Raw genomic sequence first — 55,626 nt, forward strand, 5'->3', positions numbered from 1 at the left:
CTATTTTTATTTCTCTGTGACAATCATTGAATTAGTTACAGATTTTTACAATTATTTATGGCTTTTTTGCAAATGTCAGTTGAATGTCAGAATGTGTGAATAAAAAAACAACTTTACCCCGAAAGTAGGCAGAAGTAGGCAGTTGTTATTCAAACAACAGTAAAACTGATTGACTTTCTTCCTTCTTTCCATCTACTACAGGGTTTAGTGCTCCAACTACTCATGAAATCTTCTGCTCAAGACGATGAACCTCAATATATAACAAAACTCCAGATAACATATTTAATAGGTGCCCTGCTCTGAAGTTATATACACAATATAATATACACAATATAATAAAATATATTGATTTAAAAAAAAATTGAATATCTTGTTAGATGTTCTGATATAGACAGAATGACTGAAGATTACCTGCAATTTCAAATCATTAGTTTACAATTTCACAACGGAATTGATTACAATTTATAACCGTCATGTCTCAAAACTGGGAGTAGCAGAAAGAGCATGTCATTCAGCCGACATTTGGATAATTGTAAACATCAACATTTTTGAAAACGTTAGTAATTTTACATGGTTGTTATATTAATGATCAGTTTCCGTTAATGTCGCAAACTATATTTTCTCTAGGCTAACATAAGAAACACTCCTGGATACTTGCATGCTAGCTAACATTAACTCTAACTTAGCTGCTCTAGCCTACTATGGTCCTGTCCATCTATCCAGGGTAAACAAAGCGGCAATGTTGTGTATTGTATATACAGTATTTCACTAAAAACAGTTTAATTCATTTAATTATACACATGAGAAAAAAAGGTTGCCCAGCACGAATTCATGTACAAACATTATTTTTCATTACATTCTTGTCATTTAGCAGATGTTTGTATCCAAAGCGACTTCCAGGACAAATAAGAGTTAATTGGCTTGCTCAAGGGCACAATGACAGATTTTTCACCTAGTCGGCTCAGGATTCAAACCAGCGACCTTTCAGTTACTGGCCCAACACTCTTAACCGCTAGGCTACCTGCCACCAGATCAATTAACTTCAATACAGTTATTCAAATACATTCATCATCAATGACTAAAATAATGAATCTAGTATTAAAATACAAATTAATAAACACAAGTAGTCGATTCATAGCCTGTTTATCATTAAACACAATTGTTTAGTAATATAAAATAATTCACCCAAACTAATGCTAAAAACAGATCACCCCATCATATTTATCTGATATACACCGAGTGCACAAAACATTAGGAACACCTTCCAAATATTGAGTTGCACCCCCCTTTGTCCTCAGAACAGCCTCAAGTCGTCGGAGCATAGACTGTCCAAGGTGTTGAGAGCGTTTCACAGGGATGCTGGCCCATGTTGACTCCAATGCTTCCCACAATTGTGTCAATGTGGCTGGGAGTGGATCTCTACTCCGAATAGCTCCTTCCATCTCCTCCCACAGATGAACAATTGGATTGAGATCTGGTGACTCGGCAGGCCACTGCCGTAAACTGAATTCATTGTCTAGTTCTTGGAACCATTCCTGGACAAGCCTTGTGGCATGGGGGATAATCCTGCAAATCTATTTGCAGATGGATACACTGCTGCCGTGAAGGGATGCACCAGATTGGCAAAGATGCTTTAGACATCCTGTGGCATTCAAACATTGCTCAACTTTTATCAAGGGGCCCAATGTGTACCCTGAAAACACACCCCACGCCCCATAGTCCTCCCATCATCATGAAACAGCAGGAACCGGGATTCATCAGACCAGGCAATGTTTTTAATATTCTCCAGTGTCCAGTGTTTTCATTCCTTAGCCCATTGCAACTGCAGTCTCTTGTTTTCTACTGAAAGCTAATGGGGATCCAAAATAAATACACAAAAACAACACTATTTTGGATCCTAGTTTTTCACCTGGATTCACCTGGTCACCTATGTCATGAAAAGAGCAGGTGTTGTTAATGTTTTGTGAACAGAGTATGTAAAAGTAGTATGTTGTTTCTACCAGCTCATTCCCACAGAAAACTGCAGAGGGAAGTAGTACAGCCCAGTCAACCAAACTCCATTTTGAGACATATCACAGAGGATATTCAACCCTAAGGTAATCTCAATATCTTTACAGTAGAAACTAACAAAACACATCAAAACTGACAAGGTACAAACTGGTCCGTAAAGTAAAGAAAGGCTAACAGTCTACAACGCTCCCTTTCCTCTGTAAAGTTCTCTCATAGTAAGAAACTACAGTTGAAGTCAGAAGTTTACACACACCTTAGGCAAATACATTTAAACTCAGTTTGACAATTCCTGACAATTAATCCTAGTAAACATTTCCTGTTTTAGGTCAGTTCGGATCACCACTTTATTTTAAGAATGTGAAATGTCAGAATAATAGAGAGAATTATTTATTTCAGTTTTTATTTCTTTCATCACATTCCCAGTGGGTCAGAAGTTTGCATATACTCAATTAGTATTTGGCAGCATCTCTTTAAATGGTTTCACTTGGGTCAAACATTTCAGGTAGCCTTCCACAAGCTTTCCACAATAAGTTGGGTGAATTTTGGCCCGTTCCCCCTGACAGAGCTGGTGTAACTGAGTCAGGTTTGTAGGCCTCCTTGCTCGCGCAATCTTTTTCAGTTCTGCCCACAAATGTTCTATAGGATTGAGGTCAGGGCTTTGTGATGGCCACTCCAATACCTTGACTTTGTTGTCCTTAAGCCATGTTGCCACAACTTTGGAAGTAATGCTTGGGGTCATTGTTCATTTGGAAGACCCATTTGCGACCAAGCTTTAACTTCCTGACTGATGTCTTGAGATGTTGCTTCAATATATCCACATAATTTTCTATTTTGTGAAGTGCACCATTTCCTCCTGTAGCCACGCACCCCCACAACATGATGCTGCCACCCCCACAACATGATGCTGCCACCCCGTGCTTCACGGTTGGGATGGTGTTCTTCGGCTTGCAATCCTCACCCTTTTTCCTCCAAACATAATGATAGTCATTATTGCCAAACAGTTATATTTTTGTTTTATCAGAACAAAGGAAATTTCTCAAAAAAGTACAATATTTGTCCCCATGTGCAGTTGCAAACCATAGTTAGGTTTTTTTATGGCTGTTTTGGAGCAGTGGCTTCTTCCTTGCTGAGCGGCCTATCAGGTTATGCCGATATAGGACTCATTTGACTGTGGACAAAGATACTTTTGTACCCGTTTCCTCCAACATCTTCACAAGGTCCTTTGCTGTATGTTCATCTCTAGGTGACAGATGGCTGCGTGGTCCCATGGTGTTTATACTTGCATACTATTTTTTATACAAATTAACCTGGTACCTTCAGGCGTTTGGAAATTGCTCCCAAGGATGAACCAGACTTGTGGAGGTCTACAATAGTTTTTCTGGGGTTTTGGCTGATTTCTTTTGATTTTCCCATGATGTCAAGCAAAGAGGCACTGAGTTTGAAGGTATGCCTTGAAATACATCAAAAGGTACACCTCCAATTGATTAAAATGATGTAAATTAGCCTATCAGAAGCTTCTAAAACCATGACATAAGTTTCCGGAATTTTCCAAGCTATTTAAAGGCACAGTCAACTTAGTGTATGTAAACTTCTGACCCACTGGAATTGTAATACAGTGAATTATAAGTGACATAATCTGTCTGTAAACAATTGCTGGAAAAATTACTTGTGTCGTGTACAAAGTAGATGTGCTAACCGACTTGCCAAAACTATAGTTTGTTAACAAGAAATTTGTAGAGTGGTTGAAAAATGAGTTTTAATGACTCCAACCGAAGTATGTTAACTTCTGACTTCAACTGTATAGGATTACAATAGAGCATTCTACGCTTTCTTCATTTGATCCAATTCAACGTCGCCAATTATTTAATGACATGACAATTAAGTGGAGTGTCTGATCTTAGCTGGTCTGAGAGAACTGATGAGGCTTCTCTCTTTCATGTATACCTTGGTGTCTTTTGAAATGACCCAGTTGAGAGAAACTCTTTCCACAGTCAGAGCAGGAGTAAGGCTTCTATCCTGTGTGTATACGTTCATGTTGTTTTAAGGTGCCCAGTCGAGGGAAACTCGCCCCACAGTCAGAGCAGGAGTAAGGCTTCTCTCCTGTGTGTGTACGTTCATGTTGTTTTAAGGTGCCCGGATGAGAGAAACTCGCCCCACAGTCAGAGCAGTAGAAAGGCTTCTCTCCTGTGTGTATACGTTCATGTCTTTTTAAGTCACCCAGTTGAGAGAAACTCTTTCCACAGTCAGAGCAGGAGTAAGGCTTCTCTCCTGTGTGTGTTCTTTGATGAACTATTAGCTCATTTGATGTTGTGAAGCATTTTACACAGTCAGAGCAGGAGTAAGGCTTCTCTCCTGTGTGTATACGTTCATGTTGTTTTAAGGTGCCCGGATGAGAGAAACTCGCCCCACAGTCAGAGCAGGAGTAAGGCTTCTCTCCTGTGTGCATACGTTCATGTTGTTTTAAGTTACCCAGTCGAGAGAAACTCTTTCCACAGTCAGAGCAGGAGTAAGGCTTGACTCCTGTGTGTGTACGTTCATGTTGTTTTAAGGTGCCCAGTCGAGAGAACCTTGCCCCACAGTCAGAGCAGGAGTAAGGCTTTTCTCCTGTGTGTGTTCTTTGGTGAACTTTTAGCTCAGTTGATGTTGTAAAGCATTTTACACAGTCAGAGCAGGAGTAAGGCTTCTCTCCTGTGTGTGTTCCATGATGACCCTTAAGCTCAGTTGATGTTTTGAAACATTTTAGACAGTCAGAGCAGGAGTAAGGTTTCACTTCTGTATGTATACGTTCATGTCTTTTTAAGTGACCCGGTTGAGAGAAACTCTTTCCACAGTCAGAGCAGAGGTAAGGCTTCTCTCCTGTGTGTATACGTTCATGTTGTTTTAAGGTGCCCAGTCGAGAGAAACTTGCCCCACAGACAGAGCAGGAGTAAGGCTTCTCTCCTGTGTGTGTTCTTTGGTGAACTATTAGCTCAGTAATTGTTTTGAAGCATTTTACACAGTCAGGGCAGGAGTAAGGCTTCTCTCCTGTGTGTATACGTTCATGTTGTTTTAAGGTGCCTAGTTGAGAGAACCTCGCCCCACAGTCAGAGCAAGAGTAAGGCTTCTCTCCTGTATGTGTTCTCTGATGAACTTTTAGCTCAGTTGATGTTGTGAAGCATTTTACACAGTCAGAGCAGGAGTAAGGCTTCTCTCCTGTGTGTATACGTTCATGTTGTTTTAAGGTGCCCGGATGAGAGAAACTCGCCCCACAGTCAGAGCAGGAGTAAGGCTTCTCTCCTGTGTGCATACGTTCATGTTGTTTTAAGTTACCCAGTCGAGAGAAACTCTTTCCACAGTCAGAGCAGGAGTAAGGCTTTTCTCCTGTGTGTATTTTTAGGTGTATTTTTAGCTTGGGTAGAAATGGGAAAATCTCCTCACAATGTGGGCAGTGGTGAGACCTCCTAGCTCTGTTATCTTCCTGATGTTGCTCTCTGGATGTAGAGAATGTCTCAACGTGGTCTCCTGTGTGAACAACACCAGAAGAACCAGTCAGTTGGTGTGATATTCATGTCAATCAAATGTATATTATGAAGCCCTTTTTACATCAGTTGTAACAAAGTGTTCTACAGAAACCCACCCAAATTCCCCAAAGAGCAAGCAATGCAGATGTAGAAGCACAGTGGCCACGAGAACTCCCCTAGAAAATAGGAACCTTGGAAGAAACAGAGAGGAACCAGGCTCAAAGGGGTGGCCAGACCTCTTCTGGCTGTACCGGGTGACATACAGTTGAAGTCAGAAGTTTACATACACTTTGGTTGGAGTCATTAAAACTCATTTTTCAACCATTCCACAAATTTCTTATTCACAAACTATAGTTTTGGCAAGTTGGTCTACTTTGTACATGACACAAGTCATTTTTCCAACAATTGTTTTCAGACAGATTATTTCACTTATAATTTTCTGTATCACAATTAGTGGGTCAGAAGTTTACATACACAAAGTTGACTGTACCTTTAAACAGCTTGGAAAATTCCAGAAAATTATGTCATGGTTTTAGAAGCTTCTGATAGGCTAATTTACATCACTTGAGTCAATTGGAGGTGTACCTGTGGATGTATTTTAAGGCCCACCTTGAAACTCTCTGCCTCTTTGCTTGACATCATGAGAAAATCAAAAGAAATCAGCCAAGACCTCACAAAACAAATTGTAGACCTCTACAAGTCTGGTTCATCCTTGGGAGAAATTTCCAAATGCCTGGGCGTTTGTACCACGTTCATCTGTACAAACAATAGTACGCAGGTATAAACAGCATGGACCACGCAACCGTCATACCGCACAGGAAGGAGATGCGTTCGGTCTCCTAGAGATGAATGTACTTTGGTGCGAAAAGTGCAAATCAATCCCAGAACAACAGCAAAGGACCTTGTGAAGATGCTGGAGGAAACAGGTATAAAAGTATCTATATTCACAGTAGAAAGAGTCCTATATCTGTCACGCCCTGGTCGAAGTATTTTGTGTTTGTCTTCATTTATTTGGTCAGGCCAGGGTGTGGCATGGGTTTTTGTATGTGGTGTGTTTTGTATTGGGATTGTAGCTTAGTGGGATGTTCTAGATAAGTCTATGGCTGTCTGAAGTGGTTCTCAATCAGAGGCAAGTGTTTATCGTTGTCTCTGATTGGGAACCATATTTAGGCAGCCATATTCTTTGAGTGTTTCGTGGGTGATTGTCCTGATGTCCTTATGTCCCTGTTCTGTGTTTATTTACACCAGTATAGGCTGTTTCGGTTTTCATTACGTTCATTGTGTTTGTTGTTTTGTAATTGATTCGTGTTCACGTTTGTTTATTAAACATGGATCGTAATCTACACGCCGCATTTTTGTCCGACTCTCCTTCACACCTAGAAAACCGGAACAGAATCACCCACCTTGACAGGACCAAGCGGCATGTCAACAGGCAGCAGCAGGAGATACATAATAAGGATTTCTGGACTTGGGAGGAAATCCTAGACGGAGAAGGACCCTGGGCAAAGCCTGGAGAATATCGCCGCTCCAAGGAAGAACTGGAGGCGGAGAAAGCGGAGAGGCGCTGGAATGAGGAGGCAGCACGGCGGCGTGGAAGGAAGCCCGAGAGTCAGCCCCAAAAATTTCTTGGGGGGGGGGGCTCAGGGAGAGTGTGGCAGAGTCAGGAGTCAGACCTGAGCCAACTCCCCCTGTTTATCGTAAGGAGCCAAGGAGGAGACCAGAACCAGGGCCGGTGTTGGAGGTGAGCGAAGCAGAGACTGTGAAGGAATTAATGGGGAAATTGGAGGAGAGAATTAAGAGGGAGTTGCTGTTTTGGTGCTTTAAGCATGGAATTCGCCCAACGGAGCGTGTCGGGGATTTGATGTCACCAGGGTCAGCGCTTCATACTCGTCCTGAGGTGCGTGTTAGTCGGCTGGTGAAGATTGTGCCAGTCTCACGCACCAGGCCTCCTGTGCACCTCCCTAGCCTTGCACGTCCTGTGCCAGCCCTGCTCTCAAGATCTCCAGTACACCTTCACGGTCTAGCCCATCCTGTGCCACCTCCACACACCAGCCCTCCGGTGGCAGCTCCCCGCATCAGGCCTACAGTGCGCCTCGCCTCTCCAGCGCTGCCAGAGCCTTTCTCCTCTCCTGCGCTGCCGGAGTCTCCCGCCTCTCCAGCGTTGCCAGAGCCTTTCTCCTCTCCTGCGCTGCCGGAGTCTCCCGCCTCTCCAGCGTTGCCAGAGCCTTCCTCCTCTCCTGCGCTGCCGGAGTCTCCCGCCTGTTTAGCGCTGCCAGAGCCTTCTTCCTCTACAGCGCTGCTGGAGTCTCCTGCCTGTTCAGCGCAGCCAGAGCTGCCAGCCTGCATGGAGCAGCCAGAGCTGCCGGTCTGCATGGAGCAGCCAGAGCTGTCGGTATGCATGGAGCAGCTAGAGCTGTCAGTCTGCAAGGAGCTGCCAGTCTGCAAGGGGCTGCCAGTCTGCAAGGGGCTGCCAGTCTGCAAGGAGCTGCCAGTCTGCAAGGAGCTGCCAGAGCTGCCAGTCGACATGGAGCTGCCAGAGCTGCCAGTCTGCAAGAAGCCGCCAGAGCTGCCAGTCTGCAAGAAGCCGCCAGAGCTGCCAGTCTGCATGGAGCAGCCAGAGCTGCCAGTCTGCATGGAGCAGCCAGAGCTGCCAGTCTGCATGGAGTAGCCAGAGCTGCCAGTCTGCATGGAGCAGCCAGAGCTGCCAGTCTGCATGGAGCAGCGAGAGCTGCCAGTCTGCATGGAGCAGCCAGAGCTGCCGGTCTGCATGGAGCAGCCAGATCCGTCAGTCTGCCAGGATCCGCCAGACTCTTCCAGATCCGCCAGTCTGCCAGGATCCGCCAGTCAGCCAGACTCTTCCAGATCCGCCAGTCAGCCAGACTGTTCCAGATCCGCCAGTCAGTCAGGATCCGCCAGTCAGCCAGACTCTTCCAGATCCGCCAGTCAGCCAGACTCTTCCAGAACCGCCAGTCAGCCAGGATCTGCCAGATTCAACTACCTGCCTGAGCTTCCTCTCAGTGCCGAGCTTCCTCTCCGTGCCGAGCTTCCCCTCAGTGCCGAGCTTCCCCTCAGTGCCGAGCTTCCCCTCAGTGCCGAGCTACCCCTCAGTGCCGAGCTACCCCTCAGTCCCGAGCTGCCCCTCAGTCCCGAGCTGCCCCTCAGTCCAGTGGGATTCTGGGTGAGGACTACTAGGCCATGGTCGGCGGCGAGGGTGGACTATCCAAGGACGCGAGGAGGAGGGACTAAGACTTTGATAGAGTGGGGTCCACGTCCCGCGCCGGAGCCGCCACCATGGACAGACGCCCACCCGGACCCCCCCTATGGTTTTTGGTGTGCGTCCGGGAGTCCGCACCTTGGGGGGGGGGGGGGGGGGGGGGGGTTCTGTCACGCCCTGGTCGAAGTATTTCGTGTTTGTCTTCATTTATTTGGTCAGGCCAGGGTGTGGCATGGGTTTTTGTATGTGGTGTGTTTTGTATTGTGATTGTAGCTTAGTGGGGTGTTCTAGATAAGTCTATGGCTGTCTGAAGTGATCAATCAGAGGCAGGTGTTTATCGTTGCCTCTGATTGGGAACCATATTTAGGCAGCCATATTCTTTGAGTGTTTCGTGGGTGATTGTCCTGATGTCCTTATGTCTCTGTTCTGTGTTTATTTACACCAGTATAGGCTGTTTCGGTTTTCATTACGTTCATTGTGTTTGTTGTTTTGTAATTGATTCGTGTTCACATTTGTTTATTAAACATGGATCGTAATCTACACGCCGCATTTTTGTCCGACTCTCCTTCACACCTAGAAAACCGTAACAATATCGACATAACCTGAAAGTCCGCTCAGCAAGGAAGAAGCCACTGCTCCAAAACCACCATAAAAAAAGCCAGACTTCGGTTTGTAACTGCACATGGGGACAAAGATTGTACTTTTTGGAGAAATGTCCTCTGGTCTGATGAAACAAAAATGGAACTGTTTGGCCATAATGACCATCGTTATGTTTGGAGGAAAAGGGGGGGGGGTTACAAGCTGAAGGACACCATCCCAACCGTGAGGAACTGGGGTGGCAGCATCATGTTGTGGGGGTGCTGTGCTGCAAGAGGGGCTGGTACACTTCACAAAATAGATGGCATCATGAGGGAGGAAAATTATGTGGATATACAGAAGCAACGTCTCTAGACATCACAGTCAGGAAGTAAAAGCTTGTTCGCAAATGGGTCTTCCAAATGGACAATGACCCCAAGCATACTTCCAAAGTTGTGGCAAAATGGCTTAAGGACAACAAAGTCAAGGTATTGGAGTGGCCATCACAAAGCCCTGACCTCAAACCTATAGAACATTTTTGGGCAGAACTGAAAAGTGTGTGTGTGAGCAAGGAGGCCTACAAGCCTGACTCAGTTACACCAGCTCTGTCAGGAGGAATGGGTCAAAATTTACCCAACATATTGTGGGAAGCTTGTGGAAGGCTCCCCGAAATGTTTGACCCAAGTTAAACAATTTAAAGGCAATGCTACCAAATACTAATTGAGTGTATGTAAACTTCTCACCCACTGGGAATGTGATGAAAGAAATAAAAGCTGAAATAAATCATTCTCTCTATTATTCTGACATTTCACATTCTTAATATAAAGTGGTGATCCTAACTGACCTAAGACAGGGAATCTTTACTAGGATTAAATGTCAGGAATTGTGAAAAACTGAGTTTAAATGTATTTGGTGTATAAGGTGTATGTAAACTTCCGACGTCAACTGTATGTATTCATGTCCGTAGGCTGTGCAATACAAAAGGGAATAAAACTATTCTAAAAGTGGGTAAGAGTTGAAAGCTAAAAAGAGGCAAAAGTCATGAAAATGTTGTTATATCATCCTCCACTCACTATCACAAGGGTTAGTAACTACACAGACTCATTTCATATCATCCTCCACTCACTAAAAAAAAGAAACAAATAATTGGTACACACTTCACCATTGTTCACCACTCTATATAATATATGTTTATAGACGTGTTGTATATTTGATGTATTGCTAAAATAAAGGTTCAATATAATAAGTAATAAACTTGAGTTCTTACAGATTTTTGCTTTAGTGATTAAGACTGACTAAAAAAAGAGACCACATTCAAGTCCTCCATCCCCCACTTACTCTGACTACCGCTCTCTCTGGCTCCACAACAAACCCCGCCCGGCCATCAAGAGGTGTGAATACCCAGCCAGCCTACAAGTAGAGGATGGTGCTTTACAGCAGAAAGAGACTTGGGACCAGCAGCACAATATTATGTAGAGGGTGTTCTAAATACTGTAATTATAAATAGTGTGTACCTTTTTTTGTTTGTTTGTTTTTTACGTTGTGTGTGGTTTGTGGTGTGTTCACTTATGACATTAGATCAGTGTTGGCTGCTAACTTGGCCCTTATCTTAAATATTTCACTTCTGTTTATGGAGACAATGGATCACAATTCTTGTCGCGTCTCCTGTTAGAGGACTCTTCCTAGGTTCCAGCCTTTCCAGGAAGTTTTTCCTAGCCACAGTGCTTCTACACCTGCATTGTTTGCTGTTTGGAAATTTTGGCTGGGTTTCTGTACAGCACTTTGTGACATCAGCTGATGTAAGAAGGGCTTTATAAATAAATGTGATTGTTTTGGGCCAATCGTGAAGGACACCTGGGTGACTTCATACTAAATGTCATGTAGCTTGCTCATTCTTGAAGTTATCATTCTGAAACTTTGCACATAAACTGCTGCTCTCTTGTGGAGACCATCTAAATTACCTCCAGCTTCCTAGCTGAATGTGTGACCTTTCTCTTGCATTTCAAAGCTCAAATAAAACAGAGAAACAACAGTCCATCATTACTTTAAGGCATGAAGGTCAGTCAAGGCGGAACATTTCAAGAACTTTGAAAGTTTCTTCAAGTGCAGTTGCAAAAACCATCAAGCGCTATGATGAAACTGGGCTCTCGTGAGGAATGCCACAGAAAAGGAAGACCCAGAGTTACCTCTGCTGCAGAGAATAAGTTAGAGTTTACTGCACCTCAGATTGCAGCCCAAATAAATGCTTCACAGAGTTCAAGTAATAGACACATCTCAACATAAACTGTTCAGAGGAGACTGCGTGAATCAGGCCTTCATGGTCGAATTGCTGCAAAGAAACCACTTCTAAAGTACAATAATAATAATAAGAAACTTGCTTGGGCCAAGAAACACGAGCAATGGACATTAGACTGCTGGAAATCTGTCCTTTGGTCTGAGGAGTCCTAATTTGAGATTTTTGTTGCAACTGCCGTGTCTTTGTGAGACGCAGAGTAGGTGAACGGATGATCTCTGCATGTGTGGTTCCCACCATGAAGCATGGAGAAGGAGGTGTGATGGTGCTTTGCTGGTGACACGGTCTGTGATTTTTGTAGAATTCATGGCACACTTAACCAGCATTCTGCAGCGATATGCCATTCCATCTAGTTTGCTAAGTGAGACTATCATTTGTTTTTCAACAGGACAATGACCCAAAACACACCTCCAGGCCGTGTAAGGGCTATTTGACCAAGGAGAGTGATGAGGTGCTGCATCAGGTGACCTCGCCTCCACATTCACCCGACCTCAACCCAATTGAGATGGTTTGGGATGAGTTGGACTGCAGAGTGAAGGAAAAGCAGCCAACAAGTGCTCAGCATACATGGGAGCTCCTTCAAGGCATTTGTTAAAGCATTCCCCATGAAGCTGGTGTGCAAAGCTGTCATCAAGTCAAAGGGGGGCTACTTTGAAGAATCTCAAATATATTTAGATTTCTTTAACACTTTTTTTGGTTACTACACGACTCCATATGTGTTATTTCATAGTTTTGATGTATTCACTATTATTCTACAATGTGGAAAATAGTCAAACTAAAGAAACCCTTGAATTAGTAGGTGTGTCCAAACTTTTGACTGGTACTGTGCATATGACTTCATATCAGTAGGTAGTTCAATACAAAGGGGAATTAAGCTATTAGGGCCGTCCCCGACTAAAATAAATCCTGGTTGACCGAGAGTCGTCTGTTCTTTCAACCAATAAATTGGTTGAAATTGTAAAACGTATATATTTTTCCATATATAGACACACCCTATGCTTGAATAAAATCCACTATATGTAGGCTACTGAGCTTGTCTGATGCTTTAAGCACTGCAATTAAAAATGAAAACACACAAATGACTCAAGAGGGAGCCAGGGATCAATATAGCCTAACCAGAAGGGAAAAAAAACTGTTCCAGACCCCCCCTTCTCCTGCCCACTGCTGCTGTTCTCCGCAGATTCTGCCGTTACTCTCCTGAAGTTGCTGGTAAGAGGCTACACCAGCGGTCGGCAACCTTTTCCATTTGGAGTGCCAAGGTATCGTACCATTTCTACTGATCTGTGTGCCAGTTATGATTTTCGTCTGCACATTATCATGGAACCGTTTCATTTAATTTATAATAGGCTTTATGTCTCAAATCAATGTCATGTAAATAAATTATAACTATATTAAAATTATGAAATCTAAAAGTAACTTATATTGCCATTGTCAATATGTAAAGATAGCCTACATAAAGCCAACAATAAAAAAAACTGCAGCCTGCATGTAGAACATATTTCTTATGAAAATAAATATTCTATAAATCACATTGGCTATGCATGGCCTGACTGCAAGGTACTTTAAACATTGTATCAACTATTAATTTGGTCTGGCCTGTGCTAGCAAACTTGCAACATTGTATAAAATATTCTGGGCCCTCAGGAAAAGGCGCAACACTCTCTCACCATGAAACATTCTAAGTTTAATTAAGCAAGTGTCAGGATTTGGCCAGGGTTGTTCCAGGTTTTGGTCACTAGATGCCCCCATTGTGCTTTTTGACCTTGTGTTTTTTCCCTTGTTCCCCATTATTATTTGCACCTGTGCCTCGTTTCCCCTGATTGTATTTAAACCCTTAGTTTCCCTCAGTTCTGTGCTCTGTGTTTGTATGTTAGCACCCAGCCCTAGTGGTCTGTGTATTCTTGTCGTTTCCGGTGGATGCTCTTGTGGAATTCTGTTTTTGAGTATCTCTTGAGGCTTTTTTGTGCTATACCTACCACCTTTTGGATTTGCCATTTTGTATTGAAGGACTTCTCCTTTTTTACTTTATTAAATACACCGTCTTAAGTACTGCTGTGTCTGCCTCATCTTCTGGGTTCTGCTGACTATTCGTGGCTCAGTTGGTTAAGTGACTGTTTCTCACTCCGGAGACCCAGGTTCGTAACCGGGTCCTGACAGAAACACAGAGCCAAAAATGAACCCAGAGGCAGCCAGTTCCCAGGACCTTTTGCCATGCTGTCCCACCACCAGGAGACTGTCCAACGCCACGAAGCCGCCCTGGTTCAGCAAGAGGCCTTAATGGCTAGACATTCTCATCTTCTGTCGGAGATGCTGACTTCCATTAAGCAAATATCTGATCGTCTTACCCCGGCAACAGTTCCCGTCCCAGTACCTCAGATTCACGTACCCATGGCAGTTAACCCCCTGGCTGAACCTCGTCTTCCACCTCCCCAACGGTTCTCAGGTGATCCAAGTGCTTGTAAAGGGTTTCTCACCCAATGTTCTCTCTCCTTTGAGCTACAACCCTCGTCGTTTCCCACCGACCGGTCTAAGATCGCTTATATCATCACCCTGCTGTCGGAAAAAGCCCTGGCCTGGGCTACTGCTGTGTGGGATGCCCATAGTTCCTGCTGTGCCAGCTACTCTGCCTTTGCTGAGGAATTCAAACGAGTGTTTCAAGGCCCAAGCAGTGGTTCTGACTCAGCCAAACAGCTCCTGACTCTCCACCAAGGTTGGCGCAGCGTGACGGACTATGCCATCCAGTTCCGCACGGTGGCAGCAGCAAGTGGCTGGAACAACGAGGCGCTCACGGTGTGCTTTCTGAAAGGCCTTTCCGACACTATCCAAGATGAACTGGCCACTCGGGAACCACCGGACAATCTCGAGTCCCTGATCAAGTTGGCCTCACGCATTGACCAGCGTCTGAGAGAGAGAGAACTCAACCGTAGACCTCTAGCCCCTATCAGTCCCAGCTCCGAGTCCCCACCTTTATCCTCGCTGGCTCCATCGGAACCCATGCAGATTGGACGCATCTCCCAGGCTGAGAGAGACCGCCGGATGAGGGAGCGACGCTGTCTATATTGCGGCAAACCGGGCCATTTCCGATCCACGTGTCCCGGGCTCCAGGGAAACGCTCTGTCCCGTACAGACCGGGGGGAACTGTAACGGGAAACATAACCTCCTCCCATCCGTCCAACTCCCGTCTGCTCATTCCACTCACCCTCTCCTGGGACAACCACAAGCTTCACCTTCAAGCCTTGGTAGACTCTGGAGCCGCAGGTAACTTCATGGATGGTGTCTGGGCGAAGGAGAATGGCATTCCCTCTGAACCTCTAAGTGAACCCATGAGGGTCACTACATTGGATGGAAGCCCTTTGGGATCTGGACTTGTCACTCATGTCACTACCTCCTTGCGACTTTCAGTTTCACAACACCAGGAATTGATGAACTTTCATTTGATCTCCTGTTCCGAGTTCCCTCTCGTCCTTGGATACCCCTGGCTTCACAGCCATAACCCTCACATCGACTGGTCTGTGGGCACTATCAAGCAGTGGGGTCCTACGTGCCAAGCTACTTGTATTTTCCAGAATTCCCGAGTTCTACTCCCGAGTCTTTAGAATCCATCGACCTGACCCGAGTTCCCGAGTGTTACCATGACCTCAAACTGGTGTTTAGCAAACAGAGGGCCACCATGCTACCACCCCATAGACCTTACGATTGCCCCATCGACCTGTTTCCGGGGACTTGCCCCCAGGGGTCGGATCTTTTCACTATCTCCACCCGAACGAGCTGCTATGGATACCTACATCAAGGACGCTCTGGAAGCAGGCCTCATGCGTCCATCCACCTCCCCGGCGGGAGCAGGGTTTTTCTTTGTGGCCAAGAAAGACGGTGGATTACGTCCTTGCATCGACTACCGGGGACTCAATGCCATAACCGTCCGTAACCGTTACCCGCTACCCCTTATGGCCACAGCCTTCGAGCTGCTCCAGGAAGCAGTTGTTTTCACTAAGCTTGACCTGCGGAACGCATACCATCTTGTGCGGATCAGACCTGGTGACGAGTGGAAGACCGCTTTCAACACGCCTACTGGTCACTATGAATACTTGGTGATGCCCTTCGGCCTGACCAACGCCCCAGCGGTGTTCCAAACGCTCATAAACGATGTGCTTAGGGATATGCTTAACATATTTGTGTTCGTTTACTTGGATGACATCCTCATCTTTTCGAGCTCCCTTCAAGAACACACTAAGCATGTCAGACAAGTACTCAAACGCCTCCTGGACAGCCATCTGTACGTTAAGCCGGAAAAATGTGAATTCCATTCATCCCGAGTACAATTCCTGGGATTTGTAGTGGAACCCGGTCGAGTCCAAATGGACCCCTTGAAGGTAGGGGCGGTAGCGGATTGGCCCACCCCCAAATCCGTTAAGGAAGTTCAGCGTTTCCTGGGCTTCACAAACTTTTACCGCAAGTTCATCAAGAACTTCAGCTTGGTGGCAGCCCCTCTCTCAGCTTTAACCAAGGGTGGCAATGCAAGGTTTTGTGGGGAAGAGAAGCTGAGACGGCCTTCCAAGGACTCAAGCAGCGCGTTCTCTCTGCTCCCATCCTGATACTACCGACTACGGATGAACCATTTGTGGTGGAGGTAGACGCATCAGAGGTTGGTGTTGGAGCTGTCCTGTCTCAGAGGGGTGAAGACAAGAAGCTTCATCCGTGCGCTTTCTTCTCACACCGGCTTACCCCGACTGAGAGGAACTACGATGTGGGGGATTGTGAACTCCTAGCGGTTAAGATGGCATTGAAGGAATGGAGACACTGGCTCGAGGGGCTTCTCACCCGTTTCAAGTGCTTACGGACCACAAAAATCTGGAGTATATCCAGCAGGCGAAGCGGTTGAACTCTAGACAAGCTAGATGGTCTCTTTTCTTCAATCGATTCCAGTTTATCCTCACCTATCGGCCCGGGTCGAAGAATCTCAAACCGGATGCCCTGTCCCGAGTCTACGCTCCTGCCATTCGAGATGACACGGACATGCCTGTCCTTCCTGCTGCTAAGATTGTGGCTCCGATCTCGTGGCAAGTTGAGGATACCGTGAGACGTGCTCAAGCTAGCGAACCGGACCCGAAAGGAGGTCCTGCCAATCGGTTGTTTGTCCCCAAGGCAGTGAGGACTCAGGTCCTTCTGTGGGGGCACTCCTCTCGCCTCACCTGTCATCCGGGCGTAGGTCGCACCTTGGAGTTCATCCAGCGTAAGTTCTGGTGGCCTACCATAAGAGAAGACGTTGCCACTTTCGTCAATGCCTGTCCCGTGTGCTGCCAGGGCAAATCTTCTCACCTCCGCCCTCAATGACTCCTTCACCCTTTACCTGTTCCCCACAGACCCTGGTCCCATATCTCATTGGACTTTATTACTGGACTTCCTCCATCCCATGGCAATACTACTATCCTAGTCATAATCGACAGGTTTTCAAAGGCGGCCAGGTTCGTCCCTCTGACTAAGTTACCTTCTGCCAAGGAAATGGCTGAGTTGGTAATTAATCATGTGTTCCGAGTCTTCGGCATTCCTCAAGATATGGTTTCTGACAGAGGTCCCCAGTTCGCCTCAAGGTTTTGGAAGGCCTTCTGCCAACTCATGGGGGCTTCTGCCAGTCTATCTTCAGGGTACCATCCGGAGTCCAACGGCCAAACAGAGAGGATGAATCAAGAGCTGGAAACCACCCTCCGATGTATGACTCGTGACAACCCGTCCACATGGTCATCCTTTATTGTTTGGGCCGAATACGCGCACAACACCTTGCGCTCCTCCTCCACTGGTATGTCCCCGCACGAGTGTCAGTTTGGCCATGCTCCTCCATTGTTCCCGGACCAGGAGGCAGAAGTCAGAGTGCCTTCAGCCTTGAAGTTCGTCAGACGCTGTCGGCTTATGTGGAGGAAGACCCGTCTTAATCTTATGCGTTCCTCACAGAGGTACCAACAACAAGCCAACAGACGTCGCCGTCCCGGGCCTACCCTGCGCCCCGGCCAGAGAGTCTGGCTCTCCACAAGAGACTTACCTCTACGGGTGGAGTCTCGCAAGCTGTCCCAAAAATACATCGGTCCCTTCAAGGTTGCCAGGAGAGTTAACCCAGTTTCTTATCGCCTACACTTACCCAGATCCCTTAAGATTAATCCCACATTTCACATTTCATTGTTAAAACCTGTTGTTTTTTCTCCCCTTGTCCCGGCAGACAGACGTCCCCCTCCGCCTCGTGTCATTGGAGGCCAGCCGGCTTATACCGTCCATCGGATACTGGATTCCTGCCGGGTGCAGCGGTCCTGGCAGTATCTGGTGGACTGGGAAGGCTACGGTCCCGAGGAGCGCTCCAGGGTTCCTGCCAAAGACATCCTGGACCCTGACCTCATTCGTCAGTTCAGGGCCCTCCACCCTGAGAGAGCTGGTAGGAACGTCAGGAGCCATTCCTAGGGGGGGGATTCTGTCAGGATTTGGCCAGGGTTGTTCCGGGTTTTGGTCACTAGATGCCCCCATTGTGCTTTTTGACCTTATGTTTTTTCCCTTGTTCCCCATTATTATTTGCACCTGTGCCTCGTTTTCCCTGATTGTATTTAAACCCTTAGTTTCCCTCAGTTCTGTGCTCTGTGTTTGTATGTTAGCACCCAGCCCTAGTGTTCTGTGTATTCTTGTCGTTTCCGGTGGATGCTCTTGTGGAATTCTGTTTTTGTTTTTGAGTATCTCTTGAGGCTTTTTTGTGCTATACCTACCACCTTTTGGATTTGCCATTTTGTATTGAAGGACTTCTCCTTTTTTACTTTATTAAATACACCGTCTTAAGTACTGCTGTGTCTGCCTCATCTTCTGGGTTCTGCTGACTATTCGTGGCTCAGTTGGTTAAGTGACTCTTTCTCACTCCGGAGACCCAGGTTCGTAACAGGGTCCTGACAGCAAGTTTAAAAGATTGACGTTTCGGCCTTCAGTGGCCTTCAAACGGCAATCTTTTAAACTTGCTTAATACAACTTTTTTAAATTATGGTGAGCGAGAGTTGCGCCTTTTCCTGTCCAATGAGTTAATTGAACATATGCGGTGGTACTTAATGAATATGATGTCATTTCGGTTGTCATCTGAGACATTCTCATCAATGATAAGATAACATATAAACTCTACAGTGGAAAGTCTACACATCAGAATTATCGGATTCACATGGAATTGTTGTTCAATTTAAATGTTTGAATATTAAATTATTCGTGATGGGATGAAATGTGATTTTATCTTCTAAAATGTGACATTTGGGTTTTCATAAGGTTAGGGCTCTGCTCAATCAGTGGCCCGCCCCTGTGAAGGGACATGGGCTATAAAACTTTTCAAACACGCCCTCCTCTCCCTTCCTATATAAAGCCTTGACGACAATATAACCTGCTGTTCCGAGGATGTGAGGACGACGGTCCGATGTCAGAATGGTTCAGATAATAACTACAGAACGAAGCCAACATCAGCGTGAGCTTTGGTTGCGAATGGTATGAACTTTGAACTCTTATTCACTAGAGAAGTGATACCTCCTAGCCGTTGAGTTAGCAACAGCAGCTGCAAACGAGGGTTAGGAAGGAACAGACAGAGTATCCCATCTATCACACAACGACATTACTACAACATATCCAATTGACCACCAGAGACATTCTTCAAAGGACTCGGTTTGGCAACACGGCCTTCCATCTACCACCAACCTACTGAAGCGCAGCTCAGAGTAAATATTTATTGCATTTTCCTTTTCCAAATGGGCGGTAATTTAGAATGCATAAGGTACTGTATTTACGATAGCACAGCGTATCCCTTTGTTACTCAGTCTTCCCGTTCTTTCACTCAAACCCAGACCCTTTTCTTTTGTGTAACATGTTGTCATATCTGTTCCACCCGCTCGGGACGTTTTCCTTTATGACGTAATTTGTAATCAAGTTATGATTAATGATGTGTATGTGTAATTCTGTGTGATTTAATTAGGTATTTAGTAAATAAATAATTAAACCCAATTTTGTATTGCTGATTCAACTTGTTAGCCTGGGTTCGTGAAGATAACCAAGAATTTACAACTTTCAGATGAGACTGAATTAAGGTGACGATGAATATTGACTGCTATTGATGTAACATATTACTAGGTCTTTAAGAGTTTATTCGGAAGATAACAGCTCTATAAATATGATTTTGTGGTGCCCCGACTCTCTACTTAATTACATTTACATGATTACCTCAATCAGGTAATATTAATTACGGAGAAATTATTTTATAGAAAAGCATGTCATATCACTTAATCCAGCATAGCCAAAGACACGACACCACCATGCTTGACTTTTGGGAATAAGGTTATTTTGGCAGTAGGCAGTGTTGATTTGGACCCATCAGTCCAGAGTATGGACTTCCAGAAATCTTCAGGTTTGTCCAGGTGGTCTCTGGCAAAGTTAAGACGGGCAGTTTGGTTTTTGTGTGACAGCAGAGGCTTCTTCCAAGCAACCCTCCCATTTCGATTCAGTGTTCTTACTGTTGAAGCATGCACAGTTACCTGAGATGCAGCAAGGGAGGTTTGCAAATCTCTAGATGTTATGTTTGGGTTGGCTTTTACCTGATTTATTATCGTTCTTGTGGCTCTTAGGGACATTTTGGAAGGGTGTCCACTTCTAGGCCGAGTTGCTGTCATGTTAAATGCCTTCCATATGTAAATTGTTTGCCTCACAGTGAACTGAAGGAGCTCAAATCTTTTTGAGATGATTGTATATCCTTCCCCAGAATGATGAGTTCCAACTACCCTCGTCCTGTTGTCCTCTGAGATATCCTTTCCTCTTGGCATGGTGTGCTTTGCATTCACCTGGATGGGTAACACAAAACTGACCAGGTTTCTTACCTCTGTCAGAGTCCCGCACAAACTCTTTCCTAACGATCTCTCCTTTGATTGGTTCATTTGGTACCCAATTATTTACCCACCTGAATCTACTTAGCTACTTGATTTAACCAATGCAACTTGGGGTTCACTTATTTTTGCACCTGCACTAATTCCTTTTTAATATTATTTTTCCACTACACACATGATTTCCTCTACACCAACATATGGTATTGGTATTAATAAACCTGTTATGTCAGATCAAAAGACTGGTTGTGATGAAATGAAGATTTCGTGGTAAAAACTAAAAATCTCTAATTGCCCAACAGGTTCAGAGACTTTCAAGCAGCACTGTATATATTTGCCACTGCTCGACTAAAAAAAAGCTTGGTCGACCTACATCTATCCACCAAACAATTGACCGGTTGACTAAAGGGGGTCAGCTCTAAAAGCTGTTCAACAGTTGAGGGCAAAAACGGGTGAATATTATGCGTCATAATCAATGATCATCCTCCACTCACTATCACAAGGGTTAGTAACTACACAGACTCATTTCATATCATCCTCCACTCACTATCACAAGGGTTAGTAACTACACAGACTCATTTCATATCATCCTCCACTCACTATCACAAGGGTTAGTAACTACACAGACTCATTTCATATCATCCTCCACTCACTATCACAAGGGTTAGTAACTACACAGACTCATTTCATATCATCCTCCACTCACTATCACAAGGGTTAGTAACTACACAGACTCATTTCATATCATCCTCCACTCACTATCACAAGGGTTAGTAACTACACAGACTCATTTCATATCATCCTCCACTCACTATCACAAGGGTTAGTAACTACACAGACTCATTTCATATCATCCTCCACTCACTATCACAAGGGTTAGTAACTACACAGACTCATTTCATATCATCCTCCACTCACTATCACAAGGGTTAGTAACTACACAGACTCATTTCATAGAGCTACACTAGTCTACACTCTGATCACTCCAGATAGCTCAGTTGTTCAGGGATGTGGACTTCAGGAAACAGCAGAGGGAACACCCCCCTATCCACATCGATGGAACAGTAGTGGAGAGGGTAGTAAGTTTTAAGTTCCTCGGCATACACATCACAGACAAACTGAATTGGTCCACTCACACAGACAGCATCGTGAAGAAGGCGCAGCAGCGCCTCTTCAACCTCAGGAGGCTGAAGAAATTTGGCTTGTCACCAAAAGCACTCACAAACTTCTACAGATGCACAATCGAGAGCATCCTGGCGGGCTGTATCACCGCCTGGTACGGCAACTGCTCCGCCCACAATCGTAAGGCTCTCCAGAGGGTAGTGAGGTCTGCACAACGCATCACCGGGGGCAAACTATCTGCCCTCCAGGACACCTACACCACCCGATGTTACAGGAAGGCCATAAAGATCATCAAGGACAACACCCACCCAATAATTTTGCACGCCCAATTTTTCAGTTTTTGATTTGTTAAAACAGTTTGAAATATCCAATAAATGTCGTTCCACTTCATGATTGTGTTCCACTTGTTGATTCTTCACAAAAAAATACAGTTTTATATCTTTATTTTTGAAGCCTGAAATGTGGCAAAAGGTCGCAAAGTTCAAGGGGGCCGAATACTTTCGCAAGGCACTGTATACGTATATAATGTACTCTATATCATCTACTGCATCCTTATGTAATACATGTATCACTAGCCACTTTAACTATGCCACTTTGTTTACATACTCATCACATATGTATATACTGTACTCTATATCATCTACTGTATCCTTATGTAATACATGTATCACTAGCCACTTTAACTATGCCACTTTGTTTACATACTCATCTCATATGTATATACTCTACTCGATACCATCTACTGTATCTTGCCTATGCTGCTCTGCACCATCACTCATTCATATCTTTATGTACATATTCTTCATCCCCTTACACTGTGTATAAGACATTTGTTTTGGAATTGCTAGTTAGATTACTTGTTGGTTATTACTGCATTGTCGGAACTAGAAGCACAAGCATTTCGCTACACTCGCATTAACATCTGCTAACCATGTGTATGTGACAAATAAAATTTGATTTGATGTGTGATGTTAGAATTACAGAATTCAACCTATCAATAGACTGGGTCATAACTTATGTAGGTCTAATTTATGAAGATAACTTATGGATAGAACCTGCTCTTACCATGAGTAACAGATGTCCTAATCTTCTCCTCCTCTTCTTCAACTTTAATGTTGACATTCAGCTCCAGTGTTTGACTGCAGTCTTCCAGCTTCACTGATGTCATCTCTGGATCCTGCAATGCAAACTGGGCTCCACTGTCACAATCAGGACCCAGTGACTGTAGGTTTGGACTCAGTGTGGAAGGAGAGAGGCAGGCTGGGTTTGTCCTCACTGTTGATGTTACCGGCTTCAGACTTAATCTGAGTTGGCCAGTAGTAATAAAGAGAAATGGACACAAAAGTTAGTCTTAAATTCTGGCACTTTCTTTATTCTCAAACTATATTAGATCAGGTACCTAAGCATTGACAAACCATTCAATTCATTTCAAATTAGACACTATAGTAGAGTTCCTAAATTCACACACCGTGCATTCAGAAAGTATTCAGACACCTTTACTTTTCCACGTTTTGTTACGTTACAAAATGGATTCAATTGTTTTCCCCCTCGCCAATCTACAGACGATACCCCATAATGACAAAGCAAAAAAATGTTTTTACATTTTTTTGCAAATGTATAAAAAATGTAACTGAAATATCAAATTTTCTTAAGTATTCAGACCATTTACTCAGTACTTTTTTGAAGCAACTTTGGCAACGATTACAGCCTTGTGTATGACGCTACAAGCGTGGCACTAGAGGTCAACTGATTAATCGGCATGGCCGATTTAATTACGGCCGATTTCAAGTTTTCATAACAATTGTAATCGGCATTTTTGGACTGATTACATTGCATTCCACAAGGGAACTGCGTGGCAGGCTGACCACCTGTTACACGAGTGCAGCAAGGAGCCAAGGTAGCATTAAACTTATTTTATAAAAACCAATCAATCTTCACATAATCACAAGTTAACTACACATGGTTGATGATATTACTAGGTTAACTAGTTTGTCCTGCGTGGCATATAATCAACGCAGGGCCTGTTAATTATCATCGAATTACAGCCTACTTCGCCAAACGGGGGATGATTTAATTAACATAAGCGCATTTGCGACAAAAGCACAATCGTTGCACGAATGCACGTACCATAAACATCAATGCCTTTCTTAAAATCAATACCAGAAGTCTATTTTTTTTAAACCTTCATATTTAGTTAAAATAAATTAATGTTAGCAGGCAATATTAACTTGGGAAATTGTGTCACTTCTCTTGCGTTCATTGTATCCGTTCATGCACTCTCTGATGAAATATCAGAACCTTTAATGTTGTGAAATCCTTGCCACAGTCAGTACAGGAATACAGATTCTCTCCTAAGTGTATTTTTAGGTGTATTTTCAGCTTTGATAGAAATGAGAAAATCTCCCCACAATGTGGGCAGTGGTGAGACCTCTTTGCTCTGTGATCTTCCTGCTGTTGCTCTCTGAATGTAGAGAATGTCTCTCCATGGTTTCCTGTGTGAACATCATCAGAAGAATAATCAGTTGGTGTCATATACAGTACCAGTCCAAAGTTTGGACACACCTACCCATTCCAGGGTTTTTCTTTATTTTGACTATTTTCTACATTGTAGAATAACAGTGAAGACATCAAAACTATGGAATCATGTAGTAACCCCAAAAACTGTTATATTTTAGATTCTTCAAAGTAGCCACCCTTTGCCTTGATGACAGATTTGCACTCTTGGCATTCTCTCAACCAGCTTCACCTGGAATGCTTTACCAACAGTTTGAAGGACTTCCCACATATGCTGAGCACATGTTAGCTGCTTTTCCTTCACTCTGCGGTCCAACTCATCTCAAGCCATCTCAATTGGGTTGAGGTCTGGGGATTGTGGAGGCCAGGTCATCCGATGCAGCGCTCCATCACTCGCATTCTTGGTCAAATAGCCCTTACACATCCTGGAGGGGTGTTTTGGATCATTGTCCTGTAGGAAAAACAAATGATAGTCCCACTAAGCCCATACCAGATGGGATGGCATATCGCCTCAGAATGCTGTGGTAGCCATACTGGTTAAGTGTGCCATTCTAAATCAATCACAGATACTGTCACCAGCAAAGCAGGGTAGCCTAGTGGTTAGAGTGTTGGACTAGTAACCGAAAGGTTGCAAGTTCAAACCCCCGAGCTGACAAGGTACAAATCTGTCGTTCTGCCCCTGAACAGGCAGTTAACCCACTGTTCCTAGGCCGTCATTGAAAATAAGAATTTGTTCTTAACTGACTTGCCTAGTAAAATAAAGGTAAAATAAAAATAAATAAAATAAAAACCCACACCGCCTCCTCCATGCTTCACAGTAGGAACCACACATGCAGAGATGATCCATTCACCAACTACTCTGCGTCTCACAAAAACACAGCGGTTGGAACCAAAAATCTCATATTTGGACTCATCACACCAAATTACAGATTTCCACTGGTCTCATGTCCATTGCTCATGTTTCTTGGCCCAAGCAAGTCTCTTCTTATTGGTGTCCAGTAGTATTGGTTTCTCTGCATCAATTCAACCATGAAGGCCTGATTCACGCAGTCTCCTCTGAACAGTTGATGTTGAGATGTGTCTGTTACTTGAACTCTGTGAAGCATTTATATGGGATGCAAATTCTGAGGCTGGTAAATCTAATGAACTTACCCTCTGTCGCAGAGGTATCTCTGGGTCTTCCTTTCCTGTGGCGGTCCTCATGAGAGCCCAGTTTCATCATAGTGCTTGATGGTTTTTGAGACTGCACTTGAAGACACTTTCAAAGTTCTAGAAATATTCCAAATTGACTGGCCTTCATGTCTTAAAGAAGATGGACTGTCATTTCTATACCACCCCTACCGTGTCACAACACAACTGATTGGCTCAAACGCATTAATAAGGCACTTCCACAAATGAACTTTTAATAAGGCACACCTGTTAATTGAAATCTATTCCAGGTGACTTCTTCATGAAGATGGTTGAGAGAATGCCAAGAGTGTGCAAAGTTGTTATCAAGGCTTGCCTACGGAGCTGTGAGGGGAACGGCACCGCAGTACCTCCAGGCTCTGATCAGGCCCTACACCCAAACAAGGGCACTGCGTTCATCCACCTCTGGCCTGCTCGCCTCCCTACCACTGAGGAAGTACAGTTCCCGCTCAGCCCAGTCAAAACTGTTCGCTGCTCTGGCCCCCCAATGGTGGAACAAACTCCCTCACGACGCCAGGACAGCGGAGTCAATCACCACCTTCCGGAGACACCTGAAACCCCACCTCTTCAAGGAATACCTAGGATAGGATAAAGTAATCCTTCTCACCCCCCCCCCTTAAATGATTTAGATGCACTATTGTAAAGTGGCTGTTCCACTGGATGTCAGAAGGTGAATTCACCAATTTGTAAGTCGCTCTGGATAAGAGCGTCTGCTAAATGACTTAAATGTAATGTAAATGTAAGGCAAAAGGTGGCTACTTTGAAGAATCTCAAATATATTTTTATTTGTTTAACACTTTTTTGGTTACTACATGACTCCACATGTGTTATTTAAAAGTTTGTTTTCACTATTATTCTACAACATAGAAAATAGTAAAAATTAAGAAAAACCCTGGAATGAGTAGGTGTGTCCAAACTTTTGACTGGTACTGTCCATGTCAATCAAATTTATTTTATGAAGCCGTTTTTACATCAGCAGTTGTCACAAAAGTGCTTTACAGAAACCCAGCCGAAAACCACAAAGAACAAGCAATGCAGGTGTAGAAGCACAGTGGCTAGGAAAAATTCCCTAGAAAGCAGGAACCGTGGAAGAAACGCAGAGAGGAACCAGGCCCAAAGGGGTGACCAGTCCTCTTCTGTCTGTACCGGGTGACATATGTATTCATATCAGTAGGCTGTACAATACAGGGGAATAAAACTATTCTAAAAGGGGGTAAGAGATGAAAGCTAAAAAGGGGCTTGTCATCCTCTACTCACTATCACAAGGGTTAGTAACTACACAGACTCATTTCATATCATCCTCCACTCACTATCACAAGCGTTAGTAACTACACAGACTAATTTCATATCATCCTTCACTCACTATCACAAGGGTTAGTAACTACACAGACTCATTTCATAGAACTTTAAAACACTGGCAGTTTGTCTACTTCACTTCTTTAGTCTACTCTCTGATCACTCCAGATAGCTCAGTTAATAAAACAAATGCTGGCAATACTGGTGTCAAACCATGCAAGTCTCAGTAGCATGAAATAACATCTACCTTCTCATTGAAACAGTTCAACATGAATCAGTTCTACTGCAACCTTTCATACACAGTGGGAAGTTGGAATGAACAACAAACTTAGTTAGATAGAACCAGCTCTTACCTTGAGAAACAGATTTCCCAATCTTCTCCTCCTCTTCTTCATCTTTAATGATGACATTCAGCTCCAGTGTTTGACTGCAGTCTTCCAGCTTCACTGATGCCATCTCTGGATCCTGCAGTGCAAACTGGGCTCCACTGTCACAATCAGGACCCAGTAACTGTAGGTTTGGACTCAGTGTGGAAGGAGAGAGGCAGGCTGGGTTTGTCCTCACTGTTGATGTTACCGGTCTCAGACTTAATTCTAGTCGTCCTGTAGTAACAATGAGAAACAGACAACAAAAAGTTAGTCTTTACAGTTCTGGCACTTTATTCTCAAAAAATATTACATTTCTTCTTGTTCAATGATATAAAACAGTGCTTGACTTGGACTGAAATAGGTCCTGGTACTGTTTATATTTGAATTCATTTTATTTAACCAGGAAGGGCTCATTGAGATTTAAAATCTCTTTTTCAAGAGCATCCTGGCCACAATAGGCAGCACCAGGTCATTACAAAAATTACAGACAGACAACATGAAAAACTACAAGTAATCTAGTAAAAACCATTGAATTCACAAGAGTACAACAAAATCAAAAACAGCAAATTAAAAACATTGACAGGTCAGGGAATCAGCCTCAAAATCCTTCATCAGTGATTTAAAAACATCAATCGGGACAAGTTCTTCTAGTTTAAAAGTATTTTGTAAGGCGTTCCAAGACGATGGCGCAGAGTACATAAAAGTACCAAATTCAGTTTGGACATTTGGAACAGTTAGCAGGATAAAGTCCAGCAAATGAAGAGAGTACCCACCACATTTCTGAACAATAAAAATGCCCAAATGAACAGGTAGTGAACCCAAAATGGCTTTGTAAGGAGCTCCACAATACTGTTGAGCTAATATTCTATAAGAGGAACATGAGCTCAAGCAGTAGAAATTTGAGGTGATGGTACTCAGCTCCAGTGAGCTCCTGTCCAAGTCAAGAACTGATGTCATTTCAAAAGATCTGGTAGCTAAGCATTGACAACAAAACATTAACAAATTGATATTAGACAAAGTACACACTTTAAAATTAGTCTACACAACATACATTGTGTAGCTTAATTTAAGTGCACTTAAACTATAGTAGATTTCCCAAATTCACATTATTTTAGGCAGCACTATGTGCTATTTTCCTAAATAACCTTGTCTTCACTTATTATTTCAATCAATTGTATTTCCTGTCCACACCATAGTAACATTTATAGATACATAAAGAAACAACTTAATGTGTCTGAATATTAGTACACATGTAGAAAACTGATCATCAACCTCAATCTGCCTTTTTCTCACCTGACATCTCAGATCTCCAGCCCCATTGGTACCCCCACAACTAACACACATAACTTTCTCCACGATACCACACATTCCTTCATCTCATGACCTCCTACACACTTCTCACATCTAGGGCATCTCACTCCTACACACTGCTGCAACAGGCCCATAAACCTGACACCTAAAATACTGTAGTATTTACGGAACAAAAGCTCCCACAGGATAACTGACACTTCCTACCTTGACCTTTCTGGCAGAGACTCTGCATCAAAACTCAGCATGACAGATGGCTTCCGTTTCCCAACGCTCTACACTGGATCTACGTCTCACCAAATGGCGGGTGTCACAGACACCTGGAATCTTCTATTTCAACTGCTCCACCTCAACACTTTAAAACTTGTTATCACTTCTTTCAATGCCGCCATGTCCCATCCAACCTGACAGAGACGACCTACAGAGAAGGGAGAAACTCCCCAAATACAGGTGTGCCAAGATTGTAGCGTCATACCCAAGAAGATTCGAGGCTATAATCGCTGCAACAAAGTACCGAGTAAAGTGTCTGAATACTTGTATAAATGTAATATTTCCATTTTTATATTTAAAAAAATAAAGGGAACACTAAAATAACACATCCTAGATCTGAATGAATGAAATATTTTTATTAAATACTTTTATCTTTACATAGTTGAATGTGCTGACAACAAAATCACACAAACATTTTATTTCCATTAATAATTTATCAACCCATGGAGGTCTGGATTTGGAGTCACACTCAAAATTAAATGGAAAACCACACTACAGGCTGATCCAACTTTGATGTAATGTCCTTAAAACAAGTCAAAATTAGGCTCAGTAGTGTGTGTGGCCTCCACCTGCCTGTATGACCTCCCTACAACGTCTGGGCATGCTCCTGATGAGGTGGCGGATGGTCTCCTGAGGGATCTCCTCCCAGACCTGGACTAAAGCATCCGCCAACTCCTGGACAGTCTGTGGTGCAACGTGGCGTTGGTGGATGGAGCGAGACATGATGTCCCAGATGTGCTCAAATGGATTCAGGTCTGGGGAATGGGCGGGCCAGACCATAGCATCAATGCCTTCCTCTTGCAGGAACTACTGACACACTCCAGCAACATGAGGTCTAGCATTGTCTTGCATTTGGAGGAACCCAGGGCCAACCTCACCAGCATATGGTCTCACAAGGGGTCTGAGGATCTCATCTCGGTACCTAATGGTAGTCAGGCTACCTCTGGCGAGCACATGGAGGGCTGTGCGGCCCCCCAAAGAAATGCCACCCCACACCATGACTGACCCACCGCCAAACCGGTCATGCTGGAGGATGTTGCAGGCAGCAGAACCTTCTCCACGGCGTCTCCAGACTCTGTCACGTTTGTCACGTGCTCAGTGAGAACCTGCTTTCATCTGTGAAGAGCACAGGGTACCAGTGGCGAATTTGCCAATCTTGGTGTTCTCTGGCAAATGCCAAATGTCCTGCACGGTGTTGGGCTGTAAGCACAACCCCCACCCGTGGACGTCGGGCCCTCATACCACCCTCATGGAGTCTGCTCAAATGGTCAGAAACAGTCACATGCACATTTGTGGCCTGCTGGAAGGCATTTTGCAGGGCTCTGGCAGTGCTCCTCCTTGCACAAAGGCAGGGGTGGCGGTCCTGCTGCTGGGTTGTTGCCCTCCTACGGCCTCCTCCACATCTCCTGATGTACTGGCCTGTCTCCTGGTAGCGCCTCCATGCTCTGGACACTACGCTGACAGACACAGCAAACCTTCTTGCCACAGCTCGCATTGATGTGCCATCCTGGATGAGCTGCACTACCTGAGCCACTTGTGTGGGTTGTAGACTCCGTCTCATGCTACCACTAGAGTGAAAGCACCGCCAGCATTCACATGTGACCAAAACATCAGCCAGGAAGCATAGGAACTGAGAAGTGGTTCCATTTGCACAACAGCATGTGATATTTATTGTCAATCAGTGTTGCTTCCTAAGTGGACAGTTTGATTTCACAGAAGTGTGATTGACTTGGAGTTACATTGTGTTGTTTAAGTGTTCCCTTTATTTTTTTGAGCAGGGTATATACACATTATATACACATTTTGTAAAATGTCTAAACTGTTTTTTATTTGTCATTATGGAGTATTGTATGTAGATTGGTGAGGGAAACAAACAATTTAATATATTTTAGAATAAGGCTGAAATGTAACAAAATGTGGAAAAAGTCAAGGGGTCTGAATAATTTCCCAATGCACTGTGTGCTGAATCCATTCAGCAAGGTTGCTTCCCCTCCTCTCTAAGGAGTGTTTTACTCTTATTCTGAAGCTGGATAAACCCCAACAAAATGTGAAAGTTCAGACCGATTTCTCTTCTGAACTCAGACTCAAAGATTAGTGCTAAGGCCTTATAGCAAGGAGATTGTGTACCATAAACATCAATGCCTTTCTTAAAATCAATACCAGAAGTCTATTTTTTTTAAACCTTCATATTTAGTTAAAATAAATTAATGTTAGCAGGCAATATTAACTTGGGAAATTGTGTCACTTCTCTTGCGTTCATTGCACGCAGAGTCAGGGTATATGCAACAGTTTGGGCCGTCTGGCTCGTTGCAAACTAATTTGGCAGAATTTTACATAATTATGACTTAACATTGAAGGTTGTGCAATGTAACAGCAATATTTAGACTTAGGGTTGCCGCCCGTTCGATAAAATACAGAACGGTTTCGTATTTCACTAAACGTTTTGTTTTCGAAATGATAGTTACCGGATTTTACCTTATTACTGTGTTTATTATAATTAAGTCTATGATTTGATAGGTCAGTCTGACTGAGCGGTGGTAGGCAGCAGCAGGCTCATAAGCATTCATTCAAACTTTACTGCGTTTGCCAGCAGCTCTTAGCAATGCGCTGTTAAATTATTATTATTTTTTTTTTTTTACCTTTATTTAACCAGGCAAGTCAGTTAAGAACAAATTCTTATTTTCAATGAGGGCCTGGGAACAGTGGGTTAACTGCCTGTTCAGGGGCAGAACGACAGATTTGTACCTTGTCAGCTCGGGGGTTTGAACTCGCAACCTTCCGGTTACTAGTCCAACGCTCTAACCACTAATGACATCAAGCCTATCAACTCCTGAGATTAGGCTGGCAATACTAAAGTGCCTATTAGAACATCCAATAGTCAAAGGTATATGAAATACAAATGGTTTAGAGAGAAATAGTCAACGCTTCATAATTCTTATAATAACTACAACCGAAAACCTCTTAACTGAGAATATTGAACCACCAGCTTTCATATGTTCTCATGTTCTGAGCAAGGAACTTAAACGTTAGCTTTTTTACATGGCACATATTGCAATTTTACTTTCTTCTCCAACAAAGTGTTTTTGCATTATTTAAACAACATTGAGCATGTTTCATTATGTAGTTGAGACTAAATATATTTTATTTATGTATAATATGAAGTTAATAAAAGTGTTCATTGTTCATTCAGTATTGTTGTATTTGTCATTATTACTTATATTATATTTTTTTAAATTGTCCGATTAATCTATATCTGCTTTTTTTGGCCCTCCAATAATTGGTATCGGCGTTAAACTCATAATCGGTCGACCTCTACATGGCACACCTGTATTTGGGGAGTTTCTCTCATTCTTCTCTGCATTTCCTCTCAAGCTCTGTCAGGTTGGATGGTGAGCATCGCTAAACAGCCATTTTCAGGTCTCTCCAGGGATGTTCGATCTGGCTGTGTTGCCTTGGCTGTGGAAGGTGAACCTTCACCCCAGTCTGAGGACCTTGGAAGGTTTTCATTAAGGATCTCTTTGTAATTTGCTCCATTCATTTTCCCCTCGATCCTGTCTCCCAGTCCCTGTCGCTGAAAAACATCCCCACAGCATGATGATGCCACCACCATGCTTCACCGTAGGGATGGTGCCAGGTTTTCTCCAGATGTGTTTCATCAAACCAGAGAATATTATTTCTCATGGTCAGAGGCCTTTAGTCGTCGTTTGGCAAACCCCAAGTGGTCTGTCATGTGCCTCTTACTGAGGTCATGTGCCTTTTATTAAGGAGTGGCATCCGTCTGGACACGCTACCATAAAATGCTGACTGGTGAAGCGCTGCAGAGATGGTTGTCCTTCTGGAAGGTTCTCCCATCTCCACAGAGGAACTCTGGAGCTCTGTCAGAGTGACCATTGGGTTCTTGGTCACCTCCCTGACCAAGGCCCTTCTACCCGATTATTCAGTTTGGCCGGGCGGTGAGCTCTAGGAAGAGTCAATCCTGTCTCAAAGCTCTACAGACAAATCATTTGACCTCATGGCTTGGTTTTTGCTCTGACATGCACTGTTAAGTGTGGGACCTTATATAAACAGGCGTGTGCCTTTCCAAATCATGTCATATCAATTGAATTTACCACAGGTGGACAACAATCAAGTTGTAGAAACATGTCAAGGATGATCAATGGGAAACAGGATGCACCTGAGCTCAATTTTAAGTCTCATAGCAAAGGGCCTGAATACTTATGTAAATAAAGCGTTTGTTATTTTTGCAAAAAAATCTAAAAATCTGTTTTTGCTTTGTCATTATGGCATATTGTGTGTAGATTGATGAGGGAAAATGTAATTGAATCCATTTTAGAAAAAGGCTAAAGTAACAAATTGTGGAAAAGGGGAAGGGGTCTGAATACTTTCCGAATGCATTGTAATGAACTGGCAACTCCGTTCTCATTCTGAGAAATAAGGTTGGCCACTTGATTTTAACATCTGAACAAAGTGGACAGGCTAACATGCTTTTCAAACAGTTGGAGACAGCCCGAAGGGTGTGTTCATAACAATTCAACTGTTAAACCTTGTTAGTAAATAGATCCAAATTGGCTAAACTCGAAATATAAAGATTAGCTGGCTAGTCACTAGCTCGTGGGCTTGAGAGATTGTTGATGAGACATGTGTTAATGTTCTATAATGCTTACAATAAGTTAGTAATTACTAGTTACATTTGTATTACAGAAAGGGTCAATTTAATAGACTTGAAAGCCAGATCAGTGATTATTGCAACAACAACACAAAAGCATGTTAAACTATTATTATATAAAATAATAAATTATTAGTGGGTCTTATGGTTGTGGATGGCTTTTATTTAGCCTAGATATAACAACCACAAGCCCTGAATTCATTTGATTATTGACTGTTAGAAAGGCAGTGTATTTGATCTTTAATTGTACAACGCTTATTTAGAGAAAAACAAAATGTAGATATCTTGAATCGCCCAGAAGTTTGAAAAACTGAAGATACAGCTGTATGATATTTAGTCCACATCGCCCAGCACTAACGGAGTACATTAGAGTAAAGTAGAGTACAATACAGTACGTTATACTGTACTATACTCTGTCCTGTTGTACTCTACTGAACTAACTGTTACTTTTCATTCCTGTACTCTACTGTCCTGTGCTTTCCAATCTTGTGAAACAGTAGCTATGTTTCCAAGAAGTTATCCAGTGATTGTTTTTGTTGACATGTAGAAAAAGTTTGAATAGAAAATAGATCAGACAATTGCCCACTCGGTTGTTTCCATTTAACTATCTTGTGCTGATAAAAACAGCTGTCGTAATGACGCACCTCATACTGACAAAATGATTCAGCAATCATCATTTATTCAACAAACACTGTTTTCATCCCATTTGACAGAATAAAGAAACCGAAACAAAAGAAACATCCACCCGTCAAACAGATAAAAATGTTGTCGAGCATTAAAACATTTCTCCTATATCTGCCGTTTCCATTACACATGTCGCAAATAATGTTTTTACCACATTGCTTTGTTGAATGCACCCGAGTCAATGAAAACCTGCCTAATGATATCTGAGTGATTGGTTCAGATTTGGTCAGGTCTAATGTTTGGCTTTCAAGTCTATTAAATTGACCCTTTCTGTTGCATTGGCTTTATTAGTCCTGGTTCCTGTGATTAATAAATGTGTCTATTTAAGCGCTGAATAGACCCATCAGCTACCCAACTTTATCGGGAGTTATCCTGAGCTGATTTGCAATGAGAATCAATGTGTTTACATAGTGGGAAATGTAGAAGTATAATTTTTTTGCTATGATCATCTCGTCAAAAATGTACGGAGAAACTTGAAACCACTGATTACCATGACAATTTAGCTGACGGGGTTCAACTCCCGGACAACAGGGGTTTCAGAGTCCTGCAATAGAGCTGAGATGCTAATATTTGTGTAAACTCTACATAGTTGTGTTCTGTGGGTATCACTGAGTAGGCTGAACAATCCATAGGTAAGACTGTAGAGTACAATATGAATGTCCAACACAAACAAAAGACCCTCCATACTCAACTGGTGGACCTCGGTCTGGATCCAGAATGGGGTGAATATGGACCCCTAATTTTTGCCTTTGGGATATGAACCCTGGTAAAAAAAAGACATGGACAGGTTTAGGACTGCAGGAAATTAGCTTTAAAACAGCTAAATGTTTTCTCTGCTAAGAGGAGGGTTGTTAAGATTTTGGGGTTGCAAGTTAGGGGTTTGTTACAAGCCAATAAATTACAATATCCATCCGGACCTTTGCCACCTAGGAAATGTGTGTGACCGGACCTTCTGAAAAAGTACTGGAGTGCCCCTGCAATAGACTGACTGGGAAGGTGATTTTTCGGTCAAAGTCTTGCAATAACAGCTAAGAAGCTAATATTTGTGAAAACTCTTGATAATAGTTTTCTGTTGGTGTCACGGGTTTCATGGGTGCACAATCCAACCCGATTCATAAGTGCATATATGAATGCCCCCAATGCAAATGTGTGGTCTAATACCTCCACAGTGTGATTTCAACGTTTTTTTCTGGTTATTTTCAAACTTTTTAATTAGATTTTTTAACCTTTATTTAACAAGGCAAGTCATTTAAAAGTACATATACTTATTCACAATGACGACCAAGACCGGCCAAACCTGGACGCCGCTGGGCCAATTGTGCGCCGCCCTATGGGACTCAATAATGAAACGAATTCATTATTGTAATTCATTTTAAATTAAGTAACAACATTCAAATCATGTTTAGCGTTATCTCGTCCAGTATGGCATGATTGCACTATTTTGTATCCGTTTGCGTTACTTTCAATGAGGAACTTTTATTTTGAGGGGGAACCGCAAATCCCACTATTGTGGCTAATCGTTATTGTAGCTAACTTCACATAGGTAGGGACAAGCGACTACCAGGGCTGTTTCCAGCAAGACGGAGACGTTGGCCACGATCAGAAAAAAAATGTATTATGTAGAACAAGCATGCCTCTGATTCCAAGGAATCATGTCAGTTCTATTCAGAGCACTTCAATCTGCAACTTTCCAAAAGTTTTTGTTCTGAACATCCCCAGGCAAAACCCACTGAGCTATATACGAACCTGCAAAGCCTCACAAATGAACGCGTGGTGGGCTCCGCATCGTGCGCTTTTAAAATATATTTTTTTGCACGTTCTTCACTCAATCGGTTTGGCAACAAAACCTTTCCCAAACGTGATAATACCTTGACGGGTGTTATCTAGCATGTTATTACGTTATTTCGATATTAGACAGTTTAAACGTGCTATTACATACCTGTAGTAATAAAGAGAAACGGACAGCATTGTTTAAACGTTTTCTAAATTCTAAAGAATGGTGTGCGCCTACCGGAACTTCCTGTTCCCCACACTACCAAAGTGAAACAGAGACATCTATTGGATTGATGGACTAACTTCTGCTAAATCATGTAGAATATAAAAGTGAGATTGATTAGCTACACAAATAAAACTTGGTTTAAAAAACGAAAGGGGTGTCTGTTTAAGTGTCTAAGTTTTCAACCCATTACATATGCATTGTAGATGATCTCTGTGGAAGGCCAAGAAGATCATCAAGAACCTCAGCCACCAGAGCCACGGCCTGTTCACCCTGCTACCGTCTTGAAGGCGAAGACAGTACAGGTGCATCAAAGCTGGTACCAAGAGAATGAAACCGCTTCTATCTCCAGGCCATAAGACTGTTAAACAGTTATCCTTGATTTGATTTAGAGAATATTGGTGACAAGCAACTTGGCTTGTCCCAGTGTGTAGAGGTGTCATGACATGTATTGAGTCGATAAATACAGATATACAGTACCAGTCAAAAGTTTGGACACACCTACTCATTCCAGGGTTGCTTTAGTTTTCTTATTTTCTACATTGTATAATAATAGTGAAGACATCAAAACTATTAAATAGCACATATGGAATAATGTAGTAACCAAAAAGGTGTTAAAAAATCTAAATATATTTGAGATTCTTCAAAGTAGCCACCCTTTGACTTGATGACAGCTTTGCACATGCTTGGCCTTCTCTCAACCAGCTTCACCTGGAATGCTTTTCCAACAGTCTTGAAGGAGTTCCCACATATGCTGAGCACTTGTTGGCTGCTTTTCCTTCACTCTGCGGTCTAACTCATCACAAACCATCTCAATAATGTGTTACGGTCGGTGATTGTGGAGGCCAGGTCATCTGATGCATCACTCCATCACTGTCCTTCTTGGTCAAATAGTCTTTACACAGTTATTCTTGTTGTTAATTTGAATGCCATGAATTAAACAAAAGCATATTTACCCCCAAAACTACAATGATTCAGTATATCAATAATGTTCCAGTACTCTAGCAGGTCTCACAGCTGCTTATGCTGACATAACATGTTAGAGAATAGGTCAGATTTAGCTTTGTGGTGCTCCTTTCAACTTCCTGTCTTGTTCAGCTTCAGAAAAACAGTAAATATGTCACTTGAAACATCGTGTTTTGGTAATTCCTTATACAATAGAGAAGAGTTTAACGAGAACAAAAAAAATGTTTTCAATTAAGTTATCCAAACATATTCATAATTAATTATTAAAATAACTAATCTAGTTTTAAAATACAATTCATTAAACAAAAAGTATCCACCCAAACTAATGGTGAAAACTGATCATCACACCATCTCTATCTGACACATGTTGTGCCATCTCATTCTCACAGAAAACTGCAGAGGGAAGCAGTACCACCCAGCCAACCAGCCTCACAGAGGGTATTCAACCCTAAAGGCAAATCTAAGGTGCTCTAAATATCTCTACAGTAGAAGCTAACAAAACACACAAACTGACAAGGTGCACACTGATCAGTAAAGTAAAGAGGCTAACATTCCATAACGCTCCCTTTCCTCTGCACAGTTCTCTCTCAGTGAGAAACAATAGGATTACAATAGTGTGTTACAATTTACTGAGAATTAAGTGATGGAATGATTTTAATCTTCACTAGTCAGAGAACAGATGAGGTTTCTCACATTTATGTACATGTTGGTGTCTTTTTAAGTGGCCATGTTGAGAGAAAGTCTTCCAACGGTCAGAGCGGGAGTAAAGCTTCTCTCCTGTGTGTACACATTGGAGTGTTCTTATGTTGCTCTGCTGAGAGAAAATATTCTCACAGTCAGAACAGGAGTAGGGCTTCTCTCCAGTGTTGAACTGTCAGATCCCTTGATATTTTGCCAGGTCTTCCCACCGTCAGAGCAGGGATACAGATTCTCTCCTGTGTCTATTTTTAGGTGTATTTTTAACTTTGATAGAATTGGGATTAACTCTGTGATCTTCCTGCTGTTGCTCTCTGGATGTAGAGAATGTCTCAACATAGTCTCATGTGTGAACAACATCAGAAGAACCAGTCAGTTGGTGTGATACACATGTCAATCAAATGTATTTTATAAAGCCCTTTTTACATCTGCAGTTTGTAATTAAGTGCTTTACAGATACCCTAACCTAACGTATCAGGTGTAAAATAAACACCACAAGCTTGCGGTTTTCAGGCTTTGGCTTCCTCTCTGCCTTTTCCCTGAAAAACGGATGCTTCCGGTGTTCGTTGACTCAGCTGAGGGTGCAGGTACCGAGACTAAAACCCCAAAGAGCAAGCAATGCAGAAGCACAGTGGTAGTAAAAACTCCCTAGAAGGAAGGAACCTAGGAAGAAACCTAGACAGGAACCAAGCTCCAAGCAGTGGCCGGGCTTTGGCTGGGCCACTCAAGGACATTACGAGAATTGTCCAGAAGCCACTCCTGCGTTGTCTTGACTGTGTGTTTAGGGTCGGTGTCCCGTTGGAAGGTGAACCTTCACCCCAGTCTGAAGTCCTGAGCGCTCTGGAGCAGGTTTTCATCAAGACTCTCTCTGACATCTACTGTCAACTTTGGGACCTGAAATAGACAGGTGTGTGCCTTTACAAATCATGTCCAATCAATTGAATTTACCACAGCTGGACTCCAATCAAGTTGTAGAAACATCTCAAGGACAATCAATGGAAACAGGATGCACTAGAGCTCAATTTCAAGTCGCTCTGGATAAGAGTGTCTGCTAAATGACTTAAATGTAAATGTAGCAAAGGGTCTGAATACTTATGTAAATAAGTATTTCTGTTTAAATGTGTTTTTTTTGTTGTAAACATTTCTAAAAACGTGTTTTCATTGGTATTATGGGGTATTGTGTGTAGATTGCTGAGGAAAACGTTTTATTTAATACATTTTGGAATAAGGCTATAAAGTAACAAAATGTTGAAAAAGTCAAAGGGGTCTAAATACTTTCCAAAGCACTGCAGCTAATTTAGAAAAACGGGATTGTCTTCTTGTCCTCCTTTTTAATGTTACAAATAACAATGGAAATCATTATCTCTGTCTCTGTTTTCATATGTTTATTTCTGGTAAGCCTTTCCCATCCTGGAGACAATTTAGACACTACATTACCCTATAGTAGTTATCATCATCATGCTTTCCGTGGTTTAAGCCTATAGCTAGCTATGCCTTGCTAACTAGTTATTGTGTTGTCCAGCTTGCTATAAAAGTGCATGCTAACACGAAAGATTTGTATAACTAACCCAAGATTGACCACACCCTGTTGTTTCCAATGGGTGACTTTTATTGTGAAGGCTACAGTAGCTAGTCAAGGTTAGAAAGCTACCTAGCTAATCAAAACAAAACTCAACATACTACATGGAAAGTATATTCTGCACAATGCGATATGGTAACAAGTTAGCAGGCCTGACAATAACGCAAACGTTTGCTAGCTACAGTTATGGCACTGCAGTTAGCTAGCAGGCCAAAATGCTAGCTAACTTCCTATGCTAAATCGTTCAGCAGAATTCATGTATCCCCAAAAGAAAACTAAACAAATTGCATGTTAAACGTACCTTTCTCTCTCCTGTCTTGACGTTTCTGTCTCGTCTATAACATTTTTTTCCCGCGTCAATCTACCGTATCATGTCAAATTTTTGCACACTGACCTTTTCGACCCCTGCTCTAAATAAAATATTTAACTTTTTACTCAATACATTTTCCATGACACCCAAAAGTACTCATTACATTCCGAATGCTTAGCAGGACAGGAAAATTGTCAAATTCACACAGTTACCAAGAGAACAACCCTGGTCATCCAGGTCGGTGGACTTACTAAACATAAATGCTTTGTTTGTAAATTGTCTTGGTGTTGGTGTGCCCCTGGCTATTTTAATCCTGATGTGATTTTTTTTTAAATTGTAATTTATTTTGTTTACAATTGTGCCATCTGGTTTGTTTAATATAAGGAATGTGAATAATATATTTTACTTTTGATACTTAAGTATATTTAAAAACCCTTATACTTTGACTTTTACTCAAGTATTTTACTAGGTGACTTTCACTTTTACAATTAAGGTGTCTTTACTTTTACTGAAGTATAACAACTGGGTACCTTTTCCACCACTGGCTATTGGTTCCCTGTAATTACAAGTAGCACCCCACCAGATAGACTTCATTATTACTGGCCAAATCCTGTGTAATACCTAGTAATTACATTGTACTTGTGCAGATATTAAATATACTCTGTGTTGTACTAGTGTATTTGTTCTCCCACTTGGATGTCATTTTCACAAGCTTTAAATTGAGGGCCAGGTTGTCAGGGTGGGTAATATACTGCATAGGTACACGTTAATTACTCCTAAAGATACACTTAATTTTAACTAGCTAAATCCTGTGTAGGAACTCGAAATTACATTGTATTTAGGCAAACATTACATGTGCTTTGAAAGTGTCATATTCCTCATCTGGGATGAGACTCGTTTTAGATCTGTTTTTGTAAGCTCAACCAAGTTAACCCAGATGGTTTCAGTAATTATATCTATATTTATTTACCAGGTAAATTGACTGAGAACACATTCTCATTTACAGCAACAACCTGGGGAATAGTTACAGTGAAGATGAGGGGGGATGAATGAGCCAATTGGAAGCTGGGGATGATTAAGATGGCCATGATGGTATGAGGGCCAGATTGGGAATTTAGCCAGGACCCTGGGGTAAACACCCCTACTCTTATGAAAAGTGGCATGGGATATATATAGTGACCGCAGAGAGTCAGGGTACCCGTTTAAGGTCCCACCCGAAAGATGGCACACAGGGAAATGTCTCCAATCACTGTCCTGGGGCATTATGATTTTTATTTTAGACCAGAGGAAAGACTGCCTCCTGCTGGCCCTCCAACACCACTTCCAGCAGCATCTATTTTCCCATCCAGAGACCGACCAGGACCAACCCTGCTTAGCTTCAGAGGCTAGCTAGCAAGGGGGTATATTGCTGGCAATTATTAATTAGAGCCTATAATAAGGACCTCATGAAAGGAAGTGTTACCAGCATCTTTTCTTTATGTATATGCTGGTGTGCTTTAAAAAACTCAAGAGTCAATGTCCGCATCCCTGTTAAAATCAAATTAGCTTAATAATAAAAAAATCCCCATCAAAAGCCTTCTGTTTCAGCCAGAGATGTATGTTTGAATGGGCTGTGGTTCAATTCACCACATCCGCTGATGTCAGCCTCCTGCATATGTGGTGGAAGGGGGCAGAGCTGCGGTGTTGTTTGTCAGACCAGGAGACACTCACTTCTGTCTGTAGCCTACAAGGTGAGACTCACGAACAAGTACATTTTGCTCTAGGATGCCCACAAGTGTCTGAAGGTAGCAGGTACAAGTTTTATTTTTTTTATGTTGAGACATATATATTGAAAAAAGGGGTTAAATACAGGTAAACATATATATGTTTTACTGATCTTTCTTAATCTCTCAGACATAGGACAGAAACTTCAAAACCAACTTCCCTTTGAAAATTGTTAGCAATGTCATCCCCCGCTGACTATCAAAAGGATTAGCAACTGTTAGCGTCAATTCCAGTCAATTCACAGAGTATCCCAAATTCCAATTCCACATTTTCCTCGTTCAAAAGCTATGAAGAGAATTGGATGTCAGAATGACAGAATTTAACCTAACAATAGAGTGGGTCATAATGTATGGAGGTCTAAATTATCAAGATCATTTATAGATAGAACCTGCTCTTACCATGAACAACAGATTTCCCAATCTCCTTCTCTTTGTCTTTAATGTTGACATTCAGCTCCAGTGTTTGACTGCAGTCTTCCAGTTTCACTGATGCCATCTCTGGATTCTGCAGTGCAAACTGGGCTCCACTGTCACAATCAGGACCAATTGACTGGGTTTGGAGTACGGAAGGAGAGAGGCTGAGTTTATCCTCACTGTTAATCTGTCAACTCTGTATAGGATCCCAGTTCCAAATAGAAGTATGAGGTCAACTTCTTCCCCTCTGCAGGCCACATCCCCTCCCATTGTAATATTACGTATGAACACATTTTGAACCATGGCTTCCTAAAATGCTGTGGTGCTGACTAACACAATAGGAAAGGTTGTGGTAGACGTGTTCCATCACAGACGAGTTCCCAGCTCTTCCACTCTGAACAATGGGGATGGAAAGGGTAATGCTGCTTCCTCTCTGGTTCCATTCGGCAAGAGAGTTCATAGCTCTGTTACTCTGAGCATTCATAACAATGACGCCCTCAAATGCACCATCAATACCAGAGTTCTACAAGACTGTTTACATAATCAACAGGGCATTTCAACAGCCTGAGCCTCAATGGGCATATATTGAGCTCTAACAATGAAGAATGAATACTGTAGTGGTGTGAGAAAGGTAACACAAGCTTCCTCTCTGGTTCCATTTCCCCAATAGTTACTGGGTCATTATTGGATTGTGGTGGTAATGCTGTCCCTGGACTTTGGCACCACATAAAACACTCTAAAATAAGAAATAATACTTTGTTTTAGTCAACTGTTATTTAATAAGAAACATATTTAAGTAATGTATACTGCAAATTGGCTTATCCCCATGGTGATGTCTAGAGATGTAGTGACATGTTTTGAGTATATAGACATGTACATTATTTTGAATACCATGAAGTAAACAAATCATAGTATTTTCTGTATAGATAACCCAAAAAACCAAGTATGACCAGCACAAATTCATGTAGAATGTTTATTTTTCGTAGGCAGATCAATAAGTTCATTGCAGTTATCCAAATACATTAACCTATGACTAAAGTAATCAATCGAGTTTTCTAAGGCATTTTAATAAACACTTGTAGTCATTTCAGAGCCTGCATATCATTAAAAAAAGTTGTTATGTAGTTAAAAATAATCCACCCAAACTAATGGTGAAAACGAATCATCACACCATCTCTATCTGATACACGTGTCTACCAGCTCATTCCCACAGAGAACTGCAGAGGGACAACTTGGTGTCAGAGCAAAACGTACTATATGTAACAAAAATCCATACCGCACACTTTAGTATGATACAGTATGCTTTGTTACATTACAGTGGCCTACAAATGTAAAATGAGTAGTACAATATAATAAGATTTGTATGGCGTATAGTATGCTACGAATTACAATTCGTACAATATGTTACGAATATGCAATACGTATATTTTACTTATTCCAATTTGTTGTTGCTAACGTTAATGAAAATGCTAAGTAGTTGCATGCTAACCTAACATGCTTGGTACACTATATAAACAGAAAAGTATAAAGACACCCCTTTAAATTAGTAGAGTCGGCTATTTCAGCCACACCCGTTATTGACAGGTGGCATCCCATCGTCATGGGATGCCACCTTTCCAACAAGTCAGTTCGTCAAATATCTGCCCTGCTAGACCTGCCCCGGTCAACTATAAGTGTTGCTATTGTGACGTGGAAACGTCTAGGAGCGAAGTGGTAGGTCACACAAGCTTACAGAACGGGACCGCCAAGTGCTGAAGCGTAAGAATTGTCTGTCCTCGGTTGCAACACTCACTAACGAGTTCCAAACTGCCTCTGGAAGCAACGTCAACACAAGAACTGTTAGTCAGGAGCTTCACAAAAAAATGGGTTTCTATGGCCGAGCAGCTGCACACAAGACTAAAATCACCCAGATGTGCAATGCCAAGCGTCAGCTGGAGTGGTGTAAAGCTCACCGCCATTGGACTCTGAAGCAGTGGAAACACGTTCTCTGGAGTTATGAATCCCGCCTTATCATCTGGAAGTCTGATGGACAAATCTGGGTTTGGCGGATGCCAGAAGAATGCTACCTGTCCCAATGCATAGTGCCAACTGTAAAGTTTGGTGGAGGAGGAATAATGGTCTGAGGCTGTTTTTCATGATTCGGGCTAGGCCCCTTAGTTCCAGTGAAGGGAAATCATAACGCCACTGCATACAATGACATTCAAGATGATTTTGTGCTGCCAACTTTGTGGCAACAGTTTGATAAAGACCCTTTCCTGTTTTAGCATGACAAGGCTCCTATACAAAGCGAGGTCCATACAGAAATGGTTTATCGAGATCGGTGTGGAAGAACTTGACTGGCCTACACAGAGCCCTGACCTGAACCCCATTTAACAACTTTGGGATGAATTGGAATGCCGACTTCGAGCCAGGCCTAATCGCCCAACATCACTTGTGACTGAATGAAAGAAATTCCCCACAGCAATGTTCCAACATCTAGTGGAAAGCCTTCCCAGAAGAGTGAGGCTGTTATTTCAGCAAAAGGGGCACCAAGTCCATGATTTTGGAATGAGATGTTCAACGAGCAGGAGTCCACATACTTTTGGTCATGCAATGTTGTTGCAGTTGCTTATTAGCTAAAATGCTAAAGTACAAGTTGATGCATTTCTATGTTTTGTAGTAAAAAAGATGGAGAAAGATCATTTACAATGACATTCTATAATGCTCCCTTTCCTCTGCACAGTTAACACAGTGAGAAAAAAAATATGATTACAATAGAGTGTTAATGTTATCAAATTCACTGTTACCACTTCCTTTATGAGATGAGAATGAGGTGATGTAGTGACTAATCTTGGCTGGTCTGAGACAACTGATGATGCTTCTCACCTTTATGGATACATTGATGTGTTTTTAAGGTGGCCAATCTGGAGACACTCTTCCCACAGTCAGAGCAGGAGTAAGGCTTCTCTAATTTATGTATACATTGGTGTATTTTTAAGTTGCCCCGTTGGGAGAAACTCTTCCCACAGTCAGAGCAGAAGCAAGGCTTCTCTCCTGTGTGTCCTATTGGGTGAACTTTTTGCTCAGTTGACGTTGTGTAGCACTTCCCACAGTTAATGTAAAGTTTATGTATATGTTTGTGTATTTTTAAGTTGCCCTGTTGGGAGAAACTCTTTCAACTGTCAGAGCATTAGTAAGGCTTCTCTTCTGTATGTATAAGTTCATGTCTTTTTAAGTTGCCCAGTCGGGAGAAACTCTTTCCACAGTCAGAGCAGGAGTAAGGCTTCTCTCCTGTGTGTGTTCTCTGATGAATTTTTAGGTTAGTTGATGATGTGAAGCATTTTACACAATTAGAGCAGGCATAAGGCTTTTCTCCTGTGTGTGTTCTCTGATGACTTTCAAGACCAGAGTATGTTGTGAAGCATTTTACACAATCAGAGCAGGAGTAAGGTTTCTCTCCTGTGTGTGTTCTCTGATGAACTTTCAGGTCATTTGATGTTGTGAAGCATTTTAAACAGTCAGAGCAGAAGTAAGGCTTCTCTCCTGTATGTATACGTTCATGTGTTTTTAGGTGGCCCAGTCGAGAGAAACTCTTTCCACAGTCAGAGCAGGAGTAGGGCTTCACTCCTGTATGCATACGTTCATGTGCTTTTAAGTTGCTCAGTAGAGAGAAACTCTTCCCACAGTCAGAGCAGGAGTAAGGCTTCTCTCCTGTATGTATACGTTCATGTGTTTTTAGATGGCCCAGTCGAGAGAAACTCTTTCCACAGTCAGAGCAGGAGTAAGGCTTCTCTCCTGTATGTATACCTTCATGTGTTTTTAGGTGGCCCAGTCGAGAGAAACTTGCCCCACAGTCGGAGCAGGAGTAAGGCTTCTCTCCTGTATGTATATGTTCATGTCTTTTTAAGGTGTCCAGTCGTGAGAAACTCTTTCCACAGTCAGAGCAGAAGTAAGGCTTCAATCCTGTATGTATCCGTTCATGCACTCTCTGATGAAATATCAGAACCTTTAATGTTGTGAAATCCTTGCCACAGTCAGTACAGGAATACAGATTCTCTCCTAAGTGTATTTTTAGGTGTATTTTCAGCTTTGATAGAAATGAGAAAATCTCCCCACAATGTGGGCAGAGGTGAGACCTCTTTGCTCTGTGATCTTCCTGCTGTTGCTCTCTGAATGTAGAGAATGTCTCTCCATGGTTTCCTGTGTGAACATCATCAGAAGAATAATCAGTTGGTGTCATATACAGTACCAGTCCAAAGTTTGGACACACCTACCCATTCCAGGGTTTTTCTTTATTTTGACTATTTTCTACATTGTAGAATAACAGTGAAGACATCAAAACTATGGAATCATGTAGTAACCCCAAAAACTGTTATATTTTAGATTCTTCAAAGTAGCCACCCTTTGCCTTGATGACAGATTTGCACTCTTGGCATTCTCTCAACCAGCTTCACCTGGAATGCTTTACCAACAGTTTGAAGGACTTCCCACATATGGTGAGCACATGTTAGCTGCTTTTCCTTCACTCTGCGGTCCAACTCATCTCAAGCCATCTCAATTGGGTTGAGGTCTGGGGATTGTGGAGGCCAGGTCATCCGATGCAGCGCTCCATCACTCGCATTCTTGGTCAAATAGCCCTTACACATCCTGGAGGGGTGTTTTGGATCATTGTCCTGTAGGAAAAACAAATGATAGTCCCACTAAGCCCATACCAGATGGGATGGCATATCGCCTCAGAATGCTGTGGTAGCCATACTGGTTAAGTGTGCCATTCTAAATCAATCACAGATACTGTCACCAGCAAAGCAGGGTAGCCTAGTGGTTAGAGTGTTGGACTAGTAACCGAAAGGTTGCAAGTTCAAACCCCCGAGCTGACAAGGTACAAATCTGTCGTTCTGCCCCTGAACAGGCAGTTAACCCACTGTTCCTAGGCCGTCATTGAAAATAAGAATTTGTTCTTAACTGACTTGCCTAGTAAAATAAAGGTAAAATAAAAATAAATAAAATAAAAACCCACACCGCCTCCTCCATGCTTCACAGTAGGAACCACACATGCAGAGATGATCCATTCACCAACTACTCTGCGTCTCACAAAAACACAGCGGTTGGAACCAAAAATCTCATATTTGGACTCATCACACCAAATTACAGATTTCCACTGGTCTCATGTCCATTGCTCATGTTTCTTGGCCCAAGCAAGTCTCTTCTTATTGGTGTCCATTAGTATTGGTTTCTCTGCATCAATTCAACCATGAAGGCCTGATTCACGCAGTCTCCTCTGAACAGTTGATGTTGAGATGTGTCTGTTACTTGAACTCTGTGAAGCATTTATATGGGATGCAAATTCTGAGGCTGGTAAATCTAATGAACTTACCCTCTGTCGCAGAGGTATCTCTGGGTCTTCCTTTCCTGTGGCGGTCCTCATGAGAGCCCAGTTTCATCATAGTGCTTGATGGTTTTTGAGACTGCACTTGAAGACACTTTCAAAGTTCTAGAAATATTCCAAATTGACTGGCCTTCATGTCTTAAAGAAGATGGACTGTCATTTCTATACCACCCCTACCGTGTCACAACACAACTGATTGGATCAAACGCATTAATAAGGCACTTCCACAAATGAACTTTTAATAAGGCACACCTGTTAATTGAAATCTATTCCAGGTGACTTCTTCATGAAGATGGTTGAGAGAATGCCAAGAGTTTGCAAAGTTGTTATCAAGGCAAAAGGTGGCTACTTTGAAGAATCTCAAATATATTTTTATTTGTTTAACACTTTTTTGGTTACTACATGACTCCACATGTGTTATTTAAAAGTTTGTTTTCACTATTATTCTACAACATAGAAAATAGTAAAAATTAAGAAAAACCCTGGAATGAGCAGGTGTGTCCAAACTTTTGACTGGTACTGTCCATGTCAATCAAATTTATTTTATGAAGCCTTTTACCCCAAATGTTTTACATGACATTGTCACAAAAGTGCTTTACAGAAACAGGGGAATAAAACCATTCAAAGAACAAGCAAAGCAGGTGTAGAAGCTAAACAGGGGCTTGTCATCCTTACTCACTATCACAAGGGTTAGTAACTAACAGACTCATTTCATATCATCCTCCACTCACTATCACAAGGGTTAGTAACTACACAGACTCATTTCATATCATGTCACTCACTATCCAAGGGTTAGTAACTACATGTCATTCATATCATCCTCCAGGCTGTACTATACAAGGGTTAGTAACTAAAACTCATTTCATATCATCCTCCACTCACTATCACAAGGGTTAGTAACTACACAGACTCATTTCAAATCATCCTCTACTCACTATCACAAGGGTTAGTAACTACACAGACTCATTTCATATCATCCTCCACTCACTATCACAAGGGTTAGTAACTACACAGACTCATTTCATATCATCCTTCACTCACTATCACAAGGGTTAGTAACTACACAGACTCATTTCATAGAACTTTAAAACACTGGCAGTTTGTCTACTTCACTTCTTTAGTCTACTCTCTGATCACTCCAGATAGCTCAGTTAATAAAACAAATGCTGGCAATACTGGTGTCAAACCATGCAAGTCTCAGTAGCATGAAATAACATCTACCTTCTCATTGAAACAGTTCAACATGAATCAGTTCTACTGCAACCTTTCATACACAGTGGGAAGTTGGAATGAACAACAAACTTAGTTAGATAGAACCAGCTCTTACCTTGAGAAACAGATTTCCCAATCTTCTCCTCCTCTTCTTCATCTTTAATGATGACATTCAGCTCCAGTGTTTGACTGCAGTCTTCCAGCTTCACTGATGCCATCTCTGGATCCTGCAGTGCAAACTGGGCTCCACTGTCACAATCAGGACCCAGTAACTGTAGGTTTGGACTCAGTGTGGAAGGAGAGAGGCAGGCTTGGTTTGTTGTCACTGTTGATGTTACCGGTCTCAGACTTAATTCTAGTCGTCCTGTAGTAACAATGAGAAACAGACAACAAAAAGTTAGTCTTTACAGTTCTGGCACTTTATTCTCAAAAAATATTACATTTCTTCTTGTTCAATGATATAAAACAGTGCTTGACTTGGACTGAAATAGGTCCTGGTACTGTTTATATTTGAATTCATTTTATTTAACCTTTATTTAACCAGGAAGGGCTCATTGAGATTTAAAATCTCTTTTTCAAGAGCATCCTGGCCACAATAGGCAGCACCAGGTCATTACAAAAATTACAGACAGACAACATGAAAAACTACAAGTAATCTAGTAAAAACCATTGAATTCACAAGAGTACAACAAAATCAAAAACAGCAAATTAAAAACATTGACAGGTCAGGGAATCAGCCTCAAAATCCTTCATCAGTGATTTAAAAACATCAATCGGGACAAGTTCTTCTAGTTTAAAAGTATTTTGTAAGGCGTTCCAAGACGATGGCGCAGAGTACATAAAAGTACCAAATTCAGTTTGGACATTTGGAACAGTTAGCAGGATAAAGTCCAGCAAATGAAGAGAGTACCCACCACATTTCTGAACAATAAAAATGCCCAAATGAACAGGTAGTGAACCCAAAATGGCTTTGTAAGGAGCTCCACAATACTGTTGAGCTAATATTCTATAAGAGGAACATGAGCTCAAGCAGTAGAAATTTGAGGTGATGGTACTCAGCTCCAGTGAGCTCCTGTCCAAGTCTAGAACTGATGTCATTTCAAAAGATCTGGTAGCTAAGCATTGACAACAAAACATTAACAAATTGATATTAGACAAAGTACACACTTTAAAATTAGTCTACACAACATACATTGTGTAGCTTAATTTAAGTGCACTTAAACTATAGTAGATTTCCCAAATTCACATTATTTTAGGCAGCACTATGTGCTATTTTCCTAAATAACCTTGTCTTCACTTATTATTTCAATCAATTGTATTTCCTGTCCACACCATAGTAACATTTATAGATACATAAAGAAACAACTTAATGTGTCTGAATATTAGTACACATGTAGAAAACTGATCATCAACCTCAATCTGCCTTTTTCTCACCTGACATCTCAGATCTCCAGCCCCATTGGTACCCCCACAACTAACACACATAACTTTCTCCACGATACCACACATTCCTTCATCTCATGACCTCCTACACACTTCTCACATCTAGGGCATCTCACTCCTACACACTGCTGCAACAGGCCCATAAACCTGACACCTAAAATACTGTAGTATTTACGGAACAAAAGCTCCCACAGGATAACTGACACTTCCTACCTTGACCTTTCTGGCAGAGACTCTGCATCAAAACTCAGCATGACAGATGGCTTCCGTTTCCCAACGCTCTACACTGGATCTACGTCTCACCAAATGGCGGGTGTCACAGACACCTGGAATCTTCTATTTCAACTGCTCCACCTCAACACTTTAAAACTTGTTATCACTTCTTTCAATGCCGCCATGTCCCATCCAACCTGACAGAGCTTGAGACGACCTACAGAGAAGGGAGAAACTCCCCAAATACAGGTGTGCCAAGATTGTAGCGTCATACCCAAGAAGATTCGAGGCTATAATCGCTGCAACAAAGTACCGAGTAAAGTGTCTGAATACTTGTATAAATGTAATATTTCCATTTTTATATTTAAAAAAATAAAGGGAACACTAAAATAACACATCCTAGATCTGAATGAATGAAATATTTTTATTAAATACTTTTATCTTTACATAGTTGAATGTGCTGACAACAAAATCACACAAACATTTTATTTCCATTAATAATTTATCAACCCATGGAGGTCTGGATTTGGAGTCACACTCAAAATTAAAATGGAAAACCACACTACAGGCTGATCCAACTTTGATGTAATGTCCTTAAAACAAGTCAAAATTAGGCTCAGTAGTGTGTGTGGCCTCCACCTGCCTGTATGACCTCCCTACAACGTCTGGGCATGCTCCTGATGAGGTGGCGGATGGTCTCCTGAGGGATCTCCTCCCAGACCTGGACTAAAGCATCCGCCAACTCCTGGACAGTCTGTGGTGCAACGTGGCGTTGGTGGATGGAGCGAGACATGATGTCCCAGATGTGCTCAAATGGATTCAGGTCTGGGGAATGGGCGGGCCAGACCATAGCATCAATGCCTTCCTCTTGCAGGAACTACTGACACACTCCAGCAACATGAGGTCTAGCATTGTCTTGCATTTGGAGGAACCCAGGGCCAACCTCACCAGCATATGGTCTCACAAGGGGTCTGAGGATCTCATCTCGGTACCTAATGGTAGTCAGGCTACCTCTGGCGAGCACATGGAGGGCTGTGCGGCCCCCCAAAGAAATGCCACCCCACACCATGACTGACCCACCGCCAAACCGGTCATGCTGGAGGATGTTGCAGGCAGCAGAACGTTCTCCACGGCGTCTCCAGACTCTGTCACGTTTGTCACGTGCTCAGTGAGAACCTGCTTTCATCTGTGAAGAGCACAGGGTACCAGTGGCGAATTTGCCAATCTTGGTGTTCTCTGGCAAATGCCAAATGTCCTGCACGGTGTTGGGCTGTAAGCACAACCCCCACCCGTGGACGTCGGGCCCTCATACCACCCTCATGGAGTCTGCTCAAATGGTCAGAAACAGTCACATGCACATTTGTGGCCTGCTGGAAGGCATTTTGCAGGGCTCTGGCAGTGCTCCTCCTTGCACAAAGGCGGGGGTGGCGGTCCTGCTGCTGGGTTGTTGCCCTCCTACGGCCTCCTCCACATCTCCTGATGTACTGGCCTGTCTCCTGGTAGCGCCTCCATGCTCTGGACACTACGCTGACAGACACAGCAAACCTTCTTGCCACAGCTCGCATTGATGTGCCATCCTGGATGAGCTGCACTACCTGAGCCACTTGTGTGGGTTGTAGACTCCGTCTCATGCTACCACTAGAGTGAAAGCACCACCAGCATTCAAATGTGACCAAAACATCAGCCAGGAAGCATAGGAACTGAGAAGTGGTTCCATTTGCACAACAGCATATGATATTTATTGTCAATCAGTGTTGCTTCCTAAGTGGACAGTTTGATTTCACAGAAGTGTGATTGACTTGGAGTTACATTGTGTTGTTTAAGTGTTCCCTTTATTTTTTTGAGCAGTGTATATACACATTATATACACATTTTGTAAAATGTCTAAACTGTTTTTTATTTGTCATTATGGAGTATTGTATGTAGATTGGTGAGGGAAACAAACAATTTAATATATTTTAGAATAAGGCTGAAATGTAACAAAATGTGGAAAAAGTCAAGGGGTCTGAATAATTTCCCAATGCACTGTGTGCTGAATCCATTCAGCAAGGTTGCTTCCCCTCCTCTCTAAGGAGTGTTTTACTCTTATTCTGAAGCTGGATAAACCCCAACAAAATGTGAAAGTTCAGACCGATTTCTCTTCTGAACTCAGACTCAAAGATTAGTGCTAAGGCCTTATAGCAAGGAGATTGTGTATTAGATACGGGAGAACTCCATCCAAAGACCAAAATGGCGTTGTGAAAAACCATCAAGGTTTTCACAATGTGAGGAGAGTACTAATACTGCCATACTCTCACTTGATGAAGAGAGTTGAGTGGTCTTATTTCAAGTGCTTAAGAGATTTGGGTTTGGGGACTACTTCTGTAAATGGAATAAGATATGATATACAGACCCCACTACAGATGTTGCCACGAACAACTTGTTTTCACAACCTTTTAAGCTTTTTCAGGGGACGAGACAAGGATGTCCGGCCAGTCCAGTCTTTCTTTTAGCTATAGAACCTTTTGCCATTGCAGTAAGGGCCCAACCGTCATATATACTTTATTTATTTATATTATTGGATTTCTTTATGTTTGGTTGCTATGTTTTCATCTCTCTTTGGGTTGGGGGGGGGTTGAAAAAGAAAATACAATTGTATTTCTGTAATTGTTCTACTTGGAACTAATTAATATATGTGAGAGAGGTGCGGGGAGCTGCCATAATGGACATCCACGTCTTTGGCGCCCGGGGAACTGTGGGTGCCTTGCTCAGGGGAAAAAGACAGATTTTTACTTTGTCAGCAAACGTTTGGTTACTGGCCCAACGCTGTAACCACCAGGCTACCTGTAAGTATTCATATAGGTAGGCTGTGCAATGCAAAAGGGGAAAACAACTATTCTAAAAGTATCTCAGGTTTCGTTTCATAGAACTTATAAACACTGGCAGTTTGTCTACTTCACCTCTTTAGTCTCCTACCTGGTGCTGGTGTCAAACCATGCAAGTCTCAGTAGCATGAAATAACATCTACCTTCTCATTGAAACAGTTCATCATGAAACAGTTCTACTGCAACTTTTCATACACAGTGTGAAGTTGGAATGAATAGCACAAACTTAGTTAGATAGAACCTGCTCTTACCATGAGTAACAGATGTCCCAATCTTCTCCTCCTCTTCTTCATCTTTAATGTTGACATTCAGCTCCAGTGATTGACTGCAGTCTTCCAGCTTCACTGATGCCATCTCTGGTTCCTGCAGTGCAAACTGGGCTCCACTGTCACAATCAGGACCCAGTGACTGTAGGTTTGGACTCAGTGCAGAAGGAGAGAGGAGGGCTGGGCTTGTCCTCACTGTTGATGTTACCGGCCTCATACCTGAGTCGGCAAGTAGTAGAAGAGAAACGGACACAAAAGTTAGTGTCTTGACAGTTCTGGCACTTACTTTACTCTCTATTAAATATATTATATTTTGTCTTGTTCAATTATCTAATTCAGTGCTGGACTTAGTTGTGTAATTCAGTGCTGAAATAGTTGCCGATACTCATTTTGTGTGCTGATAGTGTTTAAATTTATGTGCAGGAGCTTCATAATACATTTGAGCTAATACTTAACCTGTAGTAGATAAATGCATAAATGACTCAAAAACTATTTAGTACAAGGTTGGTTAGTTTTATTTTCCTTAATAACCTTGTATACACTTTATTACTTCAAAAACACAACACAGTTGTGCAACCACAAAATGTGTGGAAGGAGAGAGAGACAGGTTGGGTTTGTCCTCACTGTTGATGTTCCCGGCCTCAGACTTAATCTGAGTCAGCCAGTAGTAATAAAGAGAAACAGACAGTTCTTGCACTTAATTTATTATCTAAAAATATTGTTTATATTTAGCTGCAGGAGTGCCACAATACTGTTGAGCTAATATTCTATAAGAGGAATATGAGCTCAAACAGTAGAAATTTGAAGTGACGGTACTCAGCTTCAGTGAGCTCCTGTCCAAGTCAAGCACAGATCTCATTTCAATAGATCTGGTAGCTAAGCATTGACAACAAAACATTAATTCACATTAGACAAAGTATACACTTTAAATTAGACTACACAACTTAAACGCACTTAATCTATAGTAGATATCCCCTATACACATAAATGCATAAATGACTCAAACATTTTGTACAAGATATGTTGTAGGCAGCACTATGTACCATTTTCCTGAATAACCTTGTATTCACTGTATTATTCCAGTCAAAAAACAAAAGTATTTCCGTTCACACCATTGTAACATGTATAGATAGACAGAAACAACTGAATGTCTCTGAATACTAGTTCACATGTAGAAAACTGATAATCATTACATTTAGCTCCAAAACAGTAGCGCAACCGTAAAATGGTGTCTCTCTTGCTGCACCCTCACTGCCTGCACTGATGTGCGTTAATGCAGACCGAGGGGAACCGCCATTTTACCACCTCGTGAATTTTACACAAAACCAAAAACGACACGTAAAACGAACCCAGAAATCTCAAATAAATGTATCCTTTATGAAATTACCTTGACGAAATCCACATCCACTCAGAAACTAACTTTAAGCCAAAGTCTCTATGTGACTTGTAAAAAAGTGATCACGTTCACTCACGCTGTTTGACACCAAAATAGCACTTAAAACCTTCATCAAAAGAGATAACACCTTGACGTATTTGTTACCTAGCATGTTATGACATGTTCTTTAGATATTAGAACGTGCTATTACATACCAGTAGTAATACATTTGAAACGGACACAAAAGTTGTCGTCTCGACTGCAAAATTCTGACGTATCCTTTATTCTGAAGAATGATGCGCGCCTGCGCGGAATTTCCTGTTCCGAGGGTCACAACCAGTTTCTAAACCAAGAGACGTAAAAACGCGAGACTTCAGAGAACGCTTGGGAAGCAGACCAAGCCGGGGTTTGAGAAGTCAATGAGAGAAGTGTACAATTCTGATACTTTTGCAGCGGCTAATGGGGATCCTAATAAATACCAAAAAGATTCTGTGCTCTGACCTCTTTCTCCCCTCTCTCTCCAGATGAAATCTCGCTTCTTGTGACGGCCAGCCGCCCAACAACCTGCCCGCTTGACCCTATCCCCTCCTCTCTTCTCCAGACCATTTCCGGAGACCTTCTCCCTTACCTCACCTCGCTCATCAACTCATCCCTGACCGCTGGCTACATCCCTTCCGTCTTCAAGAGAGCGAGAGTTGCACCCCTTCTGAAAAAACCTACACTCGATCCCTCCGATGTCAACAACTACAGACCAGTATCCCTTCTTTCTTTTCTCTCCAAAACTCTTAAACGTGCCGTCCTTGGCCAGCTCTCCCGCTATCTCTCTCAGAATGACCTTCTTGATCCAAATCAGTCAGGTTTCAAGACTAGTCATTCAACTGAGACTGCTCTTCTCTGTATCACGGAGGCGCTCCGCACTGCTAAAGCTAACTCTCTCTCCTCTGCTCTCATCCTTCTAGACCTATCGGCTGCCTTCGATACTGTGAACCATCAGATCCTCCTCTCCACCCTCTCCGAGTTGGGCATCTCCGGCGCGGCCCACGCTTGGATTGCGTCCTACCTGACAGGTCGCTCCTACCAGGTGGCGTGGCGAGAATCTGTCTCCTCACCACGCGCTCTCACCACTGGTGTCCCCCAGGGCTCTGTTCTAGGCCCTCTCCTATTCTCGCTATACACCAAGTCACTTGGCTCTGTCATAACCTCACATGGTCTCTCCTATCATTGCTATGCAGACGACACACAATTAATCTTCTCCTTTCCCCCTTCTGATGACCAGGTGGCGAAT

At 42.5% G+C, this 55,626-nt stretch overlaps 2 protein-coding genes across 2 annotated transcripts; both read right to left on the minus strand.

The window, feature by feature from the left end:
* Positions 1 to 3,809: 3,809 nt before the first annotated feature.
* LOC135530462 (zinc finger protein 883-like) lies at positions 3,810 to 27,190 on the minus strand. The gene is made up of 4 exons (XM_064958776.1): positions 26,937 to 27,190; positions 24,014 to 24,077; positions 22,651 to 22,889; positions 3,810 to 5,511 (listed from the first exon to the last, which is right to left on the minus strand). Exons 1-4 carry the CDS (start codon positions 27,037 to 27,039, stop codon positions 4,022 to 4,024), a joined length of 1,896 nt encoding a protein of 631 aa, XP_064814848.1. The 5' UTR covers positions 27,040 to 27,190; the 3' UTR covers positions 3,810 to 4,021.
* A 15,372-nt stretch (positions 27,191 to 42,562) lies between these two features.
* LOC135530463 (gastrula zinc finger protein XlCGF57.1-like) lies at positions 42,563 to 54,661 on the minus strand. The gene is made up of 4 exons (XM_064958777.1): positions 54,557 to 54,661; positions 52,952 to 53,185; positions 48,296 to 48,544; positions 42,563 to 45,782 (listed from the first exon to the last, which is right to left on the minus strand). Exons 2-4 carry the CDS (start codon positions 53,181 to 53,183, stop codon positions 44,773 to 44,775), a joined length of 1,491 nt encoding a protein of 496 aa, XP_064814849.1. The 5' UTR covers positions 53,184 to 53,185; positions 54,557 to 54,661; the 3' UTR covers positions 42,563 to 44,772.
* Positions 54,662 to 55,626: the final 965 nt, after the last annotated feature.

The sequence above is a fragment of the Oncorhynchus masou genome, unplaced genomic scaffold (assembly GCF_036934945.1).
Source record: "Oncorhynchus masou masou isolate Uvic2021 unplaced genomic scaffold, UVic_Omas_1.1 unplaced_scaffold_1349, whole genome shotgun sequence".
NCBI classification, from domain to species: domain Eukaryota; kingdom Metazoa; phylum Chordata; class Actinopteri; order Salmoniformes; family Salmonidae; genus Oncorhynchus; species Oncorhynchus masou.

What these genes read in the sequence shown, in the direction of transcription:
- LOC135530462 (XM_064958776.1), bottom strand. Translation starts at nt 27,039, where the DNA reads ATGGCATCAGTGAAGCTGGAAGACTGCAGTCAAACACTGGAGCTGAAT. An exon ending in GAAGATCACAGAGCAAAGAG is followed by an intron (nt 22,890 to 24,013) that starts GTCTCACCACTG and finishes TGGCCAACTCAG; the next exon opens with ATTAAGTCTGAAGCCGGTAA. An exon ending in TAGGACATCTGTTACTCATG is followed by an intron (nt 5,512 to 22,650) that starts GTAAGAGCAGGT and finishes TTGTTCACACAG; the next exon opens with GAGACCACGTTGAGACATTC.
- LOC135530463 (XM_064958777.1), bottom strand. Translation starts at nt 53,183, where the DNA reads ATGAGGCCGGTAACATCAACAGTGAGGACAAGCCCAGCCCTCCTCTCT. An exon ending in TGGGACATCTGTTACTCATG is followed by an intron (nt 48,545 to 52,951) that starts GTAAGAGCAGGT and finishes TTGTTACTACAG; the next exon opens with GACGACTAGAATTAAGTCTG. An exon ending in TGGGAAATCTGTTTCTCAAG is followed by an intron (nt 45,783 to 48,295) that starts GTAAGAGCTGGT and finishes ATGTTCACACAG; the next exon opens with GAAACCATGGAGAGACATTC.